The following is a 72,089-nucleotide window of genomic DNA, read 5'->3' on the forward strand; positions in this document are numbered from 1 at the left end:
TTAGGTGCACTAAATTCATTTTTGATTTAAGGATATTTTCAACTTATGAGTTTATCAAGATTTAACTCTGTTGTAAATAGAGGAAGGTCTGTAAACTTCTTAATACGGTGAGGGGAAGCTGTCAGTTTAACTCCTTGTTCCTAGCTTTACCACGTTTAAGCCTATACTTCCATCTTCTGTCCTACTGCTAAGCTAAGTCGCTTCAGTTGTGTCCAACTCTGCGACCCCATAGACGGCAGCCTACCAGACTCCTCAGTCCCTGGGATTCTCCAGGCAAGAACACTGGAGTGGGTTGCCATTTCCTTCTCCAATGCATGAAAGTGAAAAGTGAAAGTGAAGTGGCTCAGTCGTTTCCCACTCTTCGCAACCTCACGGACTACAGCCTACCAGGCTCCTCCATCCATGGGATTTTCCAGGCAAGAGTACTGGAGTGGGTCGCCATCGCCTTCTGTCCTATGATCGGTCAAATCCAACTGAAAATAAAAGCAGCAAGCTTTTGGGACTTGGCTATTTTCAAGTATTCCCAAACGTATTTCTAGGGTGCAGGACCAAACAACTTAACCAAACATTACGATCTTTAATTTTTAGAATGTTTTTGTTGTGTTGAGACATACTTAGCCACATCTAAGTCCCAGCATGGCAGATCTTGGTAATTTCCCATCAGTCCCACGTGCACAGGCCTCCCATGGCTTAAGTGATGTGAACTTACAGCTGCACATGATGCTGATGTTTAGCAACAAGAGGTGAGGGCTTAAACTGCTCATTCCGTCACAGTAAGCCCAGTTTCTCCTGAAACTTAAAAAGATGGTTTTTCTAAAAGCACCATCTAGTGGCCAAACCTCAAAATACTAATAGGCTTACGAGACATTCTCCTGTTAAGAGCTTATAGACTAATTTCAATAATTTGAGTCTTTAGAAGTTACAGTTACATGTTCAACAAAACTTCATGATATTGGAAAGCTTTATATTTGATATGTCAGAAGCTGAACCTTGTCCTATTCACTCCCTTGTACTTCGATGTCAGGAGACATTTCCCCCTTGATTGGACTGTAGCAGGTAGCCAACCCTACCACAAGAATTTAAAAGTCAAATGCAGACTGGAGAATACTTGTGGTCTGCTAAACCAGAGCAAAATCAGTGGGTTAAAAATGACAGGTTATCAAGACAAGGGAAATGCCTGCCCTCACAGTTCCTTAAGCTAAGAATTTATTGTTTGGAAGGTCACAGTCCACCAGTTAGAAAATATAAGGAAGGAAAAATGTCAAACCCTAAACTCAGTCACATTTAATTCCCCCCTTTGTTTTATTTTCCGCAAGCATATTAGTATTTTTATCATCTTTTATAGTTGAAATAGCAATGCTTAACCAATCAAGAATTTGTACCTCTTCACGAGCAGAAAAAAAAGATAAAAAGGTTAAGGACAACATTTATTGCTACCAGTGGCTTTTATCATCAGTACATGGTTCTGACTGCAATACCTTCTTCAGACTGCACAGGGAGCTCAGAATCCAGAAGTCATTAAGAGAAATACAGGTAGGTTGGGGAGGCAGGGGGATTAACTGATCAAGAAATACAAGTAGGCTGGGGAGGCAGGGGGTTAACTGATCAAGAAAAATCCTAATGGCTTAACATAAAACTAGGGTACTGAATTCAGTTAATACATGTTACAGATCCCAATCACAGAGCTGCCCCAACATCTAGAGAGTCTCTCCTGCTGATTATAAATGAGTGAACTGAGCAGTTTAAAAAACCTAACTTTAGCTGTTACGTTTCTTTAGTGAGCACCTCGATATAGTCTTTATCACAAATTTTTATACAAATGTCAAAAATCCTTTCAACAAACCTAAGAGTGTCTTAATCACGTGCCACTTTTAAGCTTCAATTTAAGATAAACAAAAACTGAAAATAATTTTATTTTCAAACTCTAGAAATTGAAAGGAGACAAAAATCAACAATGGTAACAGGGGTCCTTTTTACCACCTGATTCATATGGGGCAATTTTGAAGTACCTTTTCCAGATTAATTTGTATTTGAATCATGGATTAAACATGGCTGTCACACTGAAATAATTTGTTCACTAGATTGCTAAAAATAAACTTTGAGGGTTTCCTCATCAACAGGCCATAGATCAACATGCATAAAATTCATTTAGTATTCAAAGAAGCAAGCAAAAGCAAGAAGAAAATTAAATCAGGATTCTGGGACAAGGTTTGCTAGCTAGGAATTTTGGAATTTAAAAAAAAACACTGAGTTTCTGACACAAGGCAATCTACACGTTACATTTTAGCAGAGAAAAGGGTAGAACTGACAAATACTACAAAGGAATTTTTTACTAAAAATTTTTTTGATCTTTAGACTTTTTTTTTTGGTCTTTAAGTGCTTAAATATTGTTGAATTATAATTAGTCATACAAATCAACTGGGTTTTTTCCTCTGGCTCATTTCAAATCAGCCTGAAAAGATATATACCTTACGTAGCCTATCCTGGTTTTCCATGCTCCCATCCCGAGTCGTCTACCTTAGTTTGCACTTGAAGGTAACTCTTGCAGCTACATGACAGAAACAGGCTGCAGAGGTGGACAAGGAGAAGCCTGTCCCTCTTGCCGTGATAAATCAGTGCCACACACAGAACCCACACTTTCGGAAGCGTTATCTTCGTTATAGAGCCGTTTGATCCCATCGTAGAAGTCGTCCACTTCCATTTCCTCCACTTTGCGTTTGGCAGAGGCATACTTGCACCCACTGGCAGCTGGGAGATGGTGGCAGAAGGCTGCTGGGCCTCTGACTGGCACTTCTGGTCTGCTGTTGTCCTTGGAGAAGTCTGGGCCTGGGACAGAGGAGGGGTGTAATCTGAACACGCCTCTGTCACAGGTCACCAGGGTGTGCTTGAGGGGACGGTAGACATAAACGGAATTTAGAGGCAGGGAAGACTGCAGAGTAGAAAGGTGATGTGCCACAAGCTCCCGACAGTGGATCAGCTGGGAGCTATCCATCTGAGCCAGGCGAGAAAGAAAAATAATCAGTGGAGGTGGCTCTGTCCTTTCTGCTAGCCACTTTTTCTCCTCATGCCCCGTCCCCCAAGGCTTCTCTCCTCACATCTTTTACCTCCAACTCATCTAATTCCTCCAGCCTAACCCATCATTTTTAGAATGTGTGTCCAGATCTGTATTTATAATATAAACCACTTTGGAACTTGAATTCTCTATTTGCAATTATATGCTGGACATCTTCATGAAAGTAGAAATTATTCTTTTTTCACTGATATATATCTAACATCTGCTTTTTGTTCAGGCTATCTCCCCTGTCCAGAAGGCCTTTCACCTCACCCTCTTTGCCTCCTCCAACGTCTTTAGTGAAGACCAAAATACAGATGATTAGATATTAATATATATACTCCCTTATATATATATATATTATAAAGATACATATTATATATGTGTGTATCTATATACACAGACACACACACATACATACACATGCTTTCGGCTCTAACAGCAAACAATCTGTCTGGAATGCAGAAGACCCAGGTTCAAGATCCCCTGGAGAAGGAAATGGCAACCCACTCCAGTATTCTTGCCTGGAGAATCCCATGGACAGAGGAGCCTGGTAGGCTACAGTTCATGGGGTTGCAAAGAGTCAGTCACAATTAAGTGACTAACATTCAATGTACAGATAAACAAAATCCATTAAGAATTTAGAGAAGCAGCCAGAGGCAAGAAAAAATTTAAATAAGGGATGGGGAAGGCTGTCTAAGAATTTTTGAACAACTTTTTTTTTTAAACAGAGTAAATGAAAACCTTTCACAAGTTGTATTTCTGTAGCAAATAGCAGGCTTGACAGCACTAGCAAAAAACATTTTTGCTAAGATTTTTGTTTAATGAGGAAGTTTCACTAACTCCTTATCCTTCAGGATAATTCAACTCCTTCTTATCCTTCAGAATAATTCAGGTATCAGTCCTTTTTGAAGCCACCCCTGACTTCCCTTATCCCTCCCAAACCCCAAATCCCAGGATCATCCGTTTTTGTATCAAGCTGTTATCATACTTACCACACTGTGTTAGAATAATCTATTTAACCATTTACGCTTTTCTACTACAGACTATAAGATCCCAAGAGGTAGCCATTGTATCATATTGATTTTTATTTAAGTTTCTAGCACCAATGACTACATGGAAGGCCTTCAAAATCTTGTGATAGAGTCTAATTAAATTAATTAGTCTCTTTCTGCCTTACTTTCCCTACAATTATAGCCTTAGTCAAAATTCCTATACAACACAAATTTAAATTAATTCCTCTATTTAATTCCTCAGCACCCCAAGTGCCTACCAGAAATAATCTACTTCTTTAGTTCGGAATTAAGAAGGCTCTCCACAATCTGACCCAACCTTCTTTTCCTGTCTTGTGTGAGCTGTGTGCTCAGTCATGTCCAACTCTTTGCAACTCCATGGGCTATAGCCCCCAGGCCTCTGTCCACAGAACTTTTCAGGCAAGAATACTGGAGTGGGTTGCCATTTTCTTTTCCAGGGTATCTTCCTGACTCAGGGATCGAACCTGAGTCTCCTGCATTGGCAGGCATATTCTTTACCACTGTGCCACCTGGGAAGCCTTTCCAGTCTTATTTCCTCTTGCTGCTGCTGCTAAGTCGCTTCAGTCGTGTCCAACTCTGTGTGACCCCATAGACAACAGCCCACCAGGCTCCGCCGTCCCTGGGATTCTCCAGCCAAGAACACTGGAGTGGGTTGCCATTTCCTTCTCCAGTGCATGAAAGTGAAAAGTAAAAGTGAAGTCACTCAGTTGTGTCCCACTCTTTGCGACCCCATGGACTGCAGCCTACCAGGCTCCTCTGTCCATGGGATTTTCCAGGCAAAAGAGTACTGGAGTAGGTTGCCATTGCCTTCTCTGTATTTCCTCCTAACATATCCCAATTTATGGTCTGTATTCCTTTCAAACAAACATGCTCTCTACTCTGCACAAATTTTGCCCTTTCTTACTTTACCCTTTTGAAACTGTATTATGTATTCCTTCCAGGTCTGGCTAACTGCCACCACCTCCAGGAAGTCTATCTTGACTAACTACCAGCGATCACTTTCAGGCTGATGTATTCTATAGGTATCTTTGGACATTTCTCAACCAATTCTTATTCATACCTAAAAAACCCTGTAGCACACAGTATGACTTTGCAACACCACAGAGAAAATAAAGGAAAATAACATGCTCTGCAAGAACATATTTGGTGACAAAACTTTTTATCTCTAAATATACTCCTTGCTGGAACTTCCCCTGCAGTCTAGTGTTAAAACTCCACCTTCCAATGCAGGGGGTGACAGTTCAGTCCCTGGTTGGGGAACTAAGGTCCCACATGCTACAGGGTGGTGTGGCCAAAAATTTTTTAAATAATCATAAAATGCATTAAAATAAACTCATTACCTATTACCCAGGAAAGTATACAAAGATGAGAGGCTAGTGTTAGTCATCATGTACAAATGTAACAGTGTCTGAAATTACCAGAAACTACATATGAAAATGACCATTTTTCATATGTATTTTGTTCACCAATTTTTTTCCCCTAGTTTGAAAGGCTCTAGCTAACACCCTAACAGGCAAGATATTATTAACTAGTATTAGAATTTATTTTCTCTTAAAACAAAAAAAGTTATATGATAACTTTCAAGATTATAACTGTAGGCTAAGGCTTATCATGTCCCAGGGATGTGAAACAAGCTAAGCCATGCTAAAAACAGTGGAATGGGACTTCCCTGGTGGTCCAATGGCTAAAAAGACTGTGCAGGAGGCCTGGGTTTGACCCCTGGTGAAGGAAGTATATCCCACATGCTGCAAATAAGACCTAGTGCAGCCAAATTAAAAAACAAAGACAGTGGAACAAAGCACACAGGAGAGGGATGGGGCTTCAGAGTTCTTTAAGGCACCTGGTACTCCAGGCCAGGACCCCACTTCTTCAAATAGCCTCCAAAAGACAGGTAACAGAGAAAAAGGAATTGGGACATGGAAAGAAGACTACAGTGTAAAAAAAATTATGTCTAAAAAGTAAGTACCCAGTTTATTCTGTTGTTCTTCAACAAATGAATGACACTAATGGCCGAGAAAAGTAAAAATATCACAAATATTCTAATGCCTTAGTCACTGGGCATAGTATCACAGAAGAAGCCTGAAGAAAAACATGTTTTTCAAGTAAAAAGAAGACTGTGTCACTAAAAACTTTCTCTGTGGAAGTAGTAAGTAAATGTGAGGACTGGCAGAAAACAGGGCTAGAAAGACACTGAAGGTTTTACAAACTGCTACCACCTAATGAAGCTTCGCAAGGTGGTGCAGTGGTAAAGAATCTGCCTGCCAATGCAGGAAACACAAGAGGCGGGTGTGATCCCTGGGTCCGGAAGATCCCTTGGAGTAGGAAACGGCAACCAGCTTCAGTACTGCCCTGAAAGTTCCATGGACAGAGGAGCCTGGCAGGCTATATCCAGGGGTCAGAAAGCGTTGAACACAACGGAGCATGCAAGCACACACAGACCATCTAATGATGGTCTACCCAAATTAAATCCTCTGTCCAAAGTAATTCATCAACATAAATTCCTTCTATTGCAACCTGAGTTTGTTCTAAGAAAATAAAATATGGCCCTTGCTAAGATACAGTGGAAGAAACAAAATAAGCATATATACTGGAATTACTGCAACTTTAGACACCAGACAAGTTCTCTAATGAAACTCATAGAATGATTTAAAATGAACATGTTCTAGTTGCAGAGTGTCAAGAGAACATTTATTGTTATTTTTTAGGACGACCATCTCCCTCAAGGGTAACTATTTTCAAGTATCCCTTGCTAGAAAAACAAACAGAACTGTAATTCAGCTTACCAAGGAGGTAAGGCAAATAGCCTTGAACATTTACAGAGCAGACAGCCGAACAGGTTACTGATGGGAAAGGGGGATCGGAATAGCATTATGTAACTGATTCAGATGGACCCAAAGCCCTGAAAACACTAGTGCCATAAGGAGTCAGACTCGAGGCACCTTCAGGAAGGACTAGAAGACCTGGTGGGGAGGGCCTGCTTCTTGAACTCCATACTCTTAACACTACACCACAGAGGTAAACTTATACTTTGACTAGGGACCTTGGTTAGGGACAGGAAGTTAAAGTTAAGTGAAGTTGCTCAGTCGTGTCTGACTCTGCGACCCTGTGGACTGTAGCCCGCCTGGCTCCTCTGTCCATGGGATTCTCCAGGCAAGAATACTGGATTGGGTTGCCATTTCCTTCTCCAGGGGATCTTCCCAACCCAGGGATCAAACCCGGGTCTCCTGCATTGCAGGCAGATGCTTTATCGCTTTAGGGACAGGAAGACCACCAAGCTCATCTGGGGAGATTTAACATCCTGAGATTATCAAGGCAGATGGCATCAATCAGAGGAGAACATGAGTACAGCCACAGAAACAGAACAATGAGAGGAGTAAGAAGAAAGAGGGTTGGCCAGCTCAAAATGATGACCAAAAGGTAGCATAAGAGGTAAGAGGGGTGGTGATGTGGCAGTAGAGTGGGTGAGGAGACTAGAAAAGACAAGAGAAGGCTTGCCTTTCAAACCAGGAAACACTCCCTGTACTTTGTCTGAAGTCCAGAGGGAACACAGGCAGAGCTGCTGACAATGGGGCCCCTCACAGCATGGACGCCTGTGATGGACCAATAGCAGTCCTCTCAAACCACGACACTGGGAAACATGTCAGAAGTAATGTCGGTACCATCTTAGCAATCTGATGCAAGAACTTCCTATACAACAACTAGAAATCCAGGAGGAGTATCTGATATTACTATGGCTTTGTCACAGGTCTAATTACAAAGATACTAGACGTAGTGTTCCTATGTGAACAGAGATGAACTTAGCAAAAATAACTGTCTTAAAGAATAAGGAGCCACTCATATTTGGGCCTGGGGAAGGCAATGGCTACCCACTCCAGTAGTCTTGCCTGGAGAATCCCATGGACAGAGGAGCCTGGCGGGCTACAGTCCATGTGGTTGCAAAGAGTTGGAGACAACTGAGCGACTAAGCACAGATTTGGGCCACTAAGATTTCAGAGAATTGCTAAGACCAAGTCTCAAACTCTCTGAAGTTTTGTGATCTTATGTGTGTTTTTAACTGTCTTCCTCATTATAACTTGACTACTACATGGAGCAGAGACTTTTTTTGGAATCACTGTATCCCCAATACCTTGACCATAGATTTCTCAATAAATGTAACATAACTATATACATATATAAGACAATGGAACAGTGGTTTTCAAACTATGTCCAAACAGCTTATGAAAGAGAAGAGGCCATGTTGAATAGGACTGCATCTGATAGGCTTCTGCCCCAAACACATATTACAAAGTAATACTTTACTATTTAGGATTTGGGAATTGTACGTGTACAAGATTTGGGGGGAGGCGGGTGAGGAAGAGTTCTATTTCTAAAGAAAACACTGAAAACCACTGGACTACAATCTTCAAGATTTTTATGGTATAGATAAAGCACTGGGGTTTTTCTAGTTTTCTTTACTACCAAGTTTTGTGTGTCTCTGAGAAAATCCCAAGTTCTCTGCGCTGCAGCTATAAAATAAAGAGTTTGAATAATCTGATTTTTAAGAAGGTTCCTTCAAATTCCAAGCTTATAATAATACCTGGGGAGAACAGTTTTGGTGAACACTTTCTTTTAGCACCAGAAGACTTACAATAGAGAATAAGCATATTCTCTAATGTTCTTCAGCAAAGAACAAGCCATCAAAGCTGCAGAATATACATGTTATTTACAATATTCTTATTTACGGTTCAAAGCTTGTCCTTTCTCAGTGCTAGTAACTCTTCACATAGCAAATTTTCTCTGCACTAACTTGGAAACAGGCACAGAAACAAAGTCATGGAGGCATTTAGAGCTATGTCCTTCATTCCAATAAAGATGAAAAATGTAGGAGGTTCTCTTAATGTCCCTTCCCCCACTTCCAGAGTCTAATGTAAATGATTAACATTCAATTTCCTTTTCCAACACTCAAGGTAGGCAAAGTAAGTGCTCTGTGTCACACTATTCCCTTAAGTGGTAGTTTTTGATGTTACTTTCTAAAAATTCTCACTAACTAGCAACTATCTCCCAGGGTTTATTTTCATTATAGCATTATTTCAATAGAAAAAAACATTTCTCAATTATTTCAATGTAACAAATGCAAGTAAAAGAAGGTATCTCCTTGTGTATGGAGAAACAGCCTGTATTACACTAATATCATGGGTCCCAGGGAAGGAGAACAAGCTGGGCTATGCTAAAGCAGAATAAAACACAGCTAAGAGGAATAGAGCTCTAGTTGATATATTGCTCTATTATCATCATTCTTTTTATGAAAAGATAGCTCTTCTCTGCTCACAAACTAAAGCATGAAATTCTCAGAGCTGAGAGGCTGCCCTAAAGTATATTTTATATGTCTGCTAACTTTTTTTTGGTCTGTTAGCTTTTACAGCTTGTATCTATCAACTGTTACTGTCTTACAAAATACCAAATTCAAGTATTATTCTCATTTTTATTTTATAGTATTCTTTAATAAGTTTTATCAACTCAAAGATTGCAGCTGTTTGCTGAAGTTGGTTTTTATATTACATAATGTTTTTATGCTCAGAATTTAGCAGTCTCTTCTCTAAATAAAATTTAATAAAACAAATCAGAATAACTATTGCCAAATGAGAATAAACAGGGACATATAAAAGGGAAAGTAGGCTCAAAAGTCTTATTAGGGACTCATTTGGCTAAGGGGTATGGTTTGCAGCAGATCTAAACTCGTAGGTTCCATTTAATGCCATGAACAGAACCAGTAAGGATCCTCTCCAAATAGTTGCTAACAGAGTAACCATTATTAACTTTTCATTTGAATTTCAAATTTTCATTTGAATGAGAATTTTCTCCACTAAATTTTTAGTTTTTATATAGATAGTTGATAAAAATTTAACCAACCTCAAACATTTTATATCAATTTGCAGATAAAGCTACTCACCAACCTTAGGCAACTACTTCAGAAAGTCCTGGAACTTCAGGAATATACTTTCTATTTGCCAAGTACTTCCTTCTCTAGCCAACAATAAATTATCTGCTTGTCTAAAAAGCAACTTCTTGCGGTTTATGTTTTTGCCTTATCTTTTAAAAAAAATAAGTTAACTACAGAAGTACTGTAATGAAGCCTAATAGGTAGTAAGGTTCTTCATACAAAATCAATGGAGACTATATTAGCAAGAATCTTAGTTATCTTTTAAGATTAAGATTTTCAGCAACCTAGAAGGTTAGATGGTTAGACAGCATCACCGACTCAGTGGACATGAATTCTGAGCAAACTCCAGGAGATAGTGAAGGACAGGAAAGCCTAGTGCTGCAATCCATGGGGTTGCAAAGAAGTTGGACATGACTTAGTGACTAAACAACCACCACCACCTAGAGGAGGGATGAAAAGAATCGAGAAAATACTGTCTAGGCTTTAAAAGAGAAAAAAAGACGTCTAACCTATACATTTAAAGTGTGTAATAATACTTCGTCTGCCCTTAAAAATAAGCTGCCATTACAAGATTAAAAATATCTTACTTTTATAACTATCTGCTAACCCTATTTTCCCAGTAAGAGACAAATGAATGCCATTTAATTAGACTGACACCTACCTGTGCTTTCTGAAGCAGTTCAATTGTAAGAGGAAGCCAATCAGGAATGAGTTTCTCCATTTCCAGACTAACCATCGCCAGGGCAAGCATGGATCCTTTGAACTGCAGAAGTTGGCTGCAGGCCATACAGTGAAGTAATTGCTTGGTAAGGAATGCCAAATGTTGAGATGGGCTCAGACTGGGCAAACTAAAAAGTAACTGAGGCCTAGTTGACACTGCAATGGCATGGAACTAAAAAAAAAAAAAAAAAAATTAAAATTAAATCACAAGAACATCATTCTAGTTACTTAAATGTCTAGATAAGCTATGTACAGAAGTTCATGTAATCTCAGGTATTACTCAATTTCTAAGTTTGCAATTTTAGCTTCAGTGATTTGACATATATCTTAATTTCTACTTTTTCCTTGGCTAACTGCAGTAATTTTCCTTTTCCTAAAAATCAGAACAACAAAAAAAAGGACTTCGCTGGTGACTCAGGGGTAAAGTATCTGCCTGCCAATACAGGAGACATGGGTTTGATCTCTGGGAAGATCCCACATGCTGTAAAAGCAACTAAGCCCGTGCAGCAGAACTACTGAGCCTGTGCTCTAGAGTCCAGGAGCCACAACTACTGAGCCCACACGCTCTACAGCCCCTGCTCCCCAAAACTAGAGAAAAGCTGAAGCAACAACAAAGACTCAGTGCAGCTCCCCGTCCCCGCCAAAAGAGTGGGCAATCTACTTTTCAAGTTACTAAAACAGGACTATATACTCAAGTAGGAAATTGAAAGACTTCAGGTGAATTTACAATGTGAAGAAAATCCAATGGTGTGGCTGTGTGAAGATCCCAATTCAACTTATCCAGAATAATTCTCTCCATCCGCAGAATTTCAGAAGAAGAACAGCCACAGAAACTGTCTCTTGCCAACACCTTCAGTACTGGGATTCTCTAGACAAAGCAAAAGGGGAGGAGGCAGGGAGGGCAGGACAGAAAAAAATTAACTCGTTTTTTCAGTTTTTGTTTTGGTAAACAGAAAACAAGCTAATAAACGGATAAAACTTTCAACAAAGAGACATGACTAATCTTGAAAAGTTACCTCGTCTTCCTCAACCGTCTTGGCAGCCAGGAAAAAACAGCTGATTGCAATACAACTCAGGTATTTTGGGTGGGCCTAAAACAAGGAAGAGAGAAAAAACAACTTCAGTGATTTGTCAAAAAGTTAAAAAGAGTTTATTTTTGGAAACTAGATATGCAGACGAGGCAAGTATGCACACAACCCTGTGGAATTCAAATTAATCTGGCTTTCATTCACTGCTTTCTAGGATCAGAGATAACTTATAACCCCAGCCATATTACACACTCTACGGAAATACTAAGATCATTCTCTTCCAAGTTCAACCAATGCTAGTTAGCCAAAGCTAATTTCTATCCATCAGAGGTGAGCTTGATTTTAGAAGACATTTTTTTACTTATAAAATTCCCCCAATTAAAAATATATTTGTGTATTTTTAAAGCTGGTTTTATTTTATCTGTCATATCAGTTAAGATTAACATACAAGATGTTAGGGGAATTAAGAAAGGAATATAAAATGAAGGCTATTATATTGCATACTTTACAAAGTGACATGCTAGCAAATTTTCTAATTAAACGTTCACCCAAAAAATTATATATTCAAATCCATGATAAGAATGAAAGGCTCCTAAATATATACAGAATCAATCACGGTGGGGAAAATCTTTCTTAGATTTGACACCCTTAGGAGGGCTCGAGTTTGCCTGTTTTCCGTATCTATAATAACTTTCTACCCAACTGGTAGAGTAAGAGTTTGCCAATTCAGTTTTAAATAATCAGGACAGGGATTTCCCTGGAGGTCCGGTGATTAGGATTTGGTGCCTTCACTGCCGTGTCCTGGGTTCAATCCCTGGTTGGGTTACTAAGATCCCACAGCTATATGCTGTGGCCAAATGAATAATCATGATAGTTTAGCCTTGATTAATTATTTAATAAATAGGCCAGTCAATAACCAATGCCTCAATGGAAGTAGCATACAGTCTAGGAATCTTCCATCCCTCTTCCTGTATAAGAAATAAAGGGTTGGTGCTCAGTCATGTCTAACTCTTTGCACCCCATGGACTGTAGTCCACCAGGATCCTCTGTCCATGGAATTCTCCAGGGAAGAATACTGGAGTGGGTTGCCATTCCCTTCTCTATGGCATCTTCCCGACCTGGGATCGAACCCAGGTCTCCTGCATTGCAAGCAGATTCTTCACCATTTGAACCACCAAGGAAGCCCATATGAGAAATAAAAGCCAGTTCAATTCTATCAATATTTTAAAGTAATCATTAATATTAATCAGAATATTATGTTTAGAAAACATTGCCATAAATATTATATCTTGCTTTACAGATGAGAAAACAGTCTCAGAGGTTAACAGAGATACCACAAGTGATCCAGAAAGTGAAGTCAGATCTTGTGGCTCTGACAGTTTTTCAGGTTCTCTTATTTCTCCCTGTGTAACAACGTATCAACTCCATATCCTTGAGGAAATCAGAGTTCATTACAGACAGTCCAACAGTTAGCAACTCTGGGTAGGCAATGAAATCCCCAAAACAAGGGCACCAAGAGTAAACTTAGTACTGTAAAGAACCCCAACAGCAAATATGTGGGGTTTTTTTTGTTTAAACAGACAGTAATTTTCAATCCTGGATGTACATCAGAATCATCTATGTAGTTTCTTTATTTAAATAAAAATGTTCAGATTTCACCTACTAGAGATTCAGATTTAGTAGGTCTGGGATAAGGTTCAAGGTCTGTACTTTTAAAGTTCATAGCACCTTTTTCTGCACAGCTAGACTTGAGGCTCCATTCTTGTTGCAATCCTTTTATGGTCTGCTTTAAGCACCTTTAAACTATGAATACATTTTAAATTAATTGTTTCAATATAGATTAGCCATCTCTAAGTAAGCATCTGATGCTAGTAACATCAGGCCCCATGGTATCTTTCTCTGTGAAAGGGAGCTTAGCTACAGCAGGGGAACAGGGAGAGGGGAGGAGGACTTGATGCTGAAATAACTGTTGGCATCCCAGTTAACCCAGACTTCAGGCAATTAGGATCATCATAATTTAAGTCTCTCAAAAGTAGAAGTCTGAAACATAAAAAGGTAACTGAGTGGCCATCCAAATTCTTCCATTCCATAATTCTTTGGCTTCTATTTGTTATACCAAATAACAAAAAATACAGTACCCTCAGCACTGAACTCATAGTTCCTGCAACATATATATATTCCTAGGGATACAAACGATAACTGAATTGCTTTTTTGTTTCATGTCTTGCTATTGAATAAATGTTGACTTTCTGCTTTAGATCTGCTAAGGGCCTCCATGACTGATTTCACATCATATAACCAATGATATACCAATAGGGATAACATAAAACTTATTTGTAATACTGCCACTGAACAAAAAAACACCAAAGTTATGTAAAACAGTTCAGTTTTCATCTTGTTATACTCCAAATGTATGCTGCTAGAAAGTACTTATATGCTGTTCAGAAAACTACAAAAAAGAGATTCAATAAATAAGTAGTGACAGAAAAATATGCAATAGGCTTATTGTACTTTTCTAGTCTGATTCACTATTCACAACTAGTATTCAACGTGTTAAAAAGATGACTAAACTTTCTACTAATGCTATAAAAGAAAGACATAAATTTCATTGGTTAAGTATAAGCTATGAATACTTACAGAATATAATCGGAAACATTTCTGAAGACTTAAAGCAATAATAGAAGACATCATGTCTTCTTACAGATATATATCTTATCTTTAAGAAGGTTTTCCATTCCTTTCCACCTTGTAGAATATTCTACTAATTGCCCCTGGTGCGGCATATAAACCATTAAAACAGAAGTTGTATGTAAGTATATTCTAGAATATTTACCTTTACAGTAGCTAAGAACCTGTCCAAAAGACTGCTAGCCAGAGCAAATGTTTCTGGGTAAAGGTTGAATTGGTACTTGAGTTTGGCCAGCCACTGAATCACTTCATCTCTCTGCGATGGAGAAACATTCTATAAGGAAACAATTAAAAAATAAAAGAGAATAAGTTTCAAGTTATCATCAAGATATATTTGCAATTCTCACTTATAAAAGGTTAGCAAATGCTATGGAATATGTGTTTACATGTTAGAAAATGTTTCTAAGTTTATTCAAAATCTAACAAACTTGAGATAAAGGAAGATAAAACCTTATGTATTAGTTGCTGTGCTGTGCTTAGTCGCTCAGTCATGTCTGACTCTTTGTGACCCCGTGGACTGTAGCCAGCCAGGCTCCTCTGTCCATGGGATTCTCCAAGCAAGAATACTGGAGTGGGTTGCCATGCCCTCCTCCAGGGGATCTTCCCAACCCAGGTCTCCTGCATTGCAGGTGGATTCTGAGCCACCAGCGAAGCTACGTAGATGCTAGATACTTCTCCAGCAGAACAACCTACATATCTCCAGACATTTCCAAATGTCGCCTGGTGAGCACAACTGGCCCCAGTTAAGAACCCTATGCTGATATAACACAGTAATCAATATCTCAATCAGCTAAAAAAGGGTATCAACTTTCGGGTGATACAGCTCACTTTAAATTACTTTACAAATATATACCCTTCTGCTACTTTGGTAAATAAATAACTGAGTCATTCACACAGTTTTTAAAGTAAATGAAGCATTGCTCTTTTTTAATGTGAAATCAGAGAATTAAAAATGTCCCAAGTACTTCTTTTCTCAATCTATCATTTAAGTCATTCCAGTATAACTATAGAAAATATAAAACTCGTGTAACTTGGCTATGGAGTACAAAGTTGACTTAGTTACTATCAGAGTCATAACAAAGCAAATATCTTTATTTTATCTTCAGCTTTTCAAAAGCAAACAACATGTAAACGATGGGAATAGTGAAATGGTTCCTCACAAAATGAAGAAAATGTTTGTAAATCATATATCTAATTAGGTACTTATATCTAGAATATGCAAAGACTCCTGAGAGTTTAACAGAGACAGAACCCAAATTTTAAAATGAGCAAAGGGTCTAAATAGATATTTCTCCAAAGAAAATACACAAGTCGCCAATGAGCACTTGAAAAGATGCTCAACATTATTACATATCAGGGAAATGCAAATCAAAATCAAAAGGCAGTATCTCCTCTCACCCACAAAAATGACTACAATAAAAAAAATTAGTAACAACAAATTCTGGCAAGGATACGGAGAAATTAGAATCCTCATTCATTCACCTACTAAGAATGAAAGATGGTACGGTTACTTCAGAAAACAATCTAGCAGCTCCTCAGAAGTTTAAACACAGAATTATCATATGACCCAGGAATTCCACTCCTAGGCATATACAAAAAAGATTTTAAAACAAGTATTCAAACAAGTATTTGTACACTAATGTTCACAAGTATTTGTACACTAACGTTTACAACAGTAACTATTCATAATAGTTAAGAGGCAGAAACAACCCAAATGCCCATCAACTGATAAATGGATATAAATAAAGTGTGATATATCCATACTATGAAATTTATTCATCAACAAAAAAGAATGAAGTGCTGGGATTTTCCTGGTAGTCCAGTGGCTAAAACGTTGAGCTCCCAGTGCAAGAGCCCAGGTTCAATTCCTGGTTAGGGAACTAGATGCCACATGCTGCAACTAAGATCTCACATGCTACAACTAAGACCTGGAGCAGTCAAATTAAATAAATAAATATATTTTTTTAAAAAACAGAATGAAGTACAGTCATGCCATAACATGGAAGACCCTTGAAAACAATATGTTAAGTGAAAGAAGACAGTCACAACAGACCATGTATTATATGATCATGTTTATATGTAATGTCCAGAGTACACAAGCCTATAGAGATGAGCAAAATAAAGGACAGAAATGGTATGGACCTAACAGAAGCAGAAGATATTAAGAAGAGGTGGCAAGAATACACAGAAGAACTGTACAAAAAAGATCTTCACGACCCAGATAATGATGATGGTGTGATCACTGACCTAGGGCCAGACATCCTGGAAGGTGAAGTCAAGTGGGCCTTAGGAACCATCACTATGAACAAAGCTAGTGGAGGTGATGGAATTCCAGCTGAGCCATTTCAAATCTGAAAAGATGATGCTGTGAAAGTGCTGCACTCGATATGCCAGCAAATTTGAAAACTCAGCAGTGGCCACAGGACTGGAAAAGGTCAGTTTTCACTCCAATCCCAAAGGCAATGCCAAAGAATGTTCAAACTACTGCACAATTGCACTCATTTCACATGCTATCAAAGTAATGCTCAAAATTCTCCAAGCCAGGCTTCAACAGTATGTGAACTGAGAAGTTCCAGATGTTCAAGCTGGATTTAAAAATGGCAGAGGAATCAGAGATCAAATTGCTAACATCCACTGGATCATAGAAAAAGCAAGAGAATTCCAGAATACCTAACTTTTGCTTCATTGAATATGCCAAAGTCTTTGACTGTGTGGATCACAACAAACTGTGGAAAATTCTTAAAGAGATAGGAATACCAGACCACCTTATACCCCTCCTGAGAAACATGTATGCAGGTCAAGAAGCAGCACTTAGAACCGGATATGGAACAACGGTTCCAAATTGGGAAAGGAGAACGTCAAGGCTACCGTCACCCTGTTTATTTAACTTATATGCAGAGTACATCATGCGAAATGCCAGGCTGGATAAAGCACAAGCTGGAATCCAAACTGCCAGGAGAAATATCAATAACCTCAGATATGCAGAAGACACCACCCTAATGGCAGAAAGCAAAGAGGAAATGAAGAGCCTCTTGATGAAAGTGAAAGAGGAGAGTGAAAAAGTTGGCTTAAAACTCAACATTCAACAAACTAAGATTATGGTACCCGGATTCATCACTTCATGGCAAATAGATGGGGAAACAATGAAAACAATGACAGACTATTTTCTTGGGCTGCAAAATCACTGCAGATGGTGACTGCAGCCATGAAATTAAAAGACGCTTGCTCCTTGGAAGAAAAGCTATGACTAACTTAGATAGCATCTTCAAAAGCAGAGACATTATTTTGCCAACAAAGGTCCATATAGTCAAAGCTAAGGTTTTTCCAATGGTCATATATGAATATAAGAGTAGGACCATAAAGAAGGCTGATCACCTAAGAATTGATTGTTTTGAACTGCAGTGTACTAGTTACAGCATTTAATAGAAATCAATATCCAGTATTCTCTTATTTATTAAATAAAATTTTCACGATGTCATCACACCACAAATCTATATAATCAAATTAAGGTTTTAAAGTTTAGGTAACATTGTTACAAACTATAGTAATTTTGGAATTAAGTTTTCTCAATTCCTGAGAATAAGAAAATTTAGTAAGAATAAGAGAATTTCTTTCTAAGGCAGCAAACAGACATTAAACTATCTTAAATGGGCCATGATAACAGATTGATAGTCCATTAAAAACAAAACTAAACTCAACAGGAATAAATGAAAGATACCAGGGACAAAAGATGAATATACATTTAAAGATGAAAGGATACTGAAGGGGAAATGAATCTGAATTTATCATTAGAGATTACTATACAAACACTATTATCATTTTAATCTTCCTACATATTATTTTTAAGTTTTGGATTCAGGCTTAATTTTCAAAAGGTACATACTTTAAAGCAATATTTATTTACTCTTCAGTTTTATAGGAACCATAAAAACAAAACAAACCTAGTAATACTTAATTTACTACTAATAAATAGAACAGATATACGTAAGTACTGCTGCTGCTGCTAAGCTGCGTCCGTCGTGTCCGACTCTGTGCGACCCCACAGACGGCAGCCACCAGGCTCCGCCGTCCCTGGGATCCTCCAGGCAAAAACACTGGAGTGGGTAAGTATTGCTGTCAGGTAAACACACAAAAGTACAGAAATGGCTCCGTGATTAGTGGAAAAGACCATTTTCAATAAGTGAAGGTTCCAGACAAGTAAAGGTTTAACCTAAGCACTGCAGGATTCACCATCATAACCATTTTGGATGGAAATCTCTTTAAAAATATATTATTCATCTCATTCCTCAGAAAGCACAGAGACCACAGCTTAAACCTTTTTCCTGATCACTCAGAGTCAACTTTATGAAATTAATTCCTCTATCACAGAGAGATGCATTAAGAGTTATTAAAGTATGAAAGGCTGTACATCTTGACAGTGGATCTCCTCAAATAGGCACTTCAGCTAGAATTCCTTCTCTCCTTCCTCTTGGTTTTCTTTAGCGTTGCAAGACAGTGCCAGGTGCTCCTTGTAACCTCTGATAGTGCACTGGCCAGTTTCCTTTATTCCAACTCCTCTGTCAATTTTCAGCTTTGACCCCAAAAGTAAAGTATTTCTTTGTGGCCAAACCAACTAATCACACATACATAATTTTTATATTTAGCTCTAAACTCAGTTATCACTGGCATTTATGATGGTTAGCTGCCATATATATTTGCCTCCTGGTCAATTCCTTTTGTTATATAAAAACTGACTCTAGAATACTACACAAGAAATACTGACAAGAAAATGAGACAAAGATGGTTTACAACCTTTTATATTAATATCTCACCACCAAAGTGGTGTTAAGACTATGAACAATAATTTGAAAACATCTGATACTCAAGACATTTAACTCAGTTCATAATAATGAACATTAAGTGTGGATCATACAACAGGCCATGGGAATACAATGAAGAATGACAATCTCCCTGTTTGAACTTTAAAGCAAAGCCTCATGATGAGGCAAACAATCAGAAATCATTAATAAAATACGGTAACGTGAGAACAGAGGTATGCACAGGGTGAGGGGGACACTGGAAGGGCGCCTGGCCCAGTGTGGGTGCAGGACAAAAGGCTCTAAGAGAAGACAGCAACTACCTTGTGTCTTCAGAGTGAGGGCAGGCGGTGATCACTCACAAGGCAAGGAAAAGAACTAAGTATTTTAAACCTGTGAACTTTACTCTGAAGGACAGGACTGATGTCAACCTGGAGTCAACTAATGTCAACAGGACTAATGTCAACACAATAACCTAGTGTTAAGCTCCTCAGATTTGCAAATAAAAATCAAGGTGGATGGAAAAGACCGCTAGAATGGATACTCTAACAACTAGTGATACAATTCAATGAATCGAAAAGAAACATAAAGCTGCTCATGGGACTGAAGTTGTGGGCTTGAAATGCTTGGGGTATACCGGGTAACAGGAAAATAACGTCCTAAAGAGACTACTTTCCAACTTGACAGAGGAACCTGGAGTTAGGTTATTAAAGCCAGGATATTAAAGCCAGCAGTTGGATCCTCACTCTCACAGAAGGAGTCTGAAAAAGTCAGCAAAATACTGTCTGGATCTATGGCTTCTCTAGAGGTGGGAGAAGTAGACACAGCCCTACAGCTAGTCCCTCGGTACTGGTTTTAAAATATTCCATTTTCCACAGAGCCGTGAGGTGTTACTTTTAGGAGCTGGACCAGGAGCCCCACAGGTCCCTGGGAACCAACTGAAGCAGCCACAAAACTTTTAGATGGAGATAATTAAACATTCAAGAGAAATTAAATTTCTACAAAGGGGAGCTTTTATTTAAAAATGCAAAAAAAACCCAGCAATGTTAATTAAGCCATCCGAACAATTCAATGAAAATGAAATAAATTAATACAAGGAGAGGCAGATGGTGATACAATCTGATGAAAGTGGGTAGGCTTTTAGGGAAGTGAAAGAATAGTGATCTAGAAGAGCAATAAGGAGCAAAAACAGCATTATTTCAATACCTTCAGGTCAGATATAGGGGGGAAAAATCCCTAAATAACAGATTACATTACATAATGTGACTATCTGTGTTTGACATTATGTTTACAGATAGTCACATAATGTGACTATCAGTGTTTGACATCGTGTTATTTAACACGTGTAAGAAGTCTCACAGGAGGAGGACATAATGTGCTGTAAGGAGAGGTAGAACACACGAGAACATAGCTAAATAGAGATTTACATATTACAACTAAGTGATTTAACTTGTGTGAAACACAGAGAATGCAAACAGCAGTTAAACGTTAGTTTTGTCCTTTCCTTCCTCTACAAATACCCAGTGGTTTGTGATGCCAGAAGAAACAAATTTACAAAATGTTACTTATAAATAGTTCTTTCAAACCAATTATAATGCAAATAATTATGAAAGAAAACATGACACTCCTTGGACTTTAACATACTTTGTATTAAAAAATCTGAGAATGGAGCCAAGAAAGCATTCTTGCATGGCTAGTATTATCATTACTAGCCAAAACTAACAGAAACCAAAAAACTCCCACAAAAGATCAGTTTGCAAAGACTCACTCATATTTCCTAATCAAGAGATCTGTTTTCTCTTATATGGATTGCTCAAATAGGGTTAAGAGAATTCAGTATAGTTGTTGAACAACTAATCCCAAAGAGAATTTATAATGGTTTGATTCAACATGGTAAAACACAGAGCTTTCTGCTATTCTGATTATTAAAACACAAATTCTGTCTAGCTTTAAACTCTAAAAGGTTCACCATTACCTAAAAGATGATGTATAATCCCCCAGGCAGGGCATGCAAATCCCTCTCTGACCTACCTCTCCAGCCTCACTCACCTTCCATCCCTTTCTGCCTTAAAATGCGCAAGAGCAGTACTTCTATCTAGGGTTTCTTCCTTACTCCTGTAATGCTCCCTCTGGTTGAAACACACTTCTTGCTCTTTTACTTGCTTTTTTATTTATCCTTTAAGAGCTTTTTCAACCATCACTTCCTACCAGACACTTTTCCTGATTACTCAAATTGGGCTAAGTACTTTCCTGTGCTCCCACATCATCTCCTGTCACGACTGTTCAATACCTTTTAAAAAAATCACCTTACTGCTTTTGGCTATGACTGAGTAGGGAGCAGCAAACCTACACTCTAGTTGAGAACAGCTAAAAAGCCACTAACACTGACAGAAAGGCATCAGAACTGCTAGGACAGCCAGGCCTTGAGGAGCCGAGATTCCAGAGAGGAGGCAACAATTAGAGATGAGTCAACACTCTGCATAGCTTCTCCTTTCAGGCATCTGCCCATCTTGTGAGTATGACAAGAGCTGTAAAGTATGAGCAAAGAAACCAACAGAGTTTTGGGGAGTCTTACAAGGCAAGAGTCAAAATTTGGTGACTTGAAGAGCCAAGAACCTAGCGGGAAGAGGGAGGGTCAGAAATCTGAATGTGACACTCAGCTGATTTTCCTCTTAATTAATCTTCTGAATGAAATTCTGAAGTTGGGAAGGACAAGACTCTAAGTGGCTAAGCAGAAAGTCTCTGAAAAGTAAGAATGAGCTCAGGGAAGAATGTAGCACCCTTCCAGGAATAAGGGCACTAGTAAACACTCCAAGCTCTCCACTGGAATCCTTGGCTACTCTCTAGAAGTTGGGGACAACCAGAAATAGATGAAGCCATACTCAACAGCAACCCAGCCTCCCATCAGCACAGTCCTTCAATGGATTCAAGCTTCTTCTTCAGTTTGCCCAGCACTGGGAAGATTGAACCCTCCTGCAGAAAAAAAAAACATCTAGAGCCTCTACAATTTCTCATGATGTTCAGCAACCAATCAAAAATAACCAGGCATGACAAGACAAAGAACCAAGTAATCAAAAACAAGGGAGAAAAAAAGGGGGACAACAAAGATCTTGGTCTTTGCATTATCAGAAAAGGACTTGATACACAGAGAGGAAGGAAGACAGATGAGAAGATGAAAATGTTCACTAAAGAAATGAAATCTATAAAAAATCCAAAAGGGAAATTTTAGAACTGAGACATGTAACAACTCAAATTAAGAACCTAATATGAAATCTAACAACAAACTCAGTAAGAGTAGACAGCGATGCTTTATAGCGCTAAATGAATTAAAAAAGAAAACATTTCTCTTGAGATAAAGCATCTATATCTCAAGATAAAGAACAGAAAACTATACAAAAAAAGTAAAAATAATGGAAAAAGAGCAAAACTTAAAAAAAAAAAAAAGAATGTACAATAGGGAAAAATCAACAGAACTGAAAGACTGACAGACCTCTAAAAAGAGTGATCAAGAAAAACCACATGCCAACTAAGGAATAAAAAAGGGAATGTTAAAGAGAGAATACTCTGAATAACTTTATACAAATAATTTGAAACTTTAGATGAAATGAATTCCTTAAAAAACACAATTCACCAAAACTGAGACAACATTTAAATGAAGACCCGATTAGCCTCATACTTACCAAAGATATTAATTAGTAAATGTTTTACCCACAAATAAATCTCTAGGCCCCAGGGGCTTTGAAGTGAAACCATCCAACATTTAAGAAAGAAATAGTATCAATTTAAACAAATGGAGAGCACTGGGGGGAAAAAAGCAGGAATAATTCCCAACTCATTTTACAAAGCCAGCATAACTTTATCATGAAAATCTAATAAAGGCATTACAAACCAATCTTACCCATGACCTTAGATGGAAGACTCCTAGCCAAAATGTTAATAAAATCCAATGATGTATAAAAATTCAACACTTATTCATAAAAAAAACTCCAAGCAAACTAAGGCAGAGAAAGGAATTTCTTAGTCTGATAAAGATTAAAAAATATATAGCAACTAGTAGAGTTAATGGTAAAACATTGAAAGCTTTCTCCTCAAATGGAGACTTCAGCAGTATTCTGGAAACCCTAGCTAATTCTGACAAACAGGAAAAAAAGAAAGTTGTAAGGACTGGAAAGAACGAAATAAAACCACGATTATTCACATTTGACATGACAGAGTATACTAGACAGAAAATCCTAGAGACTCTGCAAACTACTAAGTTAGTTAATTTAGTACGGTCTATATAAAAATCCACCAGCATACAGAAGCAAGCACATAAAAAATTTAAAATGATACCATTTGTAATAGCCTCAACAAGTCTCAAATACCCAGGAATAAACCTAAACTATCAAACATTATTAAAAGAAACTGAAGACCATCTTTAAAGAAAAATGGAGAAATACTCTATGTTCATGGATTAGAAGACTCATAAACATGTTCATTCTTCCCCAAATCAATCTACAGATTCAGTAAAACCAAAACCCCACAATTTTTTTGTTTTTTGAAAACTGGCAAGTGTATTAAAAGTATTGATACATACAGAAGAGCAAAGGGCTTTAAACAGCCAAGACAACTGTTAAGGAAAAAAAAAAAAAGTATATGCCACCAAAGACATTATTATGCTACAATAACTGAGGCAGTGTGGTATTTAAGAGAAGTGAAGAGATCAATGAAGAGAGGCAAGAAACTGACCCACAAATGTATTTACTCATATACAGCAGTCACGTCATTAATAACAAAAATACATTATGGAGCAGTGGCACAAACTGTATTTCTAATCAATAGTACTGGTTTTCCAAATGGAGAAAAATTATTTTTGACTCCTACTTCACATCATATCACAAAGGGAAAAAAAAATTTACTACTTTGGGTGAGGCAAACATTTCTTTAAAAGGACTAAGCAAAAAGGAAAAAATTTCTGATATTTGGTCATTAAAAATTAAGATCTTCTATTTATCAAAAGTCAACATATACAGAGCTGAAGATATGTATAATACACAGAGCCTGCAAAACAAAAAACTTCTAACAATTTAAAAAGGAAATCAACAGAACCCAGGTGAAAGATGTGAACACACATTTCACCAAAAAAGATAGTCAATGGCCAATTAGCACATGAAAAGCTGAATTTCATTAGCTACCCAGGAAATGCAAAATAAAACCCAATGTGACACTATTAACACACGAGAGAATAATTAAAATGAAAAAGACAGACAATATCAAGGTTCACAAGGATGCAGGGCAACCTGGGACTTTCATACTCTGCTGTAAGAGTAAAAAGAAAAAATTGGGGTGTAAAAGTGGTATAACGACTGGGGTAAGTAATACAATTGGTGGTATCTGCTAAACCTGAGAATACACATATTCTAGGTTCTAGCATTTCCACTTCTAAGAACATACTCAACAGCAATGTACAAGTATGTTCACCAAAAGACATACACAAAAAGACTCTAATGACCATCAATAGAAGAATGGATAAATGAATCCCTATGATGAGATGTTACAACAAAAAAAATAAAATAAATAATAATGCTGAGCAAAGCAGCCCAGGACATATTTTATTATTCCATATATAAATATAATTCAAAACAAAGAAAGACTAATCTCTGATATATATAGGCTAATGTTTCTTTGTGGGGAAAAGATAGATGATGGTAAATATAAGACATAAGAAGAGCTTCTGAAGGTGCTGGTAATGTGGTTAGTGTCATTTTGTGAAAATTTATGAGTTGTACACTCTATGATCTATATATACTTTAAGAAAACTGTTTACTTAAGGAAAAGAAAAAAACCAACCTAGGGGCAAAACAGATGTATTTATTTACCAAATCTACAGATGGTTCAAAAATGACAAAGTTAATATATTAGAGCCAGACATCCTGCAATGTGAAGTCAAGTGGGCCTTAGGAAGCATCACTACGAACAAAGCTAGTGGAGGTGATGGAATTCCAGTTGAGCTATTTCAAATCCTAAAAAATGATGCTGTGAAAGTGCTGCACTCAATATGCCAGCAAATTTGGAAAACTCAGCAGTGGCCACAGGACTAGAAAAGGTCAGTTTTCATTCCAATCCCTAAGAAAGGCAATGCTAAAGAATGCTCAAGCTACTGCACAATTGCACTCATCTCACACGCTAGCAAAGTAATGCTCAAAATTCTCCAAGCCAGGATATAACAATACGTGAACCATAAACTTCCAGATATTCAAGCTGGTTTTAGATAAAGGCAGAGGAACCAGAGATCAAATTGCCAATATCTGCTGGATCATCGAAAAAGCAAGAGTTCCAGAAAAACATCTATTTCTGCTTTATTGACTATGCCAAAGCCTTTGACTGTTATTGTGGATCACAATAAACTGTGGAAAATTCTGAAAGAGATGGGAATACCAGACCACCTGACCTGCCTCTTGAGAAACCTATATGTAGGTAAGGGAGCAACAGTTAGAACTGGACATGGAACAACAGACTGGCTCCAAATAGGAAAAGGGGTATGTCAGGGCTGTTTATTGTCACCGTGCTTATTTAACTTATATGCAGAGTACATCATGAGAAACGCTGGGCTGGAGGAAGCACAAACTGGAATCAAGACTGCGGGAGAAATATCAATAACCTCAGATATGCAGATGATACCACCCTTATGGCAGAAAATGAAGAAGAACTAAAGAGCCTCTTGATGAAAGTGAAAGAGAAGAGTGAAAAAGTTGGCTTAAAGCTCAACATTCAGAAACAAAGATCATGGCATCTGGTCCTATCACTTCATGGCAAATAGATGGAGAAACAGTGGAAATAGTGGCAGACTTTATTTTTTTGGGCTCCAAAATCACTGCAGATGGTGATTGCAGCCATGAAATTAAAAGACGCTTACTCCTTGGAAAAAAAATTATGACCAACCTAGACAGCATATTCAAAAGCAGAGACATGACTTTGCCAACAAAAGTCCATCTAGTCAAGGCTATGGGTTTTTCAGTAGTCATGTATGGATGTGAGAGTTGGACTATAAAGAAAGCTGAGCACCGAAGAATTGATGCTTTTGAAGTGTGGTGTTGGAGAAGACTCTTCAGAGTCCTTTGGACTGCAAGGAGATCCAACCAGTCCATCGTAAAGGAAATCAGTCCTGAATGTGCATTGGAAGGACTGATGTTGAAGCTGAAACTCCAATACTTTGGCCACCCGATGGGAAGAGCTGACTCATTTGAAAAGACTGATGCTGGGAAAGATTGAGGGCAGGAGGAGAAGGGGATGACAGAGGATGAGATGGTTGGATGGCATCACCAACTCAATAGTTATGAGTTTGAGTAAACTCGAGTTGGTGATGGACAGGGAGGCTTGGCGTACTGCAGTTCATGGGGTCGCAAAGAGTCGGACACGACTGAGCGATTGAACTGAACTGAATATATTAGATGATGATGTTGTTTAGTCACTAAGTCGTGTCCGACTCTTTGTGACCCCTAGGACTGTAGCCCACCAGGCTCCTCTGTCCATGAGATTTCCCAGGCAAGAATACTGGAGTGGGTTGCCATTTCCTTCTCCAGGGATCCACACTGCAGGTGGATTCTTTACTGCTGAGCCACCAGAGAAGCTCCAATATATTAGGTAATAATTTTAAAGCTAGAAAAATAGGCCAGCATCAATTTATCAACAGATAAACGTCAACAATTTAAAATTTTAAGAATAAATATGAAACAGTGCATCTAAGTCAAAAACTTAAAAAGTACATCCAGGATAAGGGAAATTCTACTTAAAAGCAGAGAAACAAAACAGAAAAGGTTTTAAAAACAAGTTCAGTATAATAAGCCAACAACAAGACATTACTGCCAAAACAATTTCTTTTTTTTAATTTAGGGCTATACTAATGAAATTATCAAGCCAAGATAATGTGAGGTAATAGTTTCATTCCACTGCTTATTAATGAGCACAACTTGAATATCAATGATTTAAGAAACATGGTAAAAAGAGTGTATGCAGAGAGGAAGAAAGTAGATGGTAAAAAGGGGAAACCTTGTCAAGTGAAAAATGGTTCAAGAACAAAGGATATATAATTGGAAGAGAGGACTTTTCAAGCTTAAAAGGATTATAAGTAGACAAAAGAGAACAAACTTATCCTGTACTGCTTCAGTGTACAGAATTAGAACCAACAGATAGCCAACTGAAAGAAGCAGTTTTCAGATTCAATTCAGGAAAAAATCGCCAATAACTGGTAGAGCTTTTCTACGGTGGAATAGACAAAGTAGAGGATCATTTATCAGAGATGTCAAAAAAATTTTTTTATTATGTGATTAGACCGAATCAGTATTTCCCAGACCTAACACATATTAACAAAGTGAAGTTAAAGCTGCTCAGTCATGTCCGACTCTTTGCAACCCCACGGGCTACACAGTCCATGGAATTCTCCAGGCCAGAATACTGGAGTGGACAGCCTTTCCCTTCTCCAGGGGATCTTCCCAACCTAGGGATTGAATCCAGCCTCCCACATTGCAGGCGGATTCTTTACCAGCTGAGCCACAAGGGAAGCCCAAGAATACTGGAGTGGGTAGCCTATCCCTTCTCCAGTGGATCTTCCCTACCCAGGAATCAAACTGGGGTCTCCTGGCAGGCGGATTGTTTACCAACTGAGCTATAACAAAACTATGATGTTTTTTACAATACAAATTCCCATAGTTGCCACCCAAGTCCAGTAGTCTGGGAGAGGAATCTGCAGGACACCTCCTGGTGATTCTCATACACCGAGGAGCCCAGTGATTCAAGATCCTACATTTGGAAACACAAAATTAGATGGCCTTTAAGGATCCTTAGATTTTCAAAATTCTAATGAAAATCATTTTTATATAAACAGTCTGAGGCAGATTTATCTTTGTATCTATTAAAAAAAAGTATGTCTGAAAGTACATGTCACTTTAACCAGTCTTCAGTTTTTTCCCCTGAATTTGTAACAAAATTTTTGTGTACTTGAAAGTACTATTAATATATAAAAGAACTTCTCTAGCCTGAATGAATTATAAAAAAATGATAATAAACGTTCATTTAACAAACATTTACTGTGAGCCAATTATATGCCAGTAAACTAAAGTCATCGAAAAAGCAAGAGAGTTCCAGAAAAACATCTATTTCTGCTTTATTGACTATGCCAAAGCCTTTGACTGTGTGGATCACAATGAACTGTGGAAAATTCTGAAAGAGATGGGAATACCAGACCACCTGACCTGCCTCTTGAGAAACCTATATGCAGGTCAGGAAGCAACAGTTAGAACTGGACATGGAACAACAGACTGGTTCCAAATAGGAAAAGGAGTACGTCAAGGCTGTATATTGTCACCCTGCTTATTTAACTAATATGCAGAGTACATCATGAGAAACGCTGGGCTGGGAGAAGCACAAGCTGGAATCAAGACTGCGGGAGAAATATCAATAATCTCAGATATGCAGATGACCCCAGCCTTATGGCAGAAAGTGAGGAAGAACTAAAAAGCCTCTTGATGAAAGTGAAAGAGGAGAGTGAAAAAGTTGGCTTAAAGCTCAACATTCAGAAAACGAAGATCATGCCATCTGGTCCCATCACTTCATGGCAAATAGATGGGGAAACAGTGGAAACAGTGTCAGACTTTATTTTGGGGGGCTCCAAAATCACTGCAGATGGTGACTACAGCCATGAAATTAAAAGACGCTTACTCCTTGGAAGGAAAGTTATGTCTAACCTAGATAGCATATTCAAAAGCAGAGACATTACTTTGCCAACAAAGGTCCGTCTAGTCAAGGCTATGGTTTTTCCTGTGGTCATGTATGGATGTGAGAGTTGGACTGTGAAGAAGGCTGAGCGCCAAAGAATTGATGGTTTTGAACTGTGGTGTTGGAGAAGACTCTTGAGAGTCCCTTGGACTGCAAGGAGATCCAACCAGTCCATCTAAAGGAGATTGGGTCCTGGGTGTTCTTTGGAAGGAATGATGCTAAAGCTGAAACTCCAGTACTTTGGCCACCTCATGCGAAGAGTTGACTCATTGGAGAAGACTCTGATGCTGGGAAGGATTGGCGGCAGGACGAGAAGGGACAAACAGAGGATGAGATGGCTGGATGGCATCACCGACTTGACGGACGTGAGTTTGAGTGAACTCTGGGAGTTGGTGATGGACAGGGAGGCCTGGTGTGCTGCGATTCATGGGGTCGCAAAGAGTCGGACACAACTGAGCAACTGAACTGAAACTTAAGTCAAATCATCAGGAAATTATAATAGTGTGTGCTATCATATGTGAAGAACAGAGTGTTGTAGAAGCAAACTGAAGGGAAGTGATAGATGTGTAATATATTCTTGCGTGACCACTCTACTCTGTCCTAAACTGTAAGACAGGAGATGAAAATTTTAAGAAAATGACCTTGTAGTAGTGTTTAGGTGAAAGTAGAGGTGGGGAGAAGAAAACTAGAGGAGAAAAAGCTTAAAAATATTTTATTTTTCCGCTTTAACCAGCACCAAAAAAAAAAAAAAGCCCCAAAATAAAAAAATTGGTTTAGAGACAAGACTATTTCTCTTACACAAAGAGTGAAAAAGGAGGGAAATCACAGTTAGAAGAAACTGTGAAAAGGGAAGTAGAAAACCAGTCCCTGAGAGTTGCAGAAGAAAATAAAAGAATTAGAACAGGTAAGTGTCCTTGAGGTTCTTCTGTCAAGCAGCTTAAGCCCCTATAGCTCTTCACTCCCATCTCTATCTTATTTCCTATCACCATCAGACTAAGCCCACATACATTTTACAGGAACTAAGTAGAGCTTCTAGGATTGCCTGGTAGCTCAGATGGTGAAGAATCTGCCTGCAAGGCTGGAAACCCAGGTTCAATTTCTGGATTGGGAATATCCCCTGGGGAAGGGAATCGCAACCCACTCCGGCATTCTTGCCTAGAGAATCTGTGGATTGAGGTGCCTGGAGGGCTACAGTCCATGGAATCACAAAGAGTCAGACACGACTGAGTGACTAACACTAAGTAGGGCTTCTACTTGGCATTACCAAAGGCAAAACCTTAAAAAGATCCGTCTTAGAAGTTCTGATCCTGTTCTGTTCTCTGGTATTACACATTAATAATATCTGTTAAAATAGCTATAAAAATAGGTCAGAATAAGTGACAATATAGCAATATACTATCATCTTGATAGAAATCACCTTCAAAGACCATGTTATAAAAGTTTATCATGCATGCTGGTTGCATGCTGACTTGAGATAATAGGAGAAAAAAATGGTTTTAAAAGCAGATGTAATAAAGCTTTGAGGCTTATTAGAATGTCAGAACATAAGAGCAGAAATTTCTGTTTTTCTCACAGTTGTATCCCCAATGCTAGAACAGTGCTCAGAATATCACACTTAAACATTTACTGAATGACTGAATCATACAAGCATATAAAAATAAAAAGTATAATGGGAAGAAAACTGCCTCAAGTTCAAAATTATAACTCTACTACTTACTATTTGAAATCCTGAGCAATTTGGGACTACTGCCTTTTTCAAAGGATCAAGTGTGTGCGATCTTATGGACTCTATAAGGGAAGCCCTCAAAGGATCAAGTAAGATATTAAATGTATTTGATAACACATGCAAATGGTCCTAGTATAAAAGGCTTTCAGATTAACTAATTTTCCAATTCCCTAAACAACAATTAAGTAACACTAAAAGCAAAACATGTATTTCTTCAGCTTGTGGGAAAGAAGATAAAAGTAGGCTGGAATTAGAAAAAGCACATAGACATCAATAACCTATGGTGTGGTGGTTTAGCACTACGTCATGTCCGACTCTTATGACTCCATGGACTGCAACCCACTAGGCTGCTCTGTCCATGGAATTCTCCAGGCAAGAATACTGGAGTGGGTTGCCATTTCCTATTCCAGGGGATAGAAATTCTTCCCAACCCAGGGATTGAACCCAAGTCTCCTGCATTGCAGGGGGGATTCTTCACTGTTAAGCTACCAGGGAAGCTTAGATACTGTCATTTGCTTACACATACTGAAAATTAATTCGCCATATTCTTTATCCCAAGCACAAAGCTAGGTACTAGGGATAAATGATGTGTTCAGTTCAGTTCAGTTCAGTTGCTCAGTCGTGTCCGACCCTTTGTGACCCCATGAATCGCAGCACACCAGGCCTCCCTGTCCATCACCAACTCCCAGAGTTCACTCAAACTCACGTCCATCGAGTCAGTGATGCCATCCAGCCATCTCATGCTCTGTCGTCCCCTTCTCCTCCTGCCCCCAATCCCTCCCAGCATCAGAGTCTTTTCCAATGAGTCAACTCTTTGCATGAGGTGGCCAGAGTACTGGAGTTTCAGCCTTAGCATCATTCCTTCCAAAGAAATCCCAGGGCTGATCTCCTTCAGAATGGACTGGTTGGATCTCCTTGCAGTCCAAGGGACTCTCAAGAGTCTTCTCCAACACCACAGTTCAAAACCATCAATTCTTTGGCGCTCAGCCTTCTTCACAGTCCAACTCTCACATCCATACATGACCACAGGAAAAACCATAGCCTTGACTAGACAGACCTTTGTTGGCAAAGTAATGTCTCTGCTTTTGAATATGCTATCTAGGTTAGACATAACTTTCCTTCCAAGGAGTAAGCGTCTTTTAATTTCATGGCTGTAGTCACCATCTGCAGTGATTTTGGAGCCCCCCAAAATAAAGTCTGACACTGTTTCCACTGTTTCCCCATCTATTTGCCATGAAGTGATGGGACTGGATGCCATGATCTTCATTTTCTGAATGTTGAGTTTTAAGCCAAGTTTTTCACTCTCATGTTATACCAGTAAATTTTGGAGAGTAGACATATTCACAGCTATTTGTTAAAAAAAATAAAAACTCTAATTATATGAAATTTCTAAGAGAAAAGGCATATCTTCAGTTCAGTCACTCAGTCGTGTCCGACTCTTTGCAACCCCATGAATCACAGCACGCCAGGCCTCCCTGTCCATCACCAACTCCCTGAGTTCACCCAAACTCATGTCCATCGAGTCGGTGATGCCATCCAGCCATCTCATCCTCTGTCATCCCCTTCTCCTCCTGCCCCCAATCCCTCCCAGCATCAGGGTCTTTTCCAATGAGTCAACCCTTCGCATGAGGTGGCCAAGATATTGGAGTTTCAGCTTCAGCATCAGTTCTTCCAATGAACACCCAGGACTGATCTCCTTTAGGATGGACTGGTTGGATCTCCTTGCAGTCCAAGGGATTCTCAAGAGCCTTCTCCAACACCACAGTTCAAAAGTATCAATTCTTCAGTGCTCAGCAAAAGGCATATAGCCAACAGTAATTAAGAGGTAAGCTGGTGATTATCTTTCTAGAAGTTTTCAACACTGACACGACCTTAGTAGGTTATGTAATTCTCTACTAATATTTATGAAGGAAAAAGTTTTTGATCACTAAAGATAAGGATGTGATTATGTTCAGCCTCTAAGGTGAGCTATGTACCTAGAAATAAAGAAGGCCTCCTACTCTAAGTATTGTGCTACAAGGAAAGGGAAGGGACATACTTATATTCCTAAAGGTGTAACCCAGATAAAACAAAAAAGCAAACAGTTCATTTTTTCTCATATAAAGAATATCTTTATGTATTATATACATATTTATATACATATTTCTCCAATTCAGTGTCAAGATACTGTTACACATAATAGTGGTAATAAAAGCCACCTATCTAGAGTGAAGAGAGAGAAATCTTTACCTGATTTGTAGGTATTTTCGGCACATTCACTTTCCACATCTGGGCTTCCCTAGAGATTGCCTTTTCCAATAGGAAAGACAATCTCTGGTTTTCCAAAGGCCCTGGAAACTTCATGATATCCTATGGATCTGCCTGCCACCCAGCTTGATGTAGCTACCTATAAAAGCAAATATAAAACAATGTTCTATATTTAATTACACATATATAGTAAGTGTAGCATTGTATAAATATGTTGGTACTTATTAAGCAATTCATAAAATAAAAATGTTATGAGGCAATATAGGATTTTACAACTCTTTAAAATACCATATATTAAAATGTTTACAATAATCATCAGTTATCTAAAACATTCTCCCTTTAAATCTGAAGTTCAGTTATAGAGAGACAAAAACATGACCATATAATTGACAGAATCTTTGGACTTTGATCAAAACATCAATGTGTCAAAACTAAGTCATAGGCTTTTTAAACTAGAAATTTTTAGAACTGTCCCAAATATTCCTGTTTAAAATCTAATCAGATAAGGGCTAAACAGTCTCTTCATTAAAAAAAAAAAAAAAAACAAAAACCATTTCCACTTAGTATGAAACTATCCCCTTAAGTATGAAACCATCCTGAACTGTGCTTCCCAATAGAGTATCCACTAGCTACACAAGTAGCTATTAAAATCAGAAATGAATAAAGTTAAAATTCCTCGGTCACACTAGCCATATTTCAAGTACTAAACAGCTGCATGTGGACAGTGAATATTGCACTGGACAGTACGGCAAAGGAACATTTCTATCAAGGCAGTAATTTCTACTTGACAATGCCAATCTAGAAAGCCCAACAGTAAGGTAACTGGCACTAGTGGTAAAGAATCCACCTGCCAATGCAGGAGACATAGAGATATGGGTTTGATCCGTGGGTTCGGAAGATCCCCTGGAGGAGGAAATGGCAACCCACTCCAGTATTCTTGCCTGGAGAATCCCATGGATAGAGGGGCCTGGCAGGCCCCAGTCCATAGGGCTGCAAAGAGTCGGTCACAGCTGAAGTGACTTAGCATGCAAGGTAACTGGCACTCTAAAATGAGCAAGTCTAAAAAGCAAAGTCTAGATCAGCGCAAAGCATCTGAGAGTCTGAGAGATGTTTCTACATTAAAGTTAAAAAAAAAAAAAAAGGAAACCACAGAGATTTAACTGTATGTAGAAAACTGGAGACACTGTGGAAGGATGTGAAAAAAACGTAATTAGATTTGATGAAAGTTAACTGCCAAAGAATTGATGCTTTCGAATTATGGTGCCAGAGAAGACTCTTGAGAGTCCCCTGGACAGCAAAGAGATCAAACCAGTCAATCCTAAAGAAAATCAACCCTGAACATTCATTGGAAGGACTGATACTGAATCTCCAATACTTTGGCCACCTGATGTGAAGAGCCGATTCACTGAAAGAGACCCTGATGCTGGGAAAGAATGAGGCTAGGAGAAGAAGGGGGTGGGGGCAACAAAGGATGAAATGGTTGGATGGCATCACCAACTCAATGGACATGTATGTGCATGCATGCTCAGATTCTGCAACCCTATGGACTGTAGCCAGCCAGGTTCCTCTGACCATAGGATTCTCCAGGCAAGAATTCTGGAGTGGGTTGCCATTTCCTATTCCAAGGGATCTTTCTGACCCAGGGGTAGACCTGCATCTCTGGAGTCTCCTGCACTGGCAGATAGATTTTTTGGGCAAACTCCCGCTGATAGTGAAGGACAGGGAAGACTGGCATGCTGCAGTCCATGGGGCTGCAAAAAGTTGGACACAACTTAGTGACTGAACAACAACAAAGCAACTAAAAAAGGTTATTAAATTCAGAAAAAGAGATTATGCAAGAAAGTAAATATAAGAAAATATAATAAGAAAAGCTATGAAAACCTGGACAGCATATTAAAAAGCAGAGCCATTACTTTGCCAACAAAGGTCCGTATAGTCAAAGCTATGGTTTTTCCAGTAGTTATATATGGATGTGAGAGATGGACCATAAAGAAAGCTGAAAGTCAAAGAATTGATGCTTTTGAACTGTGGCGCTGGAGAAGACTCTTGAGAGTCCCATGGACTGCAAGATCAAACCAGTCAATCCTAAAAGAAATCAGTTCTGAATATTCATTGGAAGGACTATGTTGAAGCTGAAGTTCCAATACTTCAGCCACCTGATGTGAAGAGCTGACTAATTAGAAAAGACCCTGATGCTGGGAAAGATTAAAGGCAGGAGTAGAAGAGGACGAAACAGGATGAGATGGTTGGATGGCATCAATGACGACTCAATGGACACGAGCTTTAGCAAGCTCCAGAAACTGGTGATCGACAGGGAAGCCTGGCGTGCTACAGTACATGGGGTTGTAAAGTCAGACACGAGTGAGCAACTGAACTGAACTGAAAAATAATAATATACCACAATATTTACAAAGCAATAATAATGAAAATACTGAATAGAGATTTCAACACAAACACTGTGATAAAACTACACTGGTAGGATGAGGGAGCTAGAAGGCAGAAAGAGAGCCTCATCTTTATATTTCAGAAGAAAACATAAATAATATCTAAAACTCAAACATCAAAAAACAGCAGTAGTTATTTGAAAGTACGGTTTTTAAATAACAAGAGAAAAAGCTAAGAGTAGTTAACCTCTATGGAATGAGAAAACCTCTAGGAAATGAGGAGAGAAGAGAGTGGGGAAGTCAAGCAGCAGGGGAATGCTGTTTTTCATTGAAGACCTCGAATAACTATTCCATTTTATCAACTACGTACCTGTATTACCTATTTGCTTCAGATTCCAGGGATTCTTTAAAAAAATGTTTTAATGTCTAGTTTTAACAAAGTCCCTAATTTTTTATAAAAATTAAAATTTGAAAAAACAAAATATACAAGCCTAATCTTCAATTTCTGTGTTCCCTCTGCCCCAACTCTAGCTAATATCCTCTTCCCTATGAATCACCCCACATATTTCACTAACTTACTGCTTAACCTACTGCAAACTACCTCTGGTTAACAGGACAGTGATTTTGTTTTTGCTTCTTTAAACTTCTGGATTTTTGCAAATTTTTTATACCAAGCATGAAGCGCTTTTTTAAGAAACAAGTTAAGTAACTTAGTGGAAAATAGAAACTATCCTGAAAGACTATCCTGAAAGATCCATCTAAAAGGTAATTTCTTCCAAGAACTATCTTCCCTATAAATTCCTTTGCAATCATATCCATCAATATCATGTTTTCGTAACCCACTGGGCCCACAGCAGCATCCTGATGAAACAGAAATAGAATCAAAGGCTCATTTCAGCCCTTGGGGCCAAAACCAAAAAACTATAACCAAAACAAACCCAAGTCTGATCTCTTTCAAAGATCAAGCCTTCAAATGTTTGAAGGCTGTTATCGTGCTCATCAGTTCATCCTCTGCAGAAATGAAAAACTATTCAAGAGTTCCTCATGTGACATGATTTTAGCTCTTCAAAATTAGCACCAATTTAATTATTAATGCCCTCTAAGATCACTAGCTACTTTTTTTAAAGAAACTATTGAATTACTGAGACAAAATTTATGCTCAGCTAAAACTCTTAAGACTTTCTAAGGTACACTCTTAGGCAAACTTCTCTACCTCCCCGCCTCATTGTGCTGGGGGCTTTTGGTGCCTTTTTTGGGGTTGGGGGAGGACATTACATCTTTGTTCAGGACTTTAAATGCATTCTTTCTTTAAACAAAGTCATCTTGTCAAATTCCATTTACTGTTATACTCTGCTGAGATGTTCTGAGATTCCAATTTTGTTGCCTTGGTACTTTTCTCAAATTCTCCACAATCTGAGATAAACAGACTCACTATAATTTCATTTAAAGTAAACATAAATATCAACCTCAGAAACACGAGTGTAAACTAGATAATCACCTGTCAAGAGGTTATTTAGAAGAAATACCTATACTGGATACAGACTCAACTCTTGAGGTTCTAAGACTTCTTCTAAACCTAATTTTAATCAGTAATTAATTATCTCTTGTCAAAACTTATTTCATTCCTTTAGGTACTCTCACCAGGGTGGCTCACTAGGATCTGCCAGCTTTCTAAAATTAGTAAGACAAAAATAAAATAAAATAAAATTAGTAAGACAAACTAAAGAAAACCCCATGCCCAAATAGCTTCACTGGTGAATTCTACCAAACATTTACAAAAACATTAAGACAAATTCTTCATAAACTCTTCCAAAAAATAAAGAGGAGGAGCCCTTCTCAACTCATTTTATAAGGCCAGTTATGATCCTGCTACCAAAACCAAAGACTACAGTAGGAAAACTGTAGGCCAATATATATCTTTTTTAAATACAGAGGCAGAATTCATCAACAAAATACTAGCAATCTGTATCTGAAAACATAAAAAGTGGATTACACACCATAACCAAGTGGGATTTAGCCCAGGAATGCAAAGTTGGTTTAACATTCAGAAATCAATGTAACACGCCACGAAGTGAAGTGAAAGTCGCTCAGTCCTGTCTGACTCTTTGCAACCCCATGGACTATACAGTCCATGGAATTCTGCCACTGGAGTGGGCTGCCTTTCCATTCTCCAGGGGATATTCCCAACCCAGGGATTGAACCCAGGTCTCCTGTGTTGCAGGTGGATTCTTTACCAGCTGAGCCACAAGGGAAGCCCTACACCGTATCAACAGAAAAAACAAAACACAACAGGGAAACATAACAAAGATGTCATATTTCCTTAAACTTCAAAAAAATGGGATATAAATAATACAAGCATGGAGAACATCCGTAGGGATGTTCCAGATTTTCCAACCTACAGAAAAGTGAAACTGCAGTATCTGATCTGGCTATTGCAGATAAGATATAAACTCAATATCTGTATCCTGTAGAGAGAGGGTCACTTTTGGGTCAACTGATATAATGAGAATTCCAACAGATATGACAAAAGTAAAAGTATCAATGTTAAGTTTACTGAAGTGGATAACTTTACTGTGATAACTGATTACCTGTAGGATGGTCTCTCCTATTAACCTTGATGGCAAACACTCTCCAGAGTTCAGCACTGTGCTAAATAAATAATAGTAATAGTTTACACTTATTAAGTGCTTAGCTAAAAAATAGTTAAGTGCTTATCACTTGGCCAGGTATTGTTCAAAATACTGCCATATTAACTCCTCAAACTCAAAGAACGGTATTAGTTTGGTGGTGGGAGTTTAGTCACCAAGTTGTGCCCAACTCTTTCAACTCCATGGGCTTGCTGTTCTCCAGGGGATGTTCTGGACCCAGGGATCAAACCCACGTCTCCTGCAGTGCAGGCAGATCCTTTACGGACTGAGCTACCAGGAAAGCACATTATTAAGTTTGTATTTTTATTAAGCCTCTTTTAAAGACGAAGAAACATGCACAGAAAGGTGAATACTTTTCACCTTTGATTGTGGCATACAATCAGAATAAAACACGTACACACCGTTAAGCTTCCAATCTTAACCAAGAAACATTTGAGAGTTCTATTCTAAACTAGTATGTCACACTGCCATGAAAACTCAATTAACTCAGTTTAACTGCAAACCATCCAAGTGCACCTTCCCCAAACACGCTGATTCTACTGGTCTGCTCTTCATCAGTATTTAGAAACTTCTAGTTCAGAAGCTAGGAATTTCTCATGTCTGGTCCCAGACTAGCAAATCTGAATCCTGTCCATTCTTCCTTGTCTGTTCCCTTCTACTTTGTCTGCCACAAATGACCTGGAAAAGCTAGAAGCAGATAACACTGACTGTACAGCACAGTCAGACTGTCTAGGATGGAATTCTGGCCACCGTGTCCTGGCTGTCATCTAGTAGGAAAAATTAATTTTATGGAGCCTCAGTTTCCCTCATTTGTAAAATGTTTCTGACCCACCTACCCCTGTTAAGATTCAGTAAGTTCCAAACCACTTAGAACCATGCTTGTCCAATAGTAAGCCTCAACAAGTGTTACTATTAACATCATGTCACACTGCTGTTGTTCAAACGCTGAGTGGCTCCCACCGACAGAATAAAAGTTGAATACTTTTGACATTCAAAGATCTCCAGTCTAATGCCATCCTACTTCCGGAAAGATACTCTTCCACTACTTTGCTATCTAATTCGCAACTCCTACCCAAACGATCTGCAGTGGAATCACTAGCTCGGCAGAGGGCCTTCCGCCCTCTTCAACTTTTCGGTCTTCTTATCTGCCCTTAGGGTGCAAACTCTAAGCTCAGCTCCTTCGCCAGATCTCCCCACCACCCAAAACCAAGGGTAACGTTCCTCTCCCCCGCCTTTCCGTAGGTTCTCCCCATCATCTGCCCCCTCCACCCCGCCCCGCCCCGCCCCGTCCCGTCCCGTCCCCGGCACCGCCTGCTTTGCAAAGTGAACGATCTTCCCCCGGGCCCCTTGAGGTCTAGGGTTGGGGGTGTGTCCCCTTCTTTGTGTATCCCCCGGGCTCGCGGAGCCTAGAACGCGCACTAGGAGGGCGATTTGCTGCAGCTACAAAAAAAGTTACGCGCTGACGGAAAAAATTGGCCCGAAAGGGAACCCAGCGGAGCTGTTTCCAAACTGGGCAGGTGCCGAGTTGTTGGTGAGAGGGGTGGGGTGGGGGGTGTCCGGCAGATTTCCCAGACGGAGCGCGCGGCGCTGGAGGGGGTCGCGCGCGGGTGGCGGGGACCGTCCCCGCCCCTCACCTTCTCCTCTTCTTCTTCCTCCTCCTCCTCCTCCCCGGCAGAACTGTAGACCTCAAAGTGGTGACGAGGGGTCATCCGGGGGCCCGTTACCACCTCATTTTCCTCTGCGCGCGGCGACGAGACGCGCGGGACCAGGACCGGGCCGACTGAGGAGGGAGAAGAGGGGGAAGCGGGCCGGAGGGCGCGGGAGCTGGCGCTCGAGCGGGACGCACGGCTGCAGCCGGTGGGTTGGTCAGCGAATTAGTTCCATGACGCCCCCGGACCTGAGGCCGCCGCCGCCGGTCCCGCTCCTCCAACCGCCGCCGCTTGTGCCCGGGTGGGGAGGGGGTTCCCTCTCGCCATAGGGCGGCGGGGGCCGGGGAGAGGCGGGGGGTGAGACCGGCTCTGCCCCTGCCCAGGGGAAGCGCCTCCAAGGGGAAATGGTGAAAGGGGGGGAAGGGGGAAAAAATGAAAAGAAAAAAAAAAGGAAGGGGAAAGGGGGTAGAAAAATAAGAAAAAAGCGAGACAGAGGCGATGCCGCGTCCGCTCGCGGGGAAGGCTGGGGAGGGAGGGGAAGAGAGAAAGAAGTGCCGGCTTCCTCGGCTCCGCCCTCGCGGACCGATTCCTAGACTCGCTCGCTCTCCGTAAACAACCCTGGTCTGGTCTCTCATCCTCCCACTTTTCCCTTTCCGCCGCCTTTTCCGTCCAACGAACATACTCAGAAGTTCGGCAAAAAGCTGGGATGTTGGCAACGGACTGGGAAAGTCTTTGGCATTGGGGTAGGAGGAGGGGTAAGGAAAGCTAAAGGTGCGTGGACTCTTTTTCCCGTGGAGCAGCGGAAGGGTTTTCTCTTCGACGGCATGGTGACGTAAGCGCCTCCTCGTCTCGCTGGAAAAGGCGTGCGGAGGCAGGAGAGTGCGCTGCGCATGCGCCCGGGGGAAAGAAAGACCAGGCTGAGTGCTCTGGTAGGGGGTGGGGTTTTATCTGGATGCTCTCCTGGCCAAACCTAGGGCTACCTAGTTTTACCAGCCCATCTTTTGTCTTTGGGGCTTGTAAAAGGATCTTTTGGGGAAAAGCCGGCGATCTGTTGTGTAAAAGTCTTGCATTCTTTGTTGACCTCGCAAAAAGTTCTGTGTTCTCTTCTCATCGTTGACAGAAAAATAGAATTTCAGGGTTTTTTTTTTTTGTTTTTTTTTTGCTGCCACGTCCAGGGTAGGGAGATTCTCAAGTGTATTAGAGATCGGGGAAATTGCGGGGGGCATATTCTTAAGCACTTTTTTTTGTAAATTACATTGCTGGCAGCCGGGAACCTACTTGGTAAGGCGCCAAGGAAATTCTATACTGTTAACCAACGCATCTGAGTATTTCAGTGTAGGTTTACTACCACGTCTGTTAATGAGTGTGTGATAACATATAAATGTGTTTTATTTGGGGTTTCTTTACGGACTTTGGTGATTTTTTGCTTATCTTTTAAAATTGTTGTAGTTATAAAAAGAATAGTAGAATTACAGAAAGTTTTGAAAAAGGAAAAAAACCCTCAAACTGAACTGTTTACAGAAGTAGTTACATTTGTGTTTTCCATTTCTGTTTTTTATATGCCTGTTTTTAACAGTCACTTAAATTTGTTTTTAGCTTATTCAGCCAGCTAGGTGCTAATAAGCTCTAGCAAACTGGAAGTAACTAAGACAAATAGCTTCTACCTCCGTGGAGTTTACTATCCAAACACAGAGGAAAACCGTGGAGCTAATTATCATTAACTAAAATCACCCAGTAGGGTGATTTGTTTACTTGTATGTTGCATTCCCTCTGTAGAATATAAGGTCTAGGATGTCTGGGGTCTTGCATGTTTTATTTTACCGTGTATTCCTGCATGTAAAAGGCTCTCAATACTTGATCACTGACTGAATAAACAGTTAGCAGTATTAAGATGGAAAATTGCAGGCTGCTATGGAAACACCTAGTCCTAGACTAGTTAGGGATATCAGAGAAGGTTTCTTTGAGGAAGAGACATTTAAGATGATACTTGAAACCAGTGGTCATCAAAGTGGGGAAACTGTGATACAAGCAGAGGAAACAAATGCAAAGACTCTGGATCTTAGATATTTTAAAAAATCTCTAAAAGCAGTGTGGCTGGTCTTCAGAGAATTGAGGGGGAGAGCTATGAGGTCAGAGGCAGAGGGCAGGTCCCTATGACAGAACAGGGAAGGGAAACCCAGAAAGGATTTTAAGAAGGTCGTACTTTGCTTTTTTTTTTTTTTTTACCCCGGACTTCCCAGGTGGCACTAGCTGTAAAGAACCCCCCTGCCAATGCAGGAGACAGAAGAGACAGGTTCAATCCCTGGATTGGGGAAGATCCCCTGGAGGAGGGCATGGCAACCCACTCCAATATTCTTGCCTGGAAAATCCCCATGGACAGGGGAGCCTGGCTGGCTACAGTCCATAGGGTTGCACAGAGTCTGACACAACTGAAGCGGCTTAGCACACTCACATCCTTTTTCTTGCATGGTCTGTATGGCTGCATGGTCTTCCTTCTACATAGGCAACATTTATTTTGCATAATACCATTCTTTGTTGGACAGTGAAATTGCTTATGATTTTCAGTACTGTAAGAATAATACCAATTCCATTCCCAGGTATGTAGTCAAAAGAAATGTAAACATGTCCATGCAGAAACTTGTATGTAAATGTTCAGAAGGGCATTATTTATCATGACCGAAAAGGGAGACAACACAGACAACACACACAACTGTGAATGGTCAAATGTCTATACAGTGAAATGATATTTGGCCATAAGGAGGTACTGATACATGGTGTAACATGGATAACCGTTGTAAACAATGTGCGGTCTTTTGTGGCTGGCTGCTTTTACTTAGCATAATGATTCTATTTATATGAAATGTTCAGAATAGGCAAATCTATAGACAAGAGTAGATTGTGCAGGTGCTAAGTGGCTTCACTCATGTCCGACTCATTATGACCCTCTGGTCCATGGCTCACCAGGATCCTCTGTCCATGGGATTCTCCAGGCACAAATACTGGAGTGGGTTGCCATGTCTTCCTCCAGGGTATCTTCCTGACCCAGGGATCAAACTCATGTCTCTTACCTCTCCTGCATTGGCAGGCGGATTCTTTGCCACTAGTGCCACCTGGGAAGCCTCAGAAAGTAGATTAGTGGTTGCTTAAGAATGGAGATGTGATTGGGAAATGATGAGTAAAAGTTTTGGGGTTTCTTTTTGATGAAAGTATTTTACAGTTGATTGGGGTGATGGTTGCAAACTCTAAGTTACTAAAAGCTACTGGATGGTGCACATTAAATGGGTGAATTATCTGAGATGTGAATTATATATCAATAAAGCCGTTACCAAAAAACCAAGGGAAAAAACAAAAAGAACAATTAACATCTTCACGTGTAACTTTTTTCTGGGTTATTTGCATTTTTATGGCTTTTGATGAATACCAGTTTGCCAAAGTGCTTGGCAGAAGATTTGACTCAATTAAAATTTAACCCAGAGTATTTAAGAGCTCTTACTTCATTACATAGCCTTTGTGAAACTTAGTTTTAATAAAACTGTCTTACTGTCTGTGAGATTGCCAATGACAGTTTAATCTGTAGTTATAAGTAATTGGTAAGTAAGGAACTTGTTCCAGTTGTCCTAACAAAAAATATGGACATTCTTTTTCTTCATTATGCATTCACAAGAATTTACATTTTATTACCATCACTTTTTTATTAATAACTAATATCATTTTTTAAAATGAATTGAAGTTATAACAAATGAAAAGTCTTTGAAATTCTGTGAGAAAATAAGGCATATAAAGAAAAAGTTAATACTACTGTATTGATAGGGAATTCATATTTTTTCAATTAAAAATTTTTAGGAATATTTTGTCCCAGATAATAAACTACCTTTCTGCAGGTGGTGTGTGTGTGTGCTCAGTCGCATCCGACTCTTTGCGACCCCATGGACTGTAGCCCGCCAGGCTCCTCTGTCCATGAGATTTCCCAGACAAGAATACTGGAGTGGGTTCCATTTTCTTCTCTAGGGGATCTTCCCCACCCAGGATCAAACTCAAGTCTCCTGCATTAGCAGGCAGATTCTTTACCATTGAGCCACCTGGGAAGCTCCTGCATGTTAAGTACTAATAAATGAAATATATTGATTACTCACTATGTACCAGGCACTGAGCACTTTTATTGCATTCTCTTGTGTGTGTTCCTACTATAGGAACCTCTACTATAGGTATTTTTGTCATCCCCATTTTTCAGAAGATAAAGAAGTAAAGTAAAAAGTGAAAAACAACAGCAATAATAAAATAAGAGGTAAAGTAAATCCTCAAGACGGGTCACACAGCTTGGAGAGGCACAGCCAGGATTCCAGCTTGTCTTACTCTGGAGTCTGAAGTGTTTTTAGTTACCAGTCTTTACTGCCTCCCCTACGGGTATTTCTGGCTTGTGTGGAAGTCTGAACAAAAATACTCACCCTCTGGTTATTTTTGCCTTGCCTTTAAGCTTAGAACAAATATTCAAACAAAAGTTTTTAGTGAGTAGTTCATATTTGTGTTTCTAGAGAGTTGAGTTCTGCCTGAAAACAGGTTATTAACATTTTCTTACATTTGTTTTATTTCATGACTAAAATATGGGATCTTGAAATAGAAACGTGCCTTGCTTCCAGTGCAGAGTGACAGAGTAAGGAGGAAGCTGCGAAGCAGAGTGCTGTCAAAATAAAAGCTCTGCTTTGAAATGCAGTATAGTGTGAAGTGAGACCCCCCTCCAGAAATCTAGGACAAGTTGAGGAGCAAAGTCGTTTGCTATCTATAATCTTTCAAGAAAAATAATTAGAAACAGGCTGCTTACCTTTTTGTGAATATAGAAGATAAGGCTTTGTTTAATCTTTAAAGAGAGAAATTTCTAGTTTCCTTTGTCTTAAATGAAATTTTAGGGTAATGTTTTCAGCAGACAATTTATGAAGGTACCATCCTATAAGAGAAACCCCAAAAGATCAAAAGAAGTGATTTAATGTCCTTATAATTACTTATCTTTAGTGTTTAGCTTCAAGATCCTTTTTACAGCCTCCAAATTACTTGTTTTCTTTAATCTCTACAGAGAAAATGTAAGAGGAGTAAAGGAGTAAAAAGTAAAGTAAACAAATGTAAAGTTTGACATTCTCTAAATGTCAAATAGACATTAAGAGAAAAGGAATCCACATTCACCAAATAATATAAAAGACCACCTACTCACTATTATTTAATTGAAGTGTAGTTAATTTACAATGTGTTAGTTTTGGGTATGCAGCAAAGTGATTTGGTTTCATATATATATATTCTTTTCCAAATTCTTTTCCATTATAGGTTATTACAAGATATTGAATATAGTTCTCTGTGCTATACAGTAGGTACTTGTCGTTTGTTTATACCTCCTACTTACTATTAACTGGAGAGAAAGTGCTCAGAGAAAACAAGTCAAAAGTTCTAAAATAGGAAACCACAAGCTGCTGTCCAGAGTTTGACCAACTCTGAATAAAAACTTGCTTTAGGTTTCTTGGTATATAAGTGCTTATTGAGAAAGACTTCACCAGGAGGGACCATTGGTTGCACGCTTTCCTAAAAGGAGCCCCAGAAGCTGCTATTTGAAATTTACAAATCAAAAAGACTTCAGTAGAAACATTCTTTCCTTGTAGTTCTTGGGAAGAAAATAAACCATTAAAATAACACTGTTTTACTCTCACAAACTGTTTTGAATCCTGAACCACCAAAAAATATTTTTGTGTATCTTATGTAATCAAACTACCAATACACATTATTTCTTGTGAAGCATTTATGTGGGAGGTATGGAGAGACAGGTAAACATCTTCCAAAGTGTGTTTTTAGTTTCGTCACAGCATATATTTACTGTAATCCTTATTTCTTCTCACTGAAGGAAAAGAATTATATTTGGGAAATCAATTTAAATTATCCACAATCAGGGTTTCCAAGACTTCTTTTTCACATACATCAGCTTCTTTTGTTAGCAGACAGTGAGTTAGTAAATATTTGAGACCCAGTTGAATATTGGGCTAGGAACTGTATGAGGTTCAAAGAAGCATATGTGGTCCTGTTTGTAAGAAACTTGTATTCATTCATTTCTTAATTCAATATTTATTAGCTGTGTGATCATGAGCAAATTAACCAGCTTCTCTGTAACTTCACCTCAGTTTCATCAACTGTAAAACGGAATAATAATAGTATATCTCCTAGGTTTTTATGAGGACTAAATGGGATAATGTTTACAATAGGCTTAGACCAGCATAGAACACATAGAAAACACTAATTGTTAGCTTAACTTTTCTAACCCTTTATGTACCAGGGTTGAGTTTGGTTATTTTTTCCCACTTAATAGAGTTAAAAATGGCTTACCCTCCATGAGCTCCCTGCCTTGTACAAGGGAAGAAACAGAGAGGAGAAATTCTTTATGTTGGTCAGAAAAGGCTTTTATAGACTTGAATGTGGCATTCAGATCAGATCAGATCAGACGCTCAGTCGTGTCCGACTCTTTGCGACCCCGTAAATCGCAGCACGCCAGGCCTCCCTGTCCATCACCAACTCCCAGAGTTCACTGAGACTCATCCATCGAGTCAGTGATGCCATCCAGCCATCTCATCCTCTGTCGTCCCCTTCTCCTCTTGCCCCCAATCCTTCCCAGCATCAGAGTCTTTTCCAATGAGTCAACTCTTCGCATGAGGTGGCCAAAGTACTGGAGTTTCATAAATTACTTGCTATTGATCAAATTACCTTGAAACTTAGCTGTGTAAAACAATAAGTATGTAGTATCTCAAACCATTTCTGAGGCTCAAGAACTGTGAGTTCCTTAGCTGGGTGGTTATGATTTAGGATCTCTCATAAGGCTACAACGAAGTTGTTGACAGGAGCTGAAGTCATCATGGGACTGTATAATCTGCTTTCAGGTTCAGTGTCAGCTATGGGCAGGAGGCTTCAGACACTGCCACTAGACCTTTCCATAGGGCTGCTCAAGTGACCACAGTCGCCTGTGACTGCACGGGTGGTGAGACAGAGCGTGAGACCCAGATGGAAACTGCAGTCATTTTATAACTTAATGCGGGACATGTTCTACGGTCACTTCTGCCATATTTTGCTTACTAGAAGCAAATCAATAGGGACCTCTCTGATGATCCGGTGGTTAGGAATCTGCGTCGCAATGCAGGTGACGTGGGTTTGATCCCTGGCCAGAGAACTAAACTCCCACATGCTCGGGAGTAACTAAGCCCTTGCACCACAGCTACTGAACCTTTGCGCCACAGCTACAGAATCCATGTGCCACAAGGAAAGATCTGACATGATGCAACATGCAACTAAGACCCAACACAGCCAACTAAATAAGTAAATACTAAAAAGAAAAAAAAGAAGCAGCAGCAACTCAGTAAATCCAGCCTGTAGTAAAGAGGAGGGGAGATACTCTTGAAGGGAAGAGTATCAAAGAATCTGTGAACATAGTTTTAAAACCACTGCAGGTATGGAGGGAAAAGTAACCATTTTGCTCACTGCACAGAAAAACATTTATAAAGGCCAGTGAGCAGCAGAAACAAAGGAGTAGAGAGATCTAAGTTTCATGACATGTAATCTGGCCATGGCTAAAGAATCGAGGGGGCTGTTTTTACTCCTGTTTTTATACAGAGAAAATGGGCTTAGAGAGGTAAAGTAACTTTCCCAGTTTATATTCTGCAGTTAGTAAATGGCAGAGCCAGATCTTAAATCCATATAATTCCGATTATAGAGTCTATAGTCTTATCACTACCTGTATTGGACAGGGTTCTTCAGAGATACAGAACCAAGAGGCTGCATCTGTGTCTCTTTTTCTATATATATAGAGGGATTTTGAGAGAGAGATTTATTTTAAGAAATGGCTCATGGCTATGGAGGCTTGGTAAGTCCAAAATTTGCAGAGGAATACTGCAGCTCTCTGGAAGAGCTGCAGTTCAAGTCCAAATGTAGTCTGCTGGCTGAATTCCTTCTTGCTCAGCCTTTGTTATATTGAGATGTTCAACTGGTTGGATATGGCTTGCCCACATTATGGAAGGTAATCTGCTTTATCCAAAGTCCACCAACTTAGTTGATAAATCTCATCCCAAAACAAACAAAATCTTCATAAAAACTTCCAAAATAATCATTGACCAAGTATCTGGGTACCATGGCTGACCCAAGATGACACATGAAATCAACACATGAAATTATACTACCCTCTACAAAGATGACAACTTGGGGTCCAGATCACAAATGGCCCTGAATGTCATACTAAGCAGTTTGTTGGACTTAGGAAAATTAACCAAACCTACATGTCTGTTGACAGAGGAATGGATAAAGATGATGTGGTACGTATATACAATGGAATATCATTCAGCAATTAAAAGGAATGAAATAATGCCATTTGTTGCAATATGGATGGGTCTAGAGATTGTCATACTCTAGTGAAGTAAGTCAGAGAAGGAGAAATACTGTTTGACATCCCTTATACTTGGAATCTAAAAAGAAATAATACAAATGAACTTATTTACAAAACAGAAACAGATCACAGAAAAGAAATTATGGTTGCCAGGGGCAAAGGATGGAGGAAGGGGTCGTTAGGGAGTTTGGGATCAATGTGTACATACTGCTGTATTTAAAAAGGATAACCAACAAGGTCCTACTGTATAGCACGGGGAACTGGGCTCAATGTTATGTGGCATCCTGGATGGGAGGGAAGTTTGGGGGAGAATGGATACATGTATATGTATGACTGAGCCCCTTTGCTGTCCACCTGGAACTATTACAACATTGTTAATTGGCTTTACTTCTCTATAAAATAACAAGGTAAAAAAGAAAATTAAAAAGTTAAAAAAGAAGATGAACCAATAGCTCTCTGTGAGCAATATAACCTTGAACATATGATGTTCAAGGGTGGGGTGTTCCCATGAAATACTGTAATTCATTTAGGAAATGTCTGTTGGAATATTTGTCTATCATGCTTGATCTTCAATCATGTTTTGACAAATGACAAATATGGTTTTTATTAACATATTTTTTCCTTTCAGTGTTTTCCTTTTTTAGTCCATGTGTTTTCAGTAATTCAGTTCAGTTCAGTTGTTCAGTTGTGTCTGACTCTTTGTGACCCATGGACTGCCGCACGCCAGGATTCCCTGTCTATCACCAACTCCCGGAGTTTGTCAAACTCATGTCCACCGCGTCAGTAATACTATCCAATCATCTCATCCTCTGTCATCCCCTTTTCTCCTGCCCTCTATCTGCCTTTCACATATTTCGAAATGACTTTCATTTGAGAAGTATTTTTCTCCCGTTTGGACCTTTCTCTCTTTTCTTCCCTTTGATGCCTTATTTCAAGATTTCCTTTTTAAAATTGTATTTATTTATTTTTGGCTGTGATATGTCTTCGTTGCTGCACTGGCTTTTCTCTAGTTGCAGCAAGCAGGGGCCATGCTCTAGCTGCGGCGCACAGGCTTCTCATTGCGGTGGCTTCTCTTGTTGCTCAGCACGGGCTCTAGGGTGTATGGGCTTCAGTAGTTGCAGTGCATGAACTCAGTAGTGTGGTTCACAGGCTCTAGAGTGCATGCTCAACAGTTGTGGCACATGGACTCAGCCGCTCCTCAGCATCTGGAATCCTCCTGGACCAGGGATCAAACCCACGTCTCCGGCATGGGCTGGCAGATTCCCCACAACTGAGCCACAGGGGAAGCCGTCAAGGTTTCCTTTTAGTCATACCTCCTACCACAGTGAAATGTGACATCAGGAAAGAAGACAAAAATGAGGGTGAGAAACCAGTTTGTGGACCAGCTGGACTTGGTGATTCCAAAGGTATAAATATTGTTCAAGTGTCATTTCTTTGCTGCTGATGCATAAGAAAAACTGTTTCAATCTTGCTGGTGGAGATATTTCTCTTTGTAACTAACACAGAGCAGGAAACTTTTTTGTGGAGCCTCAGAATTTAAAAATGCAATGGTCCCAACTTTTTCTTTAACCTACTCAGTCTGAGTCCCCACTGAGGACATGACACAGATAAGGAGTGGGCTGGGGAGTGTTATGAAGCCATCTGAAAGTGATATGGAATGTAAATCTATGGATACAGCCTACCAGGAGAGAAGAACAATGCTTCGCTTCAGTCATATCTGACTCTGTGCGACCCTATGGACTGTAGCCTGACAGGCTGCTCTGTCCATGGGATTCCCCAGGCAAGAAGACTGGAATGGGTAGCCATGCACTCCTCCAGGGGATCTTCCTGACCCAGGGATCGAACCCATATCTCTAGCATCACCTGCATTAGCAGGCGGGTTCTTTACCACTAGCGCCACCTGGGAAAGAGCAAAATCTAGAACACCCGTAGAGCAAAGGGTGCAACAAGTTGGCAAGGAAGGCAGAACCAGATTTGCAAAATATATAGGAGCTGAGACCTGCTAGTAAAATATAAAGCAAGGTAAGAGAGTTTGGGAGCTAAAGTTCGGGCTCTAGATAATAGCACATTTTCAGCTTTCCTTCTTAAGAACAGCAGGATATAATTTGTGAGCTTCAAAACACCCAGCAGGTGGATAACACCACTAGGTGGTTTGGTGAGTTCTAGCTGATGAACCGGAGAGGGCAATGGCACACACTCCAGTACTCTTGCCTGGAGGATCCCGTGGACGGAGGAGGCTGGTAGGCTGCAGTCCATGGGGTCGCTAGGAGTCGGACACGACTGAGCGACTTCACTTTCACTTTTCACTCTCATGCATTGGAGAAGGAAATGGCAACCCACTCCAGTGTTCTTGCCTGGAGAATCCCAGGGATGGTGGAGCCTGGTGGGCTGCTGTCTGTGGGGTCGCACAGAGTCGGACACAACTGAAGTGACTTAGCAGCCGCAGCAGCAGCTGATGAGCAGATTTTGTGTGAGTAAAGACATCAACACCATTCAGAGGAGAAGCTAGTTTCCTAAAAAAGGAAAAATTCAATGCATCAGTGTTTCTCTGTGTTCCTTCTCTTTCTCCTCTATCTCCTGTTGCTATACTGATCATCCTACAAACTCAGTCAAGTGTGAATTCCATCTTCAGAGAAGGGCTTCATTAATAGCATGAAAGACCAAATAAAGGTTTTACCAAAATCAGTTTCTTTTATTTTCTTTTATATCAACACAAATATGTCAATGATAGGAGATTTTGATAGTTTATGTAATCGTTCTATTTTTAATAAAGTTATACTTAAACCATCTTGGAGAAATATTGATAGTTTTCTTACTTTGCCTTGAAAGATTGCCAGTGGAGGTATATTTATAAATTCTCTAAGTACTCCATTCCAAAGGAATGATCCCCTTTTAGTTATGTTCCTTTGCATATTTCAGAGAGTTATTTTTTATATACTGCTCATTTGAACCATGATAATGGAAACTAAGATCCAAAGTGAAAGTGAAAGTGTTGAGTTACTCAGTTGTGTTCTACTCTTTGGACCCTATGGACTGTAGCCTGCTAGGCTCCTCTGCCCATGGGGTTCTCCAGGCAAGATAATGGAGTGCATTGCCATTTCCTTCTCTAGGGTATCTTCCCAACCCGGGGATCGAACCCAGGTCTCCGAAAGATCTAAGGGATCGAACCCAGGTCTCCGAAAGATCTAACCATACAAGGTACTCTTTGCATCAACCCAGCTAATTTTGACTTAAATCTTAGAAAATGATCAGCTTATTTTGACATAAATCATATAACCACCTGCATTTAGAGTTAAAAATTACATACTCAAAATTCACTACTCTATAATTTCCATTCCTGAATCCAAAATGTCTTCTGAATGTTTAAGAATAGTGTTGGGTAAGGAGAAAAAAATAATGCTGGAGAAGTATTGTGAGAGAAATCAAGCTTTATGCTAAAGAAACTGCAGTTTTCTATGGACTTTCCCTTTCTCCCATTATATCAGAACTCTTCCATCAAGACTTTCAGAGAGGCCCACTGATCAGTTTTTATAAGTCCATTGTAACTTGGCCTCCTGACCACTATCAGGAATTTACAGTGTACATACAAATCAGTAATGAATATTAAAAGATTGATTTGAATGCCAAGTCAGTTTTTTTTTCCCACTCAGAGAATTGTTGAATATAGAACAGGCTTCCTTTGACAGCTACTCCCACATGCGTTATAATATATGCACCATATTCTCTACTATAGAAATTTACAGCTAAGGTCATAGAAATGGAATCTTGTCCAAATGAAAAAAACAAGCCCATGTTACTAATAACGTTTTTATATTTATACATCTTGTATGTATCAGTATCTCATTACCTGACTTTAAAATATGTTACTGCCTTAGTTTTAAAACTGTTCAAAAGCCAAGGGATTATTCACCAACTTCTCATTAGTCGCTAAATTAAAATTGAAGTTATAAAATGATGTTAGGGAGTATATGTTGATTTTTATAAGTTGAAAGGAAAGTTGAAAGTTAAAGTTGCTCAGTCTTGTCTGACTCTTTGTGACCCCATGGACTATAGAGTCCATGGAATTCTCTAGGCCAGAATACTGGAGTGGGTAGCCTTTCCCTTCTCCAGGGGATCTTCCCAACCCAGGGATCAAACTGAGCCACAATAAGTTAGGTATACATTAAACAGAGGAAGTGAGACAAAAATGTAATTTTCCATGCTAACAATGCCAGGATCCTTTATCATAATACTAAAATTATGCCTAACATTAAGAGTTACAGTGCACACATGCTCATTCGCTTCAGTCATGTCTGAATCTTTGTGATCCCATGGACTGTAGTCCACCAGGCTCTTCTGTCAATGGGATTCTCCAAACAAGAATACTGGAGTGGGTTGCCATGCCCTCCTCCAGGGGATCTTCCCTGCTCAAGGATGGAATCCTTCTCCTTCTGTCTCCTGCTTTGCTGGATTCCTTACCACTGAGCCACCGGAAAAGCCTTAAATTAGTATAAAAACCAACAATGGGAAAGGTTCTCAAAAGGTTTTTTGGGTAGAGTGTCTACTCAATACTCTATTTTTTGTATTGTTGAGTAAATGTATACATTTATTATAAACATGTAATGTAAAAGTCTATGTTTTACATTTAAAAATTCAGTAAAAACAAATTCAGTAAAGTACACTGCAGTTAGTGTGTATCCTTATCTTCCACAGCAGCTTGGGGGGGTAAATGTAATGACAACAGTAATTTCTGGCTTTGAGCTCCCCCTATATAATTGGAGGCACCCCAATTCCTCCAGAACTCCAAATTCTTCTTTTCTCTTGGCAGGTCCTAGAGGAGTTCAATTGATCTCTTTGCCAGTCTTCAAAAGAATCCCATCTCTTTGTTATCTGCTTGGTTCCTTTGGCTCAGCTGCCCTGCAGGCTCTCTTCAGATGTGTACTGACCTCGGCACAACACTTGGGGGTCACTGTCTCAGAGTTTGGACTTACAATCGTCCCTTCTCAGTGGCTGACTGATGTTGGATCCGGTCTCTTGTGGTCAATGTCTACGTTGGTCTAGGTAAAGGCGGTGTGAAGTGAAGAAGGGGCCCTCTCTTGGCTGGTGTTATAGTCCTTTCAATACTTTGGCCACCTGATGCGAAGAGCTGACTCATTGGAAAAGACCCTGATGCTGGGAAAGATTGAGGGCAGGAGGAGAAGGGGGTGACAGAGGATAAGATGGTTGGATGGCATCATCGACTCAATGGACATGAGTTTGAGCAAGCTCTGGGAGATGGTGAAGGACAAGGAAGCCTGCTGTGCAGCAGTCCATGGGGTGAGTGGGACATGACTGAGTGACTGAACAACAACAACAGCAACAGAGTAGCTTTTTTGTCAAGTCTCTTTTCTAAATTAGACCCTCAGAGAAGCTCCTGGGAAGAATTATCTCCTGGGATGAAGTATCCTGGCCAGAGCAACACCACTCCACGTTGTATTTGCTGGTAAGTCGATGAAATGATGTCATTTTGGTAGAGTCTCTGTTTCTTCTTCTTCTGAGACTAGACATTTTAAAAAGTGAATTTTAAGTACCTTTCAAATTCTTTGGGAGAAGGCAATGGCACCCCACTGCAGTACTCTTGCCTGGGAAATCTCATGGACGGAGGAGACTGGTAGGCTGTAGTCCACGGGGTCACAAAGAGTAGGACACGACTGGGCGACTTCACTTTCACTTTTCACTTTCATGCACTGGAGAAGGAAATGGCAACCCACTCCAGTGTTCTTGCCTGGAGAATCCCAGTGAAGGGGGAGCCTGGTGGGCTGCTATCTATGGAATCACACAGAGTCGGACACGACTGACGTGACTTAGCAGCAGCAGCAAATTCTTTGAGACTCAGCATGCAATCATTTCTCAAAGGCACAATTGAAACATGGCATGGTATGGTATAGACTGTTGCTGGTTTCAGCTGATTTTGCCAGCTACATTTACTAGTAAAAGCTGGAGTTATGTGAAACTCTTTCTGACTCAGTAAACAAATAGCTGAATATTTACTGAGCATCAGCTGTCTACAAGGCCTTGTTGTTGTTCAGTGGCTAAGTTGTGTCCAACTCTTTGTGACCCCATGGACTGTATTCCACCAGGCTCCTCTGTCCATGGGATTTCCCAGGCAAGAATACTAGAGAGGGTTGCCGTTTCCTTCTCCAGGGGATCTCTCTGACCCAGGGATCGAAACCACATCTCCTGCATTGCAGGCAGATTCTTTATCATTGAGCCACCAGGGAAGCCCTTCTCCAAGGCCTTGGACTACATATCAAGTGACCACAAAGCCAGGAGATAATGTTACAAAACCAAGTATATGCCTTTTGGGATATATGCAGTGATCCTGATTTTAAGGGAAAGTTGGGAACAACTATACAAATATTTTGTGCAACAAAACTAGAAATTTCTGTATACCTCTGGAATGAAATTATCCAGGAAGTCATAGAGCTCTTAATTCAGAAGGCGTTTTTTATCTGGCCCAGTGTTGGACTGGGTTTGTTGTACTTACTGTTCTTCAGAATTGGAGGTAGACCAGATAGAAAGGAAGCAAATGGCCCCAAACTCATAGGCAAGTCTACCATTTTCCAGTGGCCTGGTTTGAAATTTTTCTAAGTAAAGCAAAAGCTTCCTATTGCATTTCTAATAGGACCTTGGCCTCTAGTCTTTACTGCTGCTGCTGCTGCTAAGTCGCTTCAGTCATGTCCAACTCTGTGTGACCCCATAGATGCCAGCCCACCAGGCTCCCCCTTTCCTGGGATTCTCCAGGCAAGAACACTGGAGTGGGTTGCCATTTCCTTCTCCAATGCATGAAAGTGAAAAGTGAAAGTGAAGTCGCTCAGTTGTGTCTGACTCTTATCGACTCCCTGGACTGCAGCCTACCAGGCTCCTCCGTCCACGGGATCGTCCAGGCAAGAGTACTGGAGTGGGGTGCCATTGCCTTCTCCAAGTCTTTACTAGGTTATACATTTTTGGAGATCCCAAATTATTTCTTCCCTGAGGGAAACATCAAAACATCATAAAAAAATTTATCATCATCAGGAAACTATGTAACTTGTCAACTATTTTGTGCTTTTATTCTCCTTATTTTCTTATTCTCCTTATTTAATCTTCTTGTTTAATTTTTCCATGTGGGATCTTAGTTCCCCAAGAAGGGATTGAACTGGATTGAACTGCCTTCTGCACTGGGAATTTAGTCTTAAACACTGGGCCACCAGGGAAGTCCCTTGTTTAGTCATATTGAACTTACTTAAAATTGTACCTCTTATCACACTTCCAGAAGTATTCTTAGGACATACTTAGAGTTCCCACTTTCCTAAGGACTGTTAAATACTCTTTTATTCTAAGATCCTATGGAAGGCTTAGCACATCTGTCTCAACTCCCAGACCTTGGTCTACTGCCCTTGATATAGGCTCACTGTAGAGTGGGATGTCAATCATCTCTCTAGAAATATTCTGTGCTTGTCTCCTAGATTTATGTCAGGTGCCAATATATATGGAGAGAATCATCTGAAGGCCTGCATAATGATGGCCTTGTTTAGGACACTGGTTAGGCTGTTGAAACAACATACTCAAAAATACAAACACCAGAGGCCCTATCATATAGAGCCTTGTCCATCTTGTTGCTTTCCCATCATTAAGGAGTTAGTTTCATTTTTGTGCTTGAGAATTAGCTAGCTCACAATCACATACTGAAGCCATCCCATTTGGAGGGGTTAGAGTGAAGAAGCACATAGCCCAGAAGTTGCATACATCAGTTCTGCTTATATTCTATTTCCTATGCAGTCTTTGGGTATGTTTGCATCCAGCTTAAACTGTTATTAGTAGTATGGGAGATAAAGGATATTGAGAAGATGATTAGCAAACTCTGCCCCACACTAATATGATCTAGATCTATTAAAAAATTGTTTATAAAAAGCAACAGCTGGATTTCCCTGGTGTTCCAGTGGTTAAGAATCCACCTACCAATGCAGGGGACATGCATATGACCCCTGGTCTGAGAAGATCCCACATACCTCGGGGCAGCTGTCCCCGTTCATTGCCACAACTACAGAGCCTGCGCTCTAGAGCCCAAGAGCTGCAACAAGAGAAGCCACCACAATGAGAAGCCCACACACCAAATCTAGAGAGTAGCCCCTGCTCACCACAACTAGAGGAAGCCTGAGGGCAGCTATGAAGACCCAGCAAAGCCCAAAATAAAATTTAAAATTTAAACAAATAAAAAATAAAAGAGCTAGCAGTTGGCATTTTGGCAGATGCATAATGTCCATCCTAGTTCCTCTGATATTCTTATTAGTGTTTGGAGTGGGGTAGGGGTGCAGGTAGGAAGAAAAAAGTAAAGCAAAACTTTTTGATCTGATCTCAGTCCAAGGTGCAGTAGTCATAACTATGCTGCTGCTGTGGTTGTTTAGTTGCCAAGCAGTGTCCAACTCTTTGCAACCCTGTGGACTGCAGCAAGCCAGGCTTCCTTGTCCCTCTCTATTTCCCAGAGTTCGCCCAAGTTCATGTCCATTGAATCGATGATGCCATCCAACCATCTCATCCTCTGTTGCCCTCTTCTCCTTCTGCCTTCCATCTTTCCCAGCATGAGGGTCTTTCCCATTGAGTCAGCTGTTTGTATCAGATGACCAAAGTATTGGAGCTTCAGCTTCAGCATCAGTCCTCCCAGAGTATTCAGGGTTGACTTCCTTTAAGATTAACTGGTTTGTGGAAATAGAACTGCCTTATGACCCAGCAATCCCACTGCTGGGCATACACACTGAGGAAACCAGAATTGAAAGAGACACTTGTACCCCAATGTTCATCACAGCACTGTTTATAATAGCCAGGACATGGGAGCAACCCAGATGTCCATCAGCAGACGAATGGATAAGAAAGCTGTGGTACATATACACAATGGAGTATTACTCAGCCATTAAAAAGAATACATTTGAATCAGTTCTAATGAGGTGGATGAAACTGGAACCTATTATACAGAATGAAGTAAGCCAGAAAGAAAAACACCTATACAGTATACTAATGCATATATATGGAATTTAGAAAGATGGTAACAATAACCCTGTATACAAGACAGCAAAAGAGACAGTGATGTATAGAACAGTCTTTTGGACTCTGTGGGAGAGGGAGAGGGTGGGATGATTTGGGAGAATGGCATTGAAACATGTATAATATCATATATGAAATGAGTCACCAGTCCAGGTTTGATACACGATTCTGGATGCTTGGTGGTGCACTAGGATGACCCAGAGGGGTGGTACAGGGAGGGAGGAGGGAGGAGGGTTCAGGATGGGGAACACATGTATACCTGTGGCAGATTCATGTTGATATATGGCAAAACCAATACAATATTGTAAAGTTAAAAAAAAAAAAAAGATTAACTGGTTTGATCTCCTTGTAGTCCAAGGGACTCTCAAGAGTCTTGTTCAGCACCAGAATTCAAAAGCATTAATTCTTTGGCACTCTGCCTTCTTTATGGTCCAGTTCTCACATCCATACATGACTACTGGAAAGACCATAGCCTTAACTATATGGACCTTTTTAACATACTGTCTAGGTTTGTCATAGCTTTCCTACCGAGAAGCAATCATATTCAAATTTCATGGCTGCAGTCACCATCTGAAGTGATTTTAGGGCCCAAGAAAAGGAAATCTGTCACTGTTCCCCCCTTTTCTCCTTCTATTTGCCGTGAAATGATGGGACCAGATGACATGATCTTTATTTTTTTAATACTGAGTTTTAACCATGCTGACTTCCCTGCAAAAAAGTGTAACCTCTGTACTGTCACAAAGAGCCAGATTATGACCCTTTAGCCACTATACCTTGAATGTACATTAACACTATAACATATTAAAGATATAACCAATACAAGTAAGACTCTGAAGCTGAATGTGTCCCTTTGCTAATGTAACTAAAATCTCCATACTTTTGAATGTCTTTCACTTTACTTTTTGTAGGTAGGGAGCCTTCCTGTTCGGGGTCCTCATTATTCTAGCTTCATGCCCTATTGACCCTCAACCTCCTGCTTCTTTGATGCTCATCAGGCCGAGCTTCAGCACTCTGCCTGCATCGCACAGGAAGCCTGCAGACGTTAGCACATTCCACAGGATGCGTGCTTCCTTCCTTAACTACTCTGAAAACGGAGGCTGATAAGTACACCATTGTCTCCATGAGGGATCTCTGCTGATGGGAACAGAAATTCCCTCAACTCAGCATTTTAAGTAGAGGTAGAAAGGGTATTTATTGAAGGATATCTATACTTTGAAGAATACAGAGTCCTGCTTCACAGGAATGAGAAAGTCATCCAATAGCTTCTGGGATCAGATGGTCTCTCATCTCTGCTTCTCTGGGTGTATCCATTTGTTCCTTCTCCTCTACTCCAGGCATTTTTGATTTTTCTACAGCTTTTTGAGGTTCACTCCCCCTCACCAATTCTCACACGAGGCTTCTATTTGCCACAGCATCATGTTTGCACCAACATTCCCACAGCTGAGAGCTCCTCTGCACAATATGAACAGCCTCAATCTATATTTTGGTCCAACTTCTGAACTGAGAACATCCAGTCAGCTCAGTCTGAATCCTGTCTTTACCTGGTTCAAGCAGTTGTAACCAGGAAAGTAGATTCATCTGAAATAATGACCAAAGCGTAGAAGGCAGTCTCTTAGAATGGATAGTAAGTGGAAAGGTGACCAATAGATCTAGAAAAGACATCATCTTTTTTATGTTTTTAACTCAAGTCCAAATTTGGGCTGAACAGAGTTAGTCCTGGGATGATAAGAGTTAAACATCTGTTGCAGAATATCGTCTGACCAACTACCATAACTGGTACCAGGGGATGATCCTTCGGAGGAATTAGGTCAGCTGCTCCCCTGACCAGATAATTGCTGCCTACTGCTTTCACGCATTCATGTTCAAGAATTGGCAGCTGTAGATGCTTGTAAATTGGTATCAGCTTCTGGACATGTGGTACATTTAATCCCTGGCTTATTTCTTATTTTGAACACTGCTTTTTCATATCTCCTTTTGAAATCTCTCATGTTTTCCATCATGTTCTCTTAAATTACCCATGGATATCCTTTAGAAACACAAAAGTATATATTACAAATTTACCTACAGCAGGAGTAGATTGAGGTTTCTGTGGGCTTGAAATCTATACAGTTTTAGAAACTCTTTTGAAGAAAAATAAGAATATAAAGTTATTAAGTTATCAAAATTAGGTATGAAATTAATTCTCTATTTCAAATGACCAAAGGAACACAACAGAAATCTTTTAAATAAATGGTACTTAAGTTTCATTGGGCATACAATGCAGTCATTTTCTTAAAATACAGATTTCTAGACAAGGATGACCACTCTCACTACTTTCATTCAACATGGTACTGGAAATCCTAGCCAGAGCAATGTTCATTGCAACAATGTTCGCAATAGCCAGGTATGGAAACAAGCTAAGAGTCTAAACAACAGATAATGGATAAAGAAAATGTGTGTGTGTGTGTATGTGTGATACTCACACATACACACACACACACATGCAGGAATACTATTCAGCCTTTTAAAAAAAGAAGGAAATCCTTCCTTTTGTGACAGCGTGAATGAACCTGAAGGGAATTATGCTAAGTGATATAAGCCGTGTGTGTGTGTGTGTGTGTGTGTGTGTGTGTGTGCGCGCGTGTGCACGCACACGCACGCATGCACGCGCTCAGTCATGTCCAACTCTCTGCCACCCCATGGACTGTAGCCTGCCAGGCTCCTCTGTCTGTGGAATTTCCCAGGCAAGAACACTGGAGTGGGTTGCTATTTCCTCCTCCAGGGGATCTTCCCAATCCAGGGATCAAACCTGCATCTCTTGCATTGGCAGGTGGGTTCTTTGCCACTAATGCCACCTGGGAAGCCCCTGTGAGGTAACAGATGTGTTAATTAACTTGAGTGTAGGAATCTTTTCACAATTAAAGTGAAATCAAATCACATTATGCACTTTTAATATATTGCAATTTTATTTGTCAATCATACCTCAATTAAGTTAGAAAAAAACCCACACATGTAAAAAAGATGTTGTAAGAGTGCTACTTACCACACTGAGAGAAGAAATAAAAAAGAAAGCAAATTCCTGGGTCCACTCCTGACCAACTAAATCAGAATTTCTGGGGTAAGTTTCTAAACCTACATGTTAGCACCTGCATCCGCTGGTAATCTGAAGGCTACATTTTGAAGTGAATGAAGTGACTATTGTAGTGAATTAATAAGATTTTAATGATATATTTTTGTGTGTGCATTTACTAGGAATTTCAGTTATTCCTACTGTGTGAAAGAAAGACTACGATTTTTGTATACAAGGTTTAACAGAAATTTGTCATAAACTTACATTTTAATTTAGCTGTTTTGTAACCAGAAAGAATAAACCAATGTAAAGAAGGAAAAGCAGAAGCTGACAAAGATAATAATCAATATCATAATATTTCACAGGATATTTACATTATTTGAAGGAGAAAATGCCCCAAGGATGTCATTTTTCCATATCATAAAATAAGAGTAAACATATGAATACTAAATGTAACTTTTAAAAAGTGAGACTAAGTTAAAAAACTTCAATACTGTGATGACTGTACTTTATTGCATGTGTTTCACAAATTTTTATGCATATGTATATGTATAATACATGCACACCCACAGCAATTTAATAATAGTATAAATAAACTTTGCTTAGGCTTATGAGTTAAGAACAATTTTGTGAGTGAATTAATGGTCTTATCACATTAACTGATTGCTAATATGCATAAAGTTCAAAACATACATATCTGAAGAAATCACCTACATATTTATTTGTGATAGAAAAATATCAGTTAATGGAGTTTACTGAATTACGGAACTAATTTGACAGGGTTAACTGTAGTACTCAAGCACAATCTCTGTAGAATTCATATTTACAGTTAAAACATTCTTGTCTTAAGGAGGGGGGAAAAGCCTGACTTTATAGCTTCAGGGAAATACTTTTGAGTAAATTTAGGGGACTTCCAGAGGTAGCAAAAATGAGACGGGGGAAACCATCATATTATCACACTTTTCTAATAATTGGAATTCAAATTCTTGGGACACAGCTGCATATTCTCTACCCTGAAGACTGGTTCCTCCTGGGGATTCAGGTCTTCCTGGACCAGGAAAATAAAGGGAAGAACCATCACCTCGGAGTTAGGAATCAGAAATCAGATTCTAAGTGTTTGGGGAGATATGTCAGTCAAGGAAGTTTGTAGCATTCTCTAGAATGGAGCTTTCTTGGGACATGAATCATGTTTATTTTCAACAGAAAACTTTCTAGCTCCAAATGGCAAAAAAGAAAAAAAAATTCTTACTTTAAAAAATATTTCTCTCTGGCAGAATGTTAGGAAACCACTGAGCCATCTAAGCCCTGAGGCTCGTGGGCAGAGTGCACCTTCTTAATCTGCTCTCAGAGCCTCCCTGGCCCTGGGCCAGGCCCGGGTTCTCAGACTTACCATTGTGCTAAGAACAAAGGCACGTCTGGAGCGTAGCCTGCCTTCTCCAGTGAGTCTGTCTACCTCCTCCAGGTAAGTCAGGCTGTCCCAGGAGAATCCTTGGGACACAGAAAGCATATTGTGGCCCATGAATGCAGCCTTCTTGGTAGGCCTGCTTTAGAACCTGTCATTAGACAATGCCATAGCTCTCCGCTCCCTGGAAAGATTCCTGCATGAGTTTGAAAGCTGTAATGTGATTTACAGCCTTATTAATTTCAGTTGCAAACTGAGCACATACAGAATACTCTGTTTAAACGATGAATAAACCTGCACTACACGGAGGGGCTTTGTGTCTGTTTGCACACTTGCACTTTGCCATCGTGTTGTCAAGTTCAGCTCCAGGCTCTCAGACAAAAATTTCCAACTGTTTACTGAGCCTGTTCGGACAGTACCCATATATTTGCCACAGTCACTTTAAAAATTGGTTTCCAATAAAGTTTGAGGCCCTGTATCTAGCATAATCTGACCTGGCTTCTAAGACATAGAAACTGGAGAACAGGGACTTTCCTGACGGCCCAGTGGTTAAGACTCTGCTTCCACTGCAGGGGGCATGGGTTCCATACCTAGTTGAGGAACTAAGACATGCCTCACGGCCAAAAAAAAAGAACTGAAACAGTCCTTGGCAACCTTCATACAGAGAAGGGGTTCTCAGCCTGAACCCTATGGATGTTTTGGGCTAATTCTTTTTATTTATTTATATTTTTGCCTAGCCAGTGATTGAACCCGTGCCCTCAGCAGTGAAAGTGCAGAGTCTTAACCACTGACCTGCCAGGGAATTCCCTATTTATCTATTTTTCATTGTCATCTATTTTGATTTTTGAAGTTTTCTTTCTTTTTTTATTTTTATTTTATATTGTCAGTTCAGTTCAGTTCAGTCGCTCAGTCGTGTCCGACTCTTTGCGACCCCATGAATCACAGCACACCAGGCCTCCCTGTCCATCACCAACTCCCGGAGTTCACTCAGACTCACGTCCATCGAGTCAGTGATGCCATCCAGCCATCTCATCCTCTGTCGTCCCCTTCTCCTCCTGCCCCCAATCCCTCCCAGCATCAGAGTCTTTTCCAATGAGTCAGCTCTTCGCATGAGGTGGCCAAAGTACTGGAGATTGTGGTATAATTGATTTACAATATTGTGTTAGTTTCAGGTGTACAGCAAAGTGATTCAGTTACACATATACATATAGCTGGGCTTTTTCATGACTCTGCGATAACCTATATACTGAGTAATTCTTTGTCAAAGAGTTGTCTCATGCATTGAAGGAAGTTTAGCAGTATCCAGTTTCTTCAAGGCCTCAAGCATGCTAAATGCTACAGCCCAGGCAAGCAGTCAACAATAGTTTTGTTCCCACCTTTAAACAGTTAGAGCCTACATCTGGCCTCTTCCCTTCAATGAAAGGCTTTGAACCCTTTTCCCCTTTAGAAGCTCTGATCAATCATCGCCAGCTTCCATCCTGAGCTCTCGGCAGGCCAGGGGCTTCAACCCACTCCTTTGTATTTCTGCCTTTGATTCTATTCTGTGAGCTACTCCCTGTCTTTCCCATGAATTCATTTTTACACTATCAAGTTTTCCTTCAGTTCAGCAAATAACAACCCTTTCTTCCAGCTGCTCAGACCAGTAACTTGGGTGTCATCTCTGATTCTTTTTTTCTCACATCCTGTGTCACTCAGAGTCCTGGCAGAATGCAATTAGCACACTAAAAGGTGTTGTTGTTCAGTTGCTCAGTCACATCCAACTCTTTGTGACCTCATGGACTGTAGACTGCCAGGCTCCTCTGTCTGTTTGATTCTCCAGGCAAGAATACCAGAGCGGGTTGCTATTTCCTTCTCCAGGGGATCTTCCTGACCCAGGAATCAAACCCATGTCTCCTGCATCTCCAGCACTGCAGGTGGATTCTTTACAACTAAGCCACTTGGGAAGTCCTTGTGGTCAGGGAAAGTAATAAGGAATGATGAAGCACCCAAAAGGGATCACTGTGGGAAGCCATTGCTACCCAAAGCTGGAACAAAGCAGGGATGAGCAGGGTTTACCAGAACCAGCAAGAGCTGTGGTGTCCTAGACAGCTGCCTGACAGGAGAGAAGGGCAGTGTTGCCATACTGTAGCCTGGCAGGGCAGGTGTCAGGCGAATAAACATTTCTGTCTTGGTCTCCCGCCCTCCAGTTCACTTCATTGTCTGAACCCAACCAAAGGAGGATAGGAGAGTCGAAGTGTGTGGTCCACGGAGGTCAGATCACCAGTGCCCAGGAGGGAGGAGCAGGTGCATCTGAAGGGACAGTTGGACTCCCTGTGTGCCCTCATCAGTGAGTCCGTCTGCTCTGCTGGAAATACATCCAGAATCCAGCTCTCAAGCTCTTCCTCCCTTATTTCTTCCTGATCCAAGCCACTGTTTCTCACCTGGACAACTGAATTAGCTTCTATTCATTTCCCCAGCTTTATTTTTTTATTTACTTACTTTTTAAAGGTTTTTTTTTTTTTTTTGATGCAGACCATTTTTTAAAAAAGACTTTATTGAATTCATTACAGTACTGCTTATAGTTTTATGTTTTGTTTTTTGGGGCACAATTCATGTGGGATCTTAACTTCCTGACCAGGGATTGAACCCACACCCTCTGCATTGGAAGGCGAAATCTTAGCCACTGGACCACCAAAAAAGTCCCAGTCCCAACTTTGTTCTTTTACATCATTTATGACCCCCTAAAATACTATGTATAATTTATTTGCTTACTAATTGCCGGGAGAAATATCAATAACCTCAGATATGCAGATGACACCATCCTTATGGCAGAAAGTGAAGAGAAACTCAAAAGCCTCTTGATGAAAGTGAAAGTGGAGAGTGAAAAAGTTGGCTTAAAACTCAACATTCAGAAAATGAAGATCATGGCATCCGGTCCCATCACTTCATGGGAAATAGATGGGGAAACAGTGGAAACAGTGGCAGACTTTATTTTTTTGGGCTCCAAAATCTCTGCAGATGGTGACTGCAGCTATGAAATTAAAAGACGCTTACTCCTTGGAAGAAAAGTTATGACCAACCTAGATAGCACATTGAAAAGCAGAGATATTACTTTGCCAACAAAGGTTCGTCTAGTTAAGGCTATGGTTTTTCCTGTGGTCATGTATAGATGTGAGAGTTGGACTGTGAAGCAAGCTGAGTGCTGAAGAATTGATGCTTTTGAACTGTGGTGTTGGAGAAGACTCTTGAGAGTCCCTTGGACTGCAAGGAGATCCAACCAGTCCATTCTAAAGGAGATCAGCCCTGGGATTTCTTTGGAGGGAATGATGCTGAAGCTGAAACTCCAATACTTTGGCCACCTCATGCAAAGAGTTGACTCATTGGAAAAGACTCTGATGCTGGGAGGGATTGGGGGCAGGAGGAGAAGGGGACGACAGAGGATGAGATGGCTGGATGGCATCACTGACTTGATGGACGTGAGTCTGAGTGAACTCTGGGAGTTGGTGATGGACAGGGAGGCCTGGTGTGCTGCGATTCATGGGGTTGCAAAGAGTCGGACACGACTGAGCAACTGAACTGAACTGAATGTCTCTCTCCATTAGAATGTAAATTCCATAAAATCACAATCTATCTTTTTAAGTGCTATGAAACTCTATACATTGTAGGCAGTCAATAAACATTTAATTAATCAATACTTAAGTTGATCTGATTTGGTTTCTGTTTATTATTATTTCCAAAGAACTTTAGATGGTTTCAGGGGCGTACAATGTAGTCTCCTTTTGTTTTAAAATTTTTTGTGTGTATAAAAAAGAATGGATGTGTGTTCAAAAATATTAGAAGTGATTACCATTGAAGAGTGGGATTTGGGGTAATTTTCATTTTCTTTTTTGATTTTGATACTTCTGAAATTTTCTACAATGACTACATGTGATCCTTGTAATAATATAAAAATAACTACCTTTATTTCATTTTATTTTTAAATTAAAAATTATTTTATTGAAGTATATTTGATTTACAAGGTTGTGTTGATTTCTGCTATAAGTACCTTTATTTTAAAGTATTGACTATCATCAATCTGATCTTCTAGAGAAGGTTGGCAGTTTTTTTTCATCTCTTGGCTCCCCATCCCTTTTCTGACAGTGTGTGTGTGTGTGTGTGTGTTTGTCGCTCAGTTGTATCTGACTCTTTGCAACTCCATTCTAACAGTGGCATTGCCAAACCTTCTCCACTCTTTTTAAAGTCTCACTGGATCCATTTCCCACCATCTTTACCCTCCTCTGTGCCATAAGAAGTGTTTCCCAGGTGGCGCTATTGGTAAAGAACCCACCTGCCAATGCAGGAGACGTGAGAGACTTGGGTTTGATCACTGGGTTGGGAAGATCCCCTGGAGGAGGGCATGGCAACCCACTCCAGTACTCTTGCCTGGAGAATCCAATGCACAGAGGAGCCTGTAAGGCTACAGTCCATAGGATCACAAAGAGTCAGACATGACTGAAGCAACTTAGCATGTACATATGCACGTGCCATAAGAAGCTGTCCCATGAGATTCCAACAATCTGGCTCCCTGGTCCTCTAGATACCAAAGGTTTCAACCTTTACTTGAAATCTACAGGGCAAGAGAAAATGAGGTCAGATCATTTATACTCCCAGCTTCCTCCTTACCAGTCTTGCAGGTTGGCTATATCCCTTTACCTAAAGGCCCACAACTCCTGCAGGGGGTCCTCTCCCAAAAGCTTTCTCTGGGTAAGTGCTCTCTCCTCCCTCTTCTCCAGGCCTGGGAAAGGTAATAGTTCTCCCGCCCACTAGTCCTGGGGGAGCATGCCATCCTTTGTTTTTTTTCATCCTTGCTCACAACTCTATAGAAAGAAAGAAAGTGAAAGTCGCTCAGTCATGTCCGACTCTTTGCAACCCCATGGACAATAGAGTACATGGAATTCTCCAGGCCAGAATACTGGAGTGGGTAACCGTTCCCTTCTCCAGGGGATCTTCCCAACCCAGGGATCGATCTCAGGTCTGCCACATTGCAGGTGGATTCTTTACCAGCTGAGCCACTAACGCTCCTCAAAACTTCCATATCTTTTCTTACAAGGTCACAACTAAGCACTCAATCACATCCTCTTTCATCTCTCTCAGCAAATAGCCTTGCCTCATTCTTTTCTTTGTTTTTTTTTTACTGAGAAGGTCTTGTATCAGCTTTCTTTGCATTCCTCAGATGGCCATGTATCATCAGGTTACTAAAAGTAGTCTATATAATGGCCTGCTCTCATGTCTAATCTTGCCTCTCAGAGTACATAGTGTATCTTGCTCATAGCAGGGCTCTACCCTGTCTTCCTCTTGCTTCTGAGAACATTTTTCCTTTATTGGTTCTTCTCCCTTCTCCTACAATTTAACTCTGGGTGTTCCTGATGTGTCAAACCTTGGTTTTTCCCATAACAATTTTTTTAAAAGCAGAAAGCTTATCAATTGTTACTACTTTGTTTATTACTTATATTCAGATAATTTTTATATACTTGCTGTCCTATTCATTTAACTAAAGTGCAGTCCTTTATCTCTCCAATTAGACTAAATATTTTACTTGGATTTCCAATGATCTCCTCTTCCTCAAATCCAATATGATTTCACTCTCCTCAAGTAGATTTTTCCTCCCATTTGTCAGTATTTTTTCCAATGGAATCTATAGTTCTTGATCTCAAGAGTTTAAATTATTGAAGTTATTTTTAAATGCCTCCATTTTCTAGACCCCTCAACTGCAATTACTTTCTGAATTCAATTATTTTTTCTTAAACTCACTTCTCAGAGTTCTTTCTTTCTGTTCTCATTGTTGTACTGCCCCCCCCCCACCCCACCCCGATTTAACTATGCTATGCTAAGTCACTTCAGTCGTTTCCGACTCTGTGCGACCCCATAGCCGGCAGCCCACCAGGCTCCCCTGACCCTGGGATTCTCCAGGCAAGAACACTGGAGTGGGTTGCCCTTTCCTTCTCCAATGCATGAAAGTGAAAAGTGAAAGTGAAGTTGCTCAGTCGTGTCCGACTCTTAGCGACCCCATGGATTGCAGCCTAACAGGCTCCTCCATCCATGGGATTTTCCAAGCAAGAGTACTGGAGTGGGGTGCCATTCATAGGCCAAGATTATTTCAACAGTCACCTAACTTGTCTTCAAATTCCAGGTTCCCCCATTCCTATGGAGGGATTAAGATTTCTAGAATATTGCTAATATCATGTGGTTCTAAAATGTGACTCTGGGAGTTCCTGGTGGTCCAGTGACTAAGACTCCATGCCCCTAATGCAGGGGGCCCAGGTTCAATCCCTGGCCAAGGACCTAGATCCACATGCTGCAGCCAGAGGTGCTGCCTGCCACCACTAAGACCTGGCACAGCCAAACAGATAAATACTTAGAATGTGGCTCCAATCAGTAAGAACTACAAAATCAACAACTAATATGTTCTGAGTACTTGCTCTGTGTTGACTGCTATCCTGAGTTCTTTTTTACATGGGTTAAGTATTTTAATCCTCAAGAGAGTCCTGTAAATATACAATCAGAAGTTTTTTTCCCTACAAGTCAAAGATATTCAATTTGTCCACACTCAGCAATGGTGATCTTCTTGCTGGTGTGTCAGAGATTTCCAAATCCGTAGGCTTATCAAGTAGTATCTGTCTATTAAAAAAGCACAGTGGCTCAGATACATGCTGTGATTCTTATAGATCTGGTTCTAATTAATAAAATATCAATGTACTTTAAGGGATTTCTGAAGTTAGAGTCTTTGGTACTTTATACTCTATTAATTAATAAATCCTAAAAGAATTACTATATACTCTATATTAGTTATTAATTTATTGCCTCTTAGCTCCAAATTCACCCTTCATAGCCTGCTCAATGAAAGTGAATCTGAACAGTTTCCTTTTGCAACTGGCATAATGTTAGGCTTTGTAGAGAGCTCTAGAGAGACATTTCAGGAGAAAGAGGCATGAGTCAGTCTGGCTATTCCATTGGGAATGGATTATGAAGGAAGGACTGACTGTATTTGCAGGAAGACGAGTTTATTTGTTTATCCTTTGATTTCACAAAGTTTTATGAGAACCTACTCAATGTCAGACAATGAGGATTATTGGACAAAGAATAATAGTCCCTGGGACTTCCCTGGTGGCCCAGTGGTTAAGACTCTGTGTTTCTACTGCAGGGGACTCAGGTTTCATCCCTGGTTCAGGGAATGTTTGCATGTGGCCAAAAAAAAAAAAAAAGGAAGGAAGACATAATCTCTGTTTCAAGAAGCTCAGGCAAGAATAGAATTGAGTGCATTCATGATGATAAGTGAGAAGTGCACCCTGTAAGATCAAGAGAAGCCCCAGATGCTGTGAGAGCTGAAGGGACAACTAATCACACTGAGGAAGAGAGAACCATATTCTAGGGGAAGTCTTTTGAGTCAAATTTTGAAGGAAATAAAACCTATTCACCTGTGTAAAGAGACAAAATATGGTCAAGCCAAATTGAACTACATGTGTAGTATGTGAGATCATTGATGGGGTGATTGAATGTTGGGATGGGTGCCTGGTGGATCGATGACAGATGAAGTTAGAGAAGTTGGACCCAGATTATGGAACTGGTCTATTTGATATTTAGATTGTTTCTACATTTAAAAACTATTTGCAAACAATCTCAAGTTTAGAGAAAGTTGAAAGAATAGAACAAATAACTCCCCCCCCCCGAATCATTTGAGAATAAGTTGCCAACATGATGCTTAATCATCTCGTCTCTCTAAATGCCTTAGTGTGTATAATATCCACAAACAAGGACATTTTCCTTAATACAACTACCAACATTAAGAAAGTAATGTTGATCCACTCAGTTCAGTTCAGTTGCTCAGTCGTGTCCGACTCTTTGCGACCCCATGAATCACAGCACGCCAGGCCTCCCTGTCCATCACAAACTCCCGGAGTTCACTCAAACTCATGTGCATCGAGTCGGTGATGTCATCCAGCCATCTCATCTTCTGTCGTTCCCTTCTCCTCCTGCCCCCAATCCCTCCCAGCATCAGGGTCTTTTCCAATGAGTCAACTCTTCACATGAGGTGGCCAAAGTATTGGAGTTTCAGCTTTAGCATCAGTCCTTCCATTGAACACCCAGGACTGATCTCCTTTAGGATGGACTGGTTGGATCTCCTTGCAGTCCAAGGGACTCTCAAGAGTCTTCTCCAACACCACAGTTCAAAAGCATCAATTCTTCGGCACTCAGCTTACTTCACAGTCCAACTCTCACATCCATACATGACCACTGGAAAAACCATATTTTTTTATAGTAAAAGATTTAGTTCAGAATAAATCCTTATGCTTAGTTGTCAGGTCTCTTCAGTTTCCTTCAACCCAGGACAGTTCCTCACCTTTCCCTTGATTTTCATTTCCTTGATCCTTTTGAAGATTACAAGTTAGTTATTTTATAAAACGCCCCTCCAAGTGAGTATGTTAGATCTTTCCTCACAATTGGATTCAATCATGCATCTTTGGTAGGTGTTTTTCAGAAGCAATGCTGTATTCCTCTCATTGCACCCTATCAGATACATGATTTCAATTTGCCCCATCACTGGTGATATTAACTTTGATAACTTTATGAAGGTGATGTCTTCCAGGCTTTTCCAGTGCACAGGTACTTTTCTTCCCCCTTATAAATAATAAATATTTTGTATGGAGATACTTAGAGAATATTTAAAGAGTCATTTCTTTTCAAAGAGTCAATTCATCCAATTGTTTATATCACTTGAATAAGTATGGACTCGTAGCTTCGTCAATGATTTATGTGTTCTTTAGAAATGTTCCCATTACTCTCTGAACCCACCCTCACTTTTTCTGGCAGAGATACTCCAGTCTTATTGTACATTCCCTGCCCCAGCACTGGACTCATCTGTTTCTCTCAAGAGCCTTGGTTCCTTTTACTGGAAAAGAATATTTAGAAACCAACATCTAGGCACTAGTGGGCTCCTTGCTATAAGGGTGACACTGTTCCTAGACCCTCATAACAGACTATGTATGTATACATACATGTGTTTATATCTGTGTTTATTTTTATGTTTTGTATCTATTTTTATAAGAGCCAGGAGTTGACAACAATATCCCCAATTCTAAGCCAATATCTCATTCTTATGTTCTGCCTGTATATATTGTAATAATTGTAACTTGTTTCTCTAGAAATGAGAAACCTGGCTTCCTTATCTTCAGTATATTTACTTATTTGATCAATCCCCTATATGCAACTGTTTTCCCTAATAGCCACCACACTCTCACCTGTGTAAATGCCCTCCTCACCTTGACTGGGCTATGACACCCTGCTCTAGGCTCTCTCTCTCCCTCCCACAGATGCTCTCCTCTCACTGCTGGGGCTCTTGCATTCTGAGCTGAGTCAATGAACTACAGTGACCCTCTTCTCCAGTGCTTGTCTGCCATTCCATAAGGGCTACCATGGCTTTCCCCCAACTCACCCACAGGGACACCTACCTCGTATAGCCTCAATCTAATGGGCTTGTGGTTGAATTGCTCAAGAAGTGAACAACTGAATGGCAGGGAGAAAGATATGGAAAGGGGAAAAGAAAGAGAAGAGCATTCCTATTTTAAAAAATATGTATATTATCAACAGCATTCCCTTTTTGTACATGAATCTTTATCATTAATTCAAACTATTTTCTAGATTCCCAGAAATGGAATTATTGGGTCAACTGTCATAAGCTAAATAACTTAAGTTTTACTCCTGCCAGCAGCACATAGCAGTGTCTATTCTATCCTAGATAGCTTTGGGTATTACATCTAATTTTAAAAGAACTTTTTGTTAACTTTATCGGTGAAAATAATGTATGGTTTTATTTTCTGTTTCTTTGCTAGTGAGGTTGAACATTTTTCCATTTGTTTATTTAGTCGTTTTTAGCTTCTCTATCATAAATTACCATTTTCTTGTCCATTTGTGTTCTGGTATAACTGGTTTCTTCTGACCACCTCCACAGTTTTGCTTTCCTATCTCTGCTGCCAACCAATTTCTGCTCAGGTAAATACAAACTAAGGATTATATTACTCTAAAAAAACATAAAATTAGAAAAAATAAATGCCTTTTATAAAGCTATTCAAATGTATGGTGTACTTTTTTTTTTTTTTTTCCTTTTGGATGGCATAGGGGATCTTAGTTCCCTGATCAGGGATTGAACCCATGTCTCCTCTGTGGAAGCATGGAGTCTTAACCACTGGACCTCCAGGGAAGTCTCCATGTTTAGTGTACTTTAAAAAAACAAATGGTTATTTGCAGATCATTTTTATCTTTTTTACTCTAGGTTTGAAAGATTTATTTAATTCTCCTCTCAATTTTTTTCACTTCATATCATTTGACGCTATGATAATAATGCTCTATCACTGACTAACTGAATTTTTCATCATGTATCTCTTATCTCATATTGTTTTTTCATCTTAAAGTCTAATGTTTTGGGGGTTGGTATTTGCATGCTATAACATTTTCAACATCTTACTGTCAATCTTTTAGAATCCTTATGTTTTAGGTGTGTCTCCTTCTGTGAGTCAGGATCCTGGCAGGAAATAGGCAGTGCA

The 72,089-nt window shown here is 39.9% G+C and overlaps 1 protein-coding gene across 2 annotated transcripts; it reads right to left on the reverse strand.

The window, feature by feature from the left end:
* Window positions 1-1,408: 1,408 nt before the first annotated feature.
* Window positions 1,409-40,185, reverse strand: CCNI (cyclin I). 2 transcript variants are annotated; one of them, XM_027544835.1, is made up of 7 exons: window positions 39,631-40,185; window positions 32,947-33,103; window positions 14,588-14,716; window positions 11,743-11,817; window positions 11,454-11,594; window positions 10,668-10,898; window positions 1,409-2,992 (listed from the first exon to the last, which is right to left on the reverse strand). In XM_027544835.1, exons 2-7 carry the CDS (start codon window positions 33,058-33,060, stop codon window positions 2,549-2,551), a joined length of 1,134 nt encoding a protein of 377 aa, XP_027400636.1. In that variant the 5' UTR covers window positions 33,061-33,103; window positions 39,631-40,185; the 3' UTR covers window positions 1,409-2,548. The 2 variants fall into 2 exon arrangements, with proteins under 2 accessions (XP_027400636.1, XP_027400637.1); XM_027544836.1 differs by lacking the exon at window positions 32,947-33,103 and having other exon boundaries at window positions 39,631-40,178.
* Between the last annotated feature and the right edge of the window lie 31,904 nt (window positions 40,186-72,089).

Source organism: Bos indicus x Bos taurus, chromosome 6 (assembly GCF_003369695.1).
Source record: "Bos indicus x Bos taurus breed Angus x Brahman F1 hybrid chromosome 6, Bos_hybrid_MaternalHap_v2.0, whole genome shotgun sequence".
Classification (NCBI taxonomy): Eukaryota; Metazoa; Chordata; class Mammalia; order Artiodactyla; family Bovidae; genus Bos; species Bos indicus x Bos taurus.

Excerpts from the sequence above, each read along its gene's own strand:
- CCNI (XM_027544835.1), bottom strand. The coding sequence starts at position 33,060 with ATGAAGTTTCCAGGGCCTTTGGAAAACCAGAGATTGTCTTTCCTATTG. Across the intron at positions 11,818-14,587 it reads GGTTCTTAGCTACTGTAAAG|GCCCACCCAAAATACCTGAG; the intron begins GTAAATATTCTA and ends TCCTTGTTTTAG. Across the intron at positions 2,993-10,667 it reads AACTGCTTCAGAAAGCACAG|ATGGATAGCTCCCAGCTGAT; the intron begins GTAGGTGTCAGT and ends CGCCTGGCTCAG.